This window comes from Dermochelys coriacea, chromosome 15, assembly GCF_009764565.3.
Source record: "Dermochelys coriacea isolate rDerCor1 chromosome 15, rDerCor1.pri.v4, whole genome shotgun sequence".
NCBI classification, from domain to species: domain Eukaryota; kingdom Metazoa; phylum Chordata; order Testudines; family Dermochelyidae; genus Dermochelys; species Dermochelys coriacea.
This window is the reverse complement of record NC_050082.1, coordinates 306,246-377,342: the sequence shown is the minus strand read 5'-3', so window position 1 is coordinate 377,342 and position 71,097 is coordinate 306,246. Positions and strand designations below refer to the sequence as shown.

Below are 71,097 nucleotides of genomic sequence, written 5' to 3'. Positions count from 1 at the left end.
TGACACAGGTGACCACCTGGGGTGCCAGACTTGGGGGCGCTGGGCTCAAGGTGCTGTTTTTGTTATTAGTGACCAAAGGGAAAATAAAATGTTTGAAGTAAAATGTTTCAGATATTCCGTTTGTGGATTCATTTTTCACTAACCTCCTAGAACGTTCTGGGCCTTTGTAGAATCTTGTGGAACCTTCCAGACTTTCTGAGAACTACATTTTCCTTGAACCTCCTAGAACCTTGCGGGTATATTAAGGGCAGGGCGTCGCCAGTCAGTCAGTGAGATATAAGAACAAAATGAAGTGAGAACCCAGCTGTGATACTGGGAACCTTGTTTTATTGTGTAATTGTGAAAGTGTACTTGAGTTTTAAGACTTGAAGAGTGTCAGTAGTGACTAACAAAAGACATATTTAATGAGACACCAGAGATATAGATCAAACCCCTATCTACACAACAATCAGAGGTGAAAGTAAGCCGGTACGGTCCAGTATGGCATTCCGGCAAGAGCAATTTAAGGGGCCCGGGGCTCCCTGCAATGGTCAGAGCCCCAGGCCCTTTAAATCACCTCCCGAGCCCTGCTGCTGGAGCCCTGGGGTAGCAGAGGCAGGGCTCCGTCGGTGATTTAAAGGGCCTGGAGCTCCGCTGCAGTAGCAGCAGCCAGAGCCCTGGGTCCTTTAAATCGCGCCTGACCCCCGGGGCTCCCAGCCATCTCTGCAGCTGGTAGCTCCAGGGGAGATTTAAAGGGCCCAGGGCTCCCAGCCGCTGCTAGCACAGCCTGAGTCCCGGGGCTTTTAAATCTTGATTTAAAGGGGCTGGGTATTTAAAGGACCCACCTCTTCCGGTTGAGGCCCCGCCTCTTCATGTTGAGGCCATGCCCCCGATCAGGACTCCAGCATAGCGGTAAGTCCTTTAAGTTACTTTCACCCCTGACAACAATATAAAAGAAATACTGTTACTTCTTTTGCTATGCTTAACACGTCATGTGTGATGACTTTCTCAGACTGTGGAACATAGACTTTTGCTCTCCCTAATAATGTCTGTTTTCCCCCTGTAGAAAATAGAAGATGCCCCCAAAGAAGCCTTCAGGAGCTCAGAATAGGAAGTGAAAAGCTCAACTGCAAAAGGAGCAAATCTGATGGGAAAATATCTGAAACAGAACCACATAGACTGGGCTTTAGGCAGTAGCGATTGTCCCAGTGCAGAAGAAATTGAGGAGTGAAGTGTAAATGATGAAAGTCCTATTACTAAGGAATTAGCAAATTTACCTGAAGATAAGGAATGGAAATGTGACGAAAGTGATGGAGAATCGTCCTGTTTTCCTGGCAGTGTGAAGGAGAGAGATGATAAAGAAGGATGTGGCTTACATGAAAAGGAGAGTAATAATCAAGAAGAATCAGCCTCGCATGATGACAGAAACAAAAGTGAGAAAAATTGCACACCATAACTCGATACATCAGATCCTGCTCCTAAACTCTGCCCATATTTGATTGTACAATTTTGAATGGGCCAGGCAAAATTGAGGATTTGACATTTCCAGCAAATGAGCAGAATCGACACTTCTCAATGTCACACTGTGAAAGAGTATTCGAGAATGGTAAGAAACTGAATTGGCATTGGCCAGTTTTGTTGAAATCAACTGACAAAGTGTTCTGGTTTTCTTGCAAAATATTTGACATGAATGTCACCTAGAGTAACACTATTTAATACTGGGCCACCAATGTTGGTGAACAGTTCAATTTCTTGAAGTTAGTACATTTCAGTTATTCTTAAAATTAAAACATTTCCATAAGCTTAGAGGAAGCAATTTTTTTATTTACTTATATATGGCATGAATTAATACAAATTTATAGATCCTAGCTTGCAAACTTATTGACTTATATAACAGGGATAAATCATGCATGTAAATCGTGCACCAAAGTCGTGAAATGGGCTACAAATGCAATAAAACAAGGTATTCAAAAGTTTAACAAATGGAGGGGCGGGGAGCACTGAAAACACTCCTCGACTGGGGTGCCATTTGGTCTAGGGCCAGCCTGGGTCACACGTGCACTGTCACGTCTGCCCTTGGCCAAATGGGAGCACCTGCTCTGGCACTGGACCTGCTTCATTTACTGGGGCCAGCCACCCTGTCAGAGGGTGGTAAGGAAGATTTTGGCTTAGTGGGTAAGGCAGATGTAATATTTCTGAATCCAGGTTTTGTTGCCTTGCCTGCCTGTTAAAGACTAGCCAGTGGCCTATTGTGTTGACTCCCCCATGGCTAGGCTCCGGGATGGAAGGGGAATGGTTTCAGCATGTCCACACCTGGGGTTAGAACCCACTTGGAGCACTTCAGCACTCACAGGCTGCAATTGGCCAGGAACTAATTTGGAAACTTTAAAGCAGGAAAGGAAGTGGCTGACATTCCTAATTTCACACAAAGCCGGACACTGGGCATTGTTACATCTGGCCCTGTGCCCGTTTTATCACAGGGCAACGTTGGTGAAATGAACCTGGAATCAACCCAGGGCCATAACCAGGGCAGGGTGAGCAGGCCAGCCCCCTGCAGGTGTGGGGGGCGCAAAGCCATGGGGGCAGAAAAATGGGGCCAGAGGCTATGCATGGTGGGAGTCATGGGGACTCATGTGCCCCCCCCCCCCCCGATTTTTGGTTGTGCTTCCCAACCTGCAGTGAATCGGGGGGTGGAGGTGGCACCTCTGCCCCGAGCCCTGTCATGCAGGCCTGCCTGACCAAGCCCCACCTGGTGTTGCTGACCCGAGCTGCCTGGCATCGCCACTTGCCCCCTGCACGTTCCTCTGCACCCCCTAGGGAGGTGTGCCCCACATTTTGAAAGCCTCTGCGGGGCGGTCACGTGCCCACGTGTTGTCTATGAATAGGGTGGAAAAATGACAGAAAAAAAAGGTAGGGTGTGCAAATATGCTTGCTTGCCCTGGGCACTAAAATGCCACATTATGGCTCTGAATGGCCTAGTCCTGAATTAAACTGTGACATTATCTGATTAAAATATGACCACGCAAACCATTGTTGCTATCACTGTTATATAATTGCAACAAATCTTATACAAAGTATGACATATGGCTGGAAAGGGTTAAGCAGTTTGCAGACTAATTGACCTAGATTCAACCATTAGAGACACCTTGGAAAGATGCAAATGGTAATTATGGCCATTCTATCCTAGATAGGCTACAACTTTGAAGTGCAAACCTGTATTGTTGGAGAATAAGAGGTGATACTAATTGTGTGTGTTTACTTATAGATGCTAGCCATGTAAACAGTCATTTCCTGTCTGTCACTGTAGCTATTGATTCAGAGATCAAAGGGGAATATTAACATTTAGATCAGGGGTCGGCAACCTATGGCACGCGTGCCAAAGTCGGCAGGCCAGCCGATTTTTAATGGCACGCTGCTGCCTGCCGGGTCCCAGCCGCCGGCCCCGCTCAGCTCCCGCTGCTGAACCCAGGCCAGGACCCCAGCAGGCAGCAGCGTGCCATTAAAAATCCTGCCCGTCCCGCCCTGCTCTTCTCCACCCGCCCCCCACCCCCCGCGCGGGGGCAGGGTGAAGAAGCTTGGTCCTGCTGGCTGTTGCTTCTGCTGCAGGGCAGGCAAGCTCCCCCCTCCCCCTCCTCTTCCCCCAGCCGTGCTGGGTTCCTGCCCCTCCTCTCCCTCCCTGCTACCGATCAGCTGATGGCCCTTGCGAGGGAGGGGGAGAAGCAGAGCCAGAGTGCTCTTGCTGCTCTGGGGAGGAGGTGGAGGCGAGGTGGGGAAGGGGCTGTAGGGACAGGGGGTGGAATCAGGGCATATCCCCTCCAGCCCCCTGCCATGAGCCACTCTGGGCAGGGGGCTGGGAGCACCCCCATGACCTTAGCCCATACCCCCAGCCCTCTGCCCTGACCCCTGCACCCCCCTCACACACCCCAGCCCTCTGCTCTGACCCCTGCACCCTCCCCAGCCTCCTGCCCTGACCCCTGCATTCCCCCACACCCCATGCCCTGACTCCTGCACCCCCCTCACACGCCCTCTGCCCTGACTACTGCACCCTCCTCACACACTCCCAGCCCTCTGCCCTGATCTCTGCACCCCCCACGACCCCAACCTTGACTCCAGCACCCCCATACATACCCAGCCCCCCATGCCTTGACTCCTGCACCCTCCTCACACACCCCCAGCCCCCTGCCCTAACTCCTTCACCCCCACACATACCCAGCCCCCCCACACCCCATGCCCTGACTCTTGCACCCCCACATTCTCACCCCTACCGTGAGCACCAAATGGGAGCTCCTGCACCCCCCCCATTCCTATCTGCACCCCTCGCACCACATGGGAGCTGCCCAGGTAAGCGCTCCACACCCAAACCTCCTGCCCCAACCCTGAGCCCCCTCCCTCATTCTAGCTCCTGGCCAGACCCTGCACCCCAACCCCCAGCCTACTCCTTCACCCCCAGCCCTGTACTCAGTGCACTCCCACCCTCAGCTCAGTGCAGAGAGAGAGGAAGAGAACGGGCTAGAACCAGGGAGAAGGTAGGTACCCACTCTGTGTGGGCAGGGCTGGGATCCCAGACCTGCAGCGGACTGAGCAGGGCTGGCAGCCGGGACCCTGGTTGGCAGGAGCCAGTGGACAGAAACCCAGACCAGCAGCGGGCTGAGTGGCAGCGGGCTGAGCCGCTCAGCCCCCTGCCAGTCTGGGGTCCTAGCCACCGGCCCTGCTCAGACCACTGCTGGTCTGGGGTTCTGGCTGCTGGCCTCTTGCCAACCAGGGTCCCAGCTGCAGGCCCCACTCAGCCTGCTGCCAGCCTAGGTGAACAGAACCCCAGGTTGGCAGCTGGCTCAGTAGGCCGGCAGCGTAAGGTCAGCATTTTAATTTAATTTTAAATGAAGCTTCTTAAACATTTTGAAAACCTTGTTTACTTTACATACGACAATAGTTTAGTTATATAATGTATAGATTTATAGAAAGAGACCTTCTAAAAAACATTAAAATCTATTACTGGAATGCGAAACCTTAAATTAGAGTGAATAAATGAAGACTTGACACACCACTTCTGAAGGGTTGCCGACCCCTGATTTAGATGAATCTTGGGTGAAATAATGTCATTGTCTATATGTCTCTTTGAAGTTTGTGATAGACTGCCTAATGGATAAATTGCCGTATGTTAATTTGTGTAACTAATTACTGGTGGTGCTTAGGAAATAGGTCTCCATAATTGCCTATTGTTCCCTGACAGACAGACCTGTCAAAGAAGGCCTGAAACTGTATAAAGATGTTTGGGTCTGTCAGGGTTCCCTCTCAACTCTGAACTCAAGGGTACAGGTGTGGGGACCCGCATAAAAACCCCCCTAAGCTTATTTTTACCAGCTCTGGTTAAACACTTTCCAAAGGCACAAAGTTCGCCTTGTCCTGGAACAGTATGTTGCCACCACCAAGTGATTTAACAAACAATCAGGGAAAGGACCACTTGGAGTTCCTATTTCCCCAAAATTTTCCCCCAAGCCCATACACCCCCTTTCCTGGGGAGGCTTGAGAATAAACAAGATGAGCACAAACCAGCCTTGGATTTTTAAGACCCAAAAAACCCAATCAGATTCTTAAAAAACAGAACTTTATTAGAAGAACAAAAAAAGATAAGAGAATAACTCTGTAAGATCAGAATGGAAGATAATCTTACAGGCAGTCAGATTCAAAACACAGAGTATCCTTCTAGGCAAAACCTTAAGTTACAAAAAGACACAAAAACATGAATACACATTTCCTCCAGCACAGCAAATTTCACAAGCCAAAACAAAGAAAACCTAACGCATTTTCTAACTAGATTACTTACTAACTTCACAGGAGTTGGAGGGCTTGCAACCTTGATTTGTTCCCGGCAAAGGTATCACACAGACAGACAAAAGCCTCTTCTCCCCTCCAGATTTGAAAGTATCTTGTCCCCTCATTGGTCATTTTGGGTCAGGTGCCAGCGAGGTTAACCTAGCTTCTTAACCCTTTACAGGTGAAAGGGCTTTTCCTCTGGCCAGGAGGGATTTTAAAGATGTTTACCCTTCCCTTTATATTTATGACATCCCCCATGCCAGGGGCTCTGTGCACCTCCATGTTCCCCTCCTACCATATCAGGATCCCTCATCTGCCTCCCAAACCAATGGTTCTATGTGCACCCCCATTCCCACCTCACACATGCCCTCCATTCCCTTCCATGGCAGGGGCTTTGTGTGACCCCAGTCCCCCCAAGTCCGTGTTCCCCACCTTGTCCTCTCCCTACATCCAGTGGACATAGTGTACTTAGATTTCCAGAAAGCCTTTCACGAGGTCCCTCACCAAAGGCTCTTACGTAATTTAAGTTGTCATGGGATAAGAGGGAAGATCCTTTCATGGATTGAGAACTGGTTAAAAGACAGGGAACAAAGGGTAGGAATAAATGGTCAATTTTCAGAATGGAGAGTGGTAACTAGTGGTGTTCCCCAAGGGTCAGTCCTCAGACCAATCCTATTCAACTTATTCATAAATGATCTGGAGAAAGGGGTAAACAGGTGGCAAAGTTTGCAGACGATACTTAACTGCTCAAGATAGATAAGAGCAAAGCAGACTGTGAAGAATTTCAAAAAGATCTCACAAAACTAAGTGATTGGGCAACAAAATGGCAAATGAAATTTAATGTGGATAAATGTAAAGTAATGCACATTGAAAAAATAACCCCAACTATACATACAATATGATGGGGCTAATTTAGTTACAACTAATCAGGAGAAAGATCTTGGAGTCATTGTGGATAATTCTCTGAAGATGTCCATGCAGTGTGCAGCGGCAGTCAAAAAAGCAAATGGGATGTTAGGAATCATTAAAAAAGGTATAGAGAATAAAATGGAGAATATCGTATTGCCCTTATATAAATCCATGGTACGCCCACATCTTGAGTACCATGTACAGATGTGGTTCCCTCATCTCAAAAAAATATACTGGCATTAGAAAAGGTTCAGAGAAGGGAAACTAAAATGATTAGGAGTTTGGAACAGGTCCATATGAGGAGAGATTAAGAGGCTAGGACTTTTCAGCTTGGAAAAGAGGAGACTAAGGGGGGATGTGATAGAGGTCTATAAAATCATGAGTGGTGTGGAGAAAGTGAATAAGAAAAAGTTATTTACTTGTTCCCATAATATAAGAACAAGGGGCCACCAAATGAAATTAATGTGTAGCAGGTTTAAAACAAATAAAAGGAAGTTCTTCTTCACACAAAAAGAAAAGCAGTACTTGTGGCACCTTAGAGACTAACAAATTTATTAGAGCATACACAGCGCACCGTCAACCTGTGGAACTCTTGCCTGACGGGGTTGTGAAGGCTAGGACTACAACAGGGTTTAAAAGAGAACTGGGTAAATTCATGGAGGTTAAGTCCATTAATGGCTATTAGCCACGATGTGTAAGGAATGGTGTCCCCAGCCTCTGTTTGTCAGAGGGTGGAGATGGATGGCAGGGGAGAGATCACTAGATCATTACCTGTTTGGTTCACTCCTTCTGGGGCATCTGGCATTGGCCACTGTCGGGAGACAGGATATTGGGCTGGATGGATCTTTGGTCTGACCCAGTATAGCCATTCTTATGTTCTATGTTCTTAAGCTTGAGAGAATCTATCAGTGTTCTTTTGAACCCTTCATCACTTCTGAATTCCTCCAGAATATTTTTAGTTTGCTGCAGTTTTTGAATAGCAGAATGTATGTTCAAGTTCTTTTCCTGAAGCTGCTTACTAGTGAAGTTAATCTTAAAAAGGATATTATACGACAAAATGAGTGAAGTCACAAATTTGAACTTGGAAAGGCCATTTGCAAGAGCTTCTGCATCTCAACGTGCTGTATTGCCAGATGATCCAGTAAAGGTAGTGTCATCAGAAATTTCAATTAGGGTATCATAAATGTTTCCAAGTTCATAGCAAAGAGGCTTCAAAGCATCAATTTGACTCTCCCATCTTGTCTGACTAAGTGGTTTCACAGTTAGAGAATTCACATAGCGAGTCAGAATTTCCCAGTGGCGTGTTGATCCTGAGAAAAAAGAAAAGGAGTACTTGTGGCACCTTAGAGACTAACAAATTTATTTGAGCATAAGCTTTCGTGAGCTACAGCTCACTTCATCGGATGCATGCAGTGGAAAATACAGTGGGGAGATTTATATACACACACAGAGAACTTGAAACAATGGGTTTTATCATACACACTGTAAGGAGAGTGATCACTTAAGATGAGCCATCACTGGCAGCGTGGGGGGGGAAAGGAGGAAAACCTTTCATGGTGACAAGTAAGGTAGGTCATTTCCAGCAGTTAACAAGAACATCTGAGGAACAGTGGGGGGTGGGGTGGGGGGGAGAAATAACATGGGGAAATAGTTTTACTTTGTGTAATGACTCATCCATTCCCAGTCTCTATTCAAGCCTAAGTTAATTGTATCCAGGTTGAAAATTAATTCCAATTCAGCAGTCTCTCGTTGGAGTCTGTTTTTGAAGTTTTTTTATTGAAGGATAGCCACTCTTAGGTCTTTAATCGAGTGACCAGAGAGATTGAAGTGTTCTCCGACTGGTTTTTGAATGTTATCATTCTTGATGTCTGATTTGTGTCCATTTATTCTTTTACGTAGAGACTGTCCAGTTTGACCAATGTACATGGCAGAGGGGCATTGCTGGCACATGATGGCATATATCACATTGGTAGATGCGCAGGTGAACGAGCCTCTGATAGCGTGGCTGATGTGATAGGCCCTATGATGGTGTCCCCTGAATAGATATGTGGACAGAGTTGGCAACGGGCTTTGTTGCAAGGATAGGTTCCTGGGTTAGTGGTTCTGTTGTGTGGTGTGTGGTTGCTGGTGAGTATTTGCTTCAGGTTGGGGGGCTGTCTGTAAGCAAGGACTGGCCTGTCTCCCAAGATCTGTGAGAGTGATGGGTCGTCCTTCAGGATAGGTTGTAGATCCTTGATGATGCATTGGAGAGGTTTTAGTTGGGGGCTGAAGGTGATGGCTAGTGGCGTTCTGTTATTTTCTTTGTTGGGCCTGTCCTGTAGTAGGTGACTTCTGGGTACTCTTCTGGCTCTGTCAATCTGTTTCTTCACTTCAGCAGGTGGGTATTGTAGTTGTAGGAATGCATGATAAAGATCTTGTAGGTGTTTGTCTCTGTCTGAGGGGTTGGAGCAAATGCGGTTATATCGTAGAGCTTGGCTGTAGACAATGGATCGTGTGGTATGATCTGGATGAAAGCTAGAGGCATGTAGGTAGGAATAGCGGTCAGTAGGTTTCTGGTATAGGGTGGTGTTTATGTGACCATCGCGTATTAGCACCATAGTGTCCAGGAAGTGGATCTCTTGTGAGGACTGGTCCAGGCTGAGGTTGATGGCGGGAAGGAAATTGTTGAAATCATGGTGGAATTCCTCAAGAGCTTCTTTTCCATGGGTCCAGATGATGAAGATGTCATCAATGTAGTGCAAGTAGAGTAGGGGCATTAGGGGACGAGAGCTGAGGAAGTGTTGTTCTAAGTCAGCCATAAAAATGTTGGCACATTGTGGGGCCATGCGGGTACCCATCGCAGTGCCGCTGATTTGAAGATATACATTGTCCCCAAATGTGAAATAGTTATGGGTGAGGACAAAGTCACAAAGTTCAGCCACCAGGTTAGCTGTGACATTATTGGGGATACTGTTCCTGACGGCTTGTGGTCCATCTTTGTGTGGAATGTGGGTGTAGAGGCTTCTACAACCATAGTGGCTAGGATGGTGTTTTTAGGAAGATCACCAATGGATTGTAGTTTCCTCAGGAAGTCAGTGGTGTCTCGAAGATAGCTGGGAGAGCTGGTAACGAAGGGCCTGAGGAGGGAGTCTACATAGCCAGACAATCCTGCTGTCAGGGTGCCAATGCCTGAGATGATGAGGCGTCCAGGATTTCCAGGTTTATGGATCTTGGGTAGCAGATAGAATACCCCAGGTCGGGGTTCTAGGGGTGTGTCTGTGTGGATTTGTTCTTTTGCTTTTTCAGGGAGTTTCTTGAGCAAATGCTGTAGTTTCTTTTGGTAACTCTCAATGGGATCAGAGGGTAATGGCTTGTAGAAAGTGGTGTTGGAGAGCTGCCTAGTAGCCTCTTGTTCATATTCCGACCTATTCATGATGACGACAGCACCTCCTTTGTCAGCCTTTTTGATTATGATGATTACGATGCCATCATGTGCCAGCAATGCCCCTCTGCCATGTACATTGGTCAAACTGGACAGTCTCTACGTAAAAGAATGAATGGACACAAATCAGACGTCAAGAATGATAACATTCAAAAACCAGTTGGAGAACACTTCAATCTCTCCGGTCACTCGATTACAGACCTGAGGGTGGCTATCCTTCAATAAAAAAACTTCAAAAACAGACTCCAACGAGAGACTGATGAATTGGAATTAATTTTCAACCTGGATACAATTAACTTAGGCTTGAATAGAGACTGGGAATGGATGAGTCATTACACAAAGTAAAACTATTTCCCCATGTTATTTCTCCCCCCCACCCCACCCCCCACTGTTCCTCAGATGTTCTTGTTAACTGCTGGAAATGGCCTACCTTGCTTGTCACCATGAAAGGTTTTCCTCCTTTCCCCTGCCTGCTGCCGGTGATGGCTCATCTTAAGTGATCACTCTCCTTACAGTGTATATGATAAAACCCATTGTTTCAAGTTCTCTGTGTGTGTATATAAATCTCCCCACTGTATTTTCCACTGCATGCATCCGATGAAGTGAGCTGTAGCTCACGAAAGCTTATGCTCAAATAAATTTGTTAGTCTCTAAGGTGCCACAAGTACTCCTTTCCTTTTTGCGAATACAGACTAACACGGCTGCTACTCTTGATCCTGAGAAAAACACATAAACACATTGCACCAAGCCAAAGAAACTGCATGCCTCCAAACAGCATCTAGCAGCATCATTGACAACCAAATTCAGAGAATGCGCACTGCAAGGAACGAAAAAGGCCCTAGGATTGATTTCCATCATTCTCCTTTGCACACCATTGTCTTTATCCTTCACATTACTCCCATTGTCAGAGCCTAGGCCAAGTAATGACATTGTTTCAAGTTCTTGTAGAATAGTTTCAGTCATAAATTCTCCAGTCATCTCCTTCAGTGGTACAAAACCCAAAAAATTTTCCTTTATGAGCGCTTCAGCATTATCTTCATCTGCAAACTTTTCCATATCCACTAAACAAATGATCATTGTCATTTGTTCAACACGACTCACATTTGGTGTACAGCCCAGTGTTATTGAAAAGTATTTTGCAGGATAGGCAGCTTCTACAATTTTCTTTTTAATGGCATTTGTTAGGATTTTAATCAGGTCATTCTGCTTGTTTCTTCCTAATTATAATAACAGGTTTCAGAGTAGCAGCCGTGTTAGTCTGTATTCGCAAAAAAGAAAAGGAGTACTTGCGGCACCTTAGAGACTAACAAATTTATTTGAGCATAAGCTCACTCAGATGAATTAAGCTGTAGCTCACGAAAGCTTATGCTCAAATAAATTTGTTAGTCTCTAAGGTGCCACAAATACTCCTTTTCTTTCTTCCTAAGTAATGAACCTGTATTTCATGATCAGTTATCTTACGTAGCTGCTCCTTCATGACTGGATCGAACAAAGTGAGGTATTCAACAAATTTTAAAAAGTTTCCATTATCTGGAGTGTATCATTTTTCATTTCTACCATGGCTGCGGAATTCTAAATTTTGCCCACTGAGAACTCTCATTAAAGTAATCAGACGCTCTAATGTTTGTTGCCAATATTTTTCTTTTTCCTTGATCACACGTACATTTTCTTCATCAATAGTTTTTCCTTTTTTCAATCATAATTCAAGTTCTTTCCAATTTTGAAAACATTCCAAATGTTCTGTACTTCTTTCATGTGAAGAGAGAATTGAAGATATGTTTTTCCAGTCCTTCAAACCATTTTCAGTAAGTGATGTACCAATTCCTTGATTTCTAAACAACTTGCAGCAAAAGCAAAACACAGAGTCCTTTGACACTGAATATTGTAACCAGTTTTGATGAACTTCTTCCCCATTACTGAGTTTCCTCTTGTAATGCTGAGCAGAGAATTTTCTTTTATTTCCATCCTTAGGGAAGGGAAATTCATGAACTTGTCGGGTCCATGTTCCATGAGAATGTGCCGCACACTGTCATCACATCTGGGCCATGAAGCTGGGTCCCCATCCTGTAACTTGTTTGTAACTTCCTCATCCTTTCTTCCTTCTACTTCATTTACTTCAATTTATGCATGTGTCTCTGAAGGTGAATAATTTTTCTCCACTTCCATATCAGTCTGATGCTGTGAGCTGCCTTCAGCTAGAAGTAAATTTCCATCATCTTGATGTTCCAAACTGCTTCCATGTGGATGTGAGCTAACCTCCTCTCCAAATAAAATTCCTTCATCTGGATGCTGTGAACTGCTTCCATCTTTATTTGGATTAAGGACAAGCTATTTCAGGAAGGATCCCTGTTGTTTTGCTTGGTCCTTTTCCTTCTCAGCCTTTCATTTATGATACTCAGCTCCCAAGAGGTTTCTTTTTCCTCTTTCTGCCATGGGGCATTTGAATATTGTTAAGTACTGTGCTCCCGACGTGTTTGGTGATTGGTGATTTATACCACATTGCAGCCATCCCAACACGTCTTTTCACTTCCTAAAGGTTCAATGATTAGTAACATACACTCACTTACCTATTAAAACAGTTAGTTACAGCATTTACATGGAAACAAAATGACCTTTTTCGACGTTATAACCCGACAACAGTTGTTTGGAAAGTATTCCCTTCTTCATAGTTACCCGCTTGGAGTGTGACATCATCAGTCTATTAAGCATTAATGCTGTTACTTTTCTTTTATGGACCTTATTTATTATATGTGAACCAGTTATAACAAAAAAGAGTTCATAATTATACAGCCCGATAATAATGCTAAGGTTTAATAACGCTTAAAGATGCTCACATTTTGGATTTATAATGCTGAAAGACATTATTCTTTATTCTTTGGCACCAATTTTCCACAGTATTCACTTGATTCTTAACCATCTATCTGTGACGTCTGTTAAAATGACCATTTGACATGTATCTACTCACGCTATCTCTGTTCTACATGAATTTCCGGCTATGTGACCTTGATGTATATTCGAGTTAGGTGTCACTAGCATTGCAGCTCTTGACACTGGCGGATGTGTTTCATTGTGGCTTAGTTATTGCGTATCAAAATTGCAGAGTGGGTCATCTATTTGCTATGTCGCAAATTGAAAAAAAAATCGCTAAAATATTATTTATTTTTGCAGTAAATAAAAGATTTGACATATTTAATAAATTTTCAGAAATGTAGAGAAATGAATTATAATTCATATTGCCTCTGTACATGCACGGGAATTGAAATAATGACAACTTCATTATTTTATTTGTATTTTTTTCATCTTTTTCATTTTTTTTTCATTTTTCTTTTTCATTTGATTTTTTCCCTCGAATTTGGTGCCCCATTTAACTTTGGCACCCTAGGTGACCCTCTAGTTCGCTTATATGGACAGGCCATCCCTACCTGTTTCCATTTTCCAATTTCCTCCAAATCAATAGGGCTCTGCCCATGAATGGCTGGAACATCCCTGACATTTTGCAGTGTTGAAAAGTTACCACGTTACATGCAGACAGACCAACACCGAAATGCTGCTGAGTTGGGAGTACGGCCTGCTGCAGCTCAGCCAGTAAGGCCAGGGAAATGGCAGCTTTGGGCACCTGCAACCATGCAATTGCAGGGGCCCCACTGAGTTGGTGACTCAGTTACTCATCCCTGGGGGCAAACACAGTTGTGGAGCTGGAACACACCCTACCTGGGTGGAAGATACCACCCTCCATGCGGTGCACACCTGGTGTGTGCAAGGCACAGCTACGGGCCCTGGAATTGAGCTGTGCAGGGTGCCTCTGGGGACAGATGCCACCGTTGCTATGTGCTCCCAGCATTCCTGGAGCCACACACTATTGAGCAGAATGCCAGTGTGGACACAGGACTTGCTATTTTGCAGTGTGGCTGCTCTTCTTCATGAGAGACTAACCCCAGAGGAAGCACTTCGAGGCTGGATTATGCAAGTGCGTGCTGGAGCGTGGATGCAGCCTGTAGCTTCCTGTTTGGGTCCTGCAGCCATAGAAGAACACCAGGAACTGAATGACCTGAAAACCCCCGTCTGCTCCTTCCCCTCCACACGTTCTCTGCTCAAAAAACAAAGCATAGCCTCAGCCTGCCTACTCCAATCCTGCCGCAGAACTAGAGGCCACAAAACTCTAAGAATCCACCATTTACATCAAGTCAGGAAAACTAGCATCTCTAGCAGAGTGACAAAAATGCTATGAAGAGTCAAATTCAGACAGCAAACTTCTCGTGCAGACACTAGAAAGCAGGAGCATCTGCCCAGTCTGCAGATTTATGGTAGGAATCCCCAAAAGCTGCATTAATGAGAATGTGGGTTTGTTTGCTCTGCTCTCTAGTAGTAACTGGCCCTAGTTCTTGCACTTCCAGGAGTACATAAAAGGGGGAGAGGTGCTCAGATATTACAGTAATGGAGACCATAAAAATACAATAGGCAGATACAGAATTGTTTCCCCATTCTGCCGAAAGATCCCAGTAAAATAAAACTACTTCTGGTCATTGCCACTTTACATCAGAGACCACAAGCACAACTCCACCTCCCTGTTCCTCTCTAAAGGAATCCTTCAGATCAGTAAAAAGAAAAGGAGTACTTATGGCACCTTAGAGACTAACAAATTTATTTGAGCATAAGCTTTCATGAGCTACAGCTCACTTCACGAAAGCTTATGCTCAAATAAATTTGTTAGTCTCTAAGGTGCCACAAGTACTCCTTTTCTTTTTGGGAATACAGACTAACACAGCTGCTACTCTTCAGATCAGTGATTTACTAGCTGGAAAGAATTCTGTCACTCAGTGAGATCCACGCTGTTTATTGTCTATAATTAAGGCATATCGACCTTGGTGGCAGGTCCCTTTATTGCAAATCTAACAGACCTTTTGCTATCCTTAGGTGCATAAGCAGGGGAATAGCAAGTAGGCTACTGTATACAGCGTTAGTGAGGCCATTATTGGAGACTCTGTCTAGTTCTGGGGTCCAGGCTTTAAAAAAGAATGTTGACAAGTTGGAAAGGTTTCAGAAAAGAGTGACAAGGATGATCTGAGGTTAGGAAAGCTGCCTTACAGTGAGAGATTAAAAATGCTCAGTCTATTTAGCTTAGCCAAGAGAAGGTTAAGAGGTGACTTGATCACGGTCTATAAATCCCTACTTGGGAAAGAGATTTCTGAGTGTAGACAGCTTTTTAATCTAGCAGCCAAAGGCTCAGAGCGATCCAACGGCTGGAGGCTGAGGCTGAACAAATTAAAAGTAGAAATAAGGTACAGATTTTTTTGTTTATAGTGAGGGTAATTAACCATTGACACATTTTACCTCATAGACTCACTGACTTCAAAGCCAGAAGGGGCCATCATGATCATCTTGTCTGACCTCTTGCACATTGCAGGGCCCAGAACTTCACCCACCCAAACTCTGGCTGAGTTACTGAAGTCCTCAAATCAGGATTTCAAGACTTCAAGTTACAGAGAATCCACCATTTACTCCAGTTTAAACCAACAAGTGACCCGTACCCCACGATGCAGAGGAAGGTGAACCCCCTGCCCCAGGATCTCTGCCAATCTGGCCTGATGGAAAATTCCTTCCAGACCCCAAATATGATGATCAGTTAGACCTTGAGCATGTGGGCAAGACTTACCAGCCAGACACCTGGGAAAGAATTCTCTGTAAAAACTCAGAATTCTCTCCATCTAGTGTCCTGTCTCTGGCTGTTGGGATATTTGCTAACAGCAGTTCAGATGGGCCATATGCCATTGTAGAGTCAACCTCTTCATACCATACCCTCTGTAAACTTATCAAGCTCAGTCTTGAAGCCAGTTAGGTTTTTTGCCCCCACTGCTCCCCTTGGAAGGAGGTTCCAGAACTTCACTCCTCTGATGGTTAGAAACCTTCGTCTAATTTCAAGCCTAAATGTGTTGAGGGCCAGTTTATATCCATTTGTTCTTGTGCCAACACTGGCCCTTAATTTAAATAACTCCTCTCCCTCCCTGTTTTTTATCCCTCTGATGTATTTATAGACAGCAATCATGGTCCTGCTTTGAGCAGGGGGTTGGATTAGACGACCTTCTGAGGTCTCTTCCAACCCTAATCGTCTATGATTCCATATATCAGCCTTCATTTTATTAGATCAAGCAAGCCTCCTTTAGTTTCCTCTCATAAGGCAGGTTCTCCATTCCTCTGATTAGCCTAGTAGCCTTTCTCTGGACCTGTCCCAGTTTGAATTCATCTTTCTTAAACATGGGAGACAAGAATTTCACACAGTATTCCAGATGAGGTCTCACCAGTGCCTTCTACAATGGTCATAATGCTTCCCCATCTCTAAGGGAAATACTGCACCTAAAAGCATCCTAGGATTGCATTAGCCTTTTTCGCAGCTGCATCACATGGGCAAAAGTGGCAAAGAGTCCTGTGGCACCTTATAGACTAACAGACGTATTGGAGCACAAGCTTTTGTGGGTGAATACCCACTTCGTTGGATGCATGTAGCGGAAATTTCCAGAGGCAGGTATAAATAATAAATAAATTTAAAAAAATGCCCACTACATTGCTGCTTTTACAGATCCAGACTAACATGGCTACCCCCTTGATGCTTGATCACATTGGCAGTTTATAGTCATCCCGCAATTGACCAGTACACTCAGGTCTTTCTCCTCCTCTGCTGCTTCCAACTGCTAAATTCCCAGCTTGTAGTAAAAACTCATTGTTAGTCCCTAAATGCAAGACCTTGCACTTTGCACAATTAAATTTCATCCCATTTCTATTACTCCAGTTTTCAAGATCATCCAGATCTTCTTGTATGGTATTGCAGTCCTTCTTTGTACTGGCAATCCGTCCCAAATTTGTGTCATCCACAGATTTTATTAGCACACTGCCACTTTTGGTGCCATGGTCATTAATCAGAGAATCAAAGGAATGGAAGAGACCTCGAGAGGTCATCTAGTCCAGTCCTCTGCACTCATGGTAGGACACAGTATTATCTAGATGAAAATTTTAAATTAGATTGGACCCAAAACTGATCCTTCAGGAACTCCACTAGTAACCTCCCACCGGCCTGACAGTTCACCTTTTAATATGTAGTGTCCCGTGTAACCATGGGATGTAGTTGATTCCCCATCACTTGAAGTCTTTAAATCAAGACCAGATGTCTTTCTAAAAGATCTGTTTTAGCTCAGCTAGATATTCTGAGCTTGAGGCAGGAATTGCTCGGGGAAGGTCTCTGGCCTGTGCTGAGCGAGAAGCCAGACTAGATGATCATCATGGTCCATTCTGGTCTTATGTAAAACTCCAGCAGAGACTCTGGCCAATCGATAGCGCTGTAACTATAGCAACCATTCAAGAGGACTCATCTGTCTTGGTTCCACTCCAGGCTTATCCTTGCATTCCTCTTCCAAATGCTCCCCCACCCCTTGGGACAGTGAACACTCCCTCAATGGAACCAGGCACAACATTTAATTGAGCAGAAGGTTCCATTTGTTCTGAATTCTGGAGTGGCTACAATGTAGGAATCGATTTATCCAGTTGGTTACACTTCTGGGTGCTGCTCCTAAAGGGTGTTGTAAAAAAGAACCAGCAAAATTCTGTTTTATTTGACTCTATAAGTAGGGGTGCCCATTATGCCCTATGCTGTGACACCATTAGTCAATACTGCATTGCAGGTACGGACTATGTGACCTTCTCTTCCCTCTTTGCTGTGATACCCTCACCTACTGTAAGGCTCCAGTCCAGCATGTCCATTACCCACCACCCTTGAACTGATGACAACCCCACCTGTGGCTGAAGGTAAACTGGAATCTAACTCGGATTTATTCCCCTTGGACTCAACAGCGATTTCACACCCAGATAACTTTACAGCCATTGGGTCCAATTCTCTTTTCCACTAAAGGGGATGGAACTGCCCTGTAGAACTGCCCTGGTGTAAATGGTTTCTCTGGCTGGAAGAGAGCTATTAAAATGGTTCTGTTTTGGCCCCCCAATCCAGATTCTTGGACAGGATGTGGCCCAGGGATGAAGGGGGCATGGGCATAGCACACGGGAATGCAGCTACCCTTGCTTGGTGAATGACTCATAAGGAACCATTGCAGACAGAACATTGATTAAGGCACCTTTGAGGTCACTCTAAAGGCATGGCTAAACTTGCAGATGTAGAGTGCTTTAAGTTAAACCCATCTTCGGAGAGTGCAGTAGGGAAAGCACTGCAGTCTATCCACACGGACAGCTGCAAGCGCCCTGGTGTAGCCACATTTGCGCACTTGCAGCGGCATTGGGAGTGGTGCATTATTGGCAGCTATCCCACAGAGCACCTCTTCCCATTCTGGCGCTGTGGCTTGTGGGATAGGGGCGGGAGGTGCAGGGAATTCTAGGTCCTGTCCCAACTCCCCATGATGCATCGGTTCGTATCCCAGCAGTCCCTGTGCTTCTGTCCACATTTGGCGCCATCTTTCAACATTTTTCGCTCTGCAGGAATGGAGCCCGAACTGCTGAGGAGTATGCTGACGAGTCTCGCCAGCACATCACGTTTGTCAGTCGAGTTATTCCTTATGATCCAAAGTGACAGTGAGGGCTCTGCCGATGATATCGACTCGAGTAACACATATGACACGAGTTTGCTTGTGGCATTCACAGACATGCTCACCACCGTGGAACTCCGGTTTTGGGCTCGGGAAACAAGCACTGAGTGGTGGGATCACATTGTCATACAAGTCTGGGATGACGAGCAGTGGCTGCAGAACTTTCGGATGAGAAAAGCCACTTTCATGGGACTGTGTGCTGAGCTCGCCCCCACCCTGCGGTGCAAGGACACGATATTCAGAGCTGCCCCGATGGTGGAGAAGCCGGTGGCTATTGCAATCTGGAAGCTGGCAACTCCAGACAGCTACCAATTGATCGCTAACCAGTTTGGAGTGGGAAAGTCAACCGTGGGAATCATTTTGATGCAAGTTTGCGGGGCCATTAATCGCATCCTGATCAGAAGAACCGTGACTCTGGGTAACATGCATGACACTGTGGATGGCTTTGCACAAATAGGTTTACCTAACTGTGGAGGGGCAATAGATGGGACGCATATTCCAATTCTGGCACCAGCCCATCTAGCTTCCAAGTACGTTAATCTAAAGAGATATTTCTCTATAGTTCTCCAGGTACTTGTGGGTCACCGTGGGTGTTTCATTGACATTAATGCAGGCTGGCCTGGAAAGGTGCATGAGACACTCATCTTTTGGAACACTGGCCTGTTCAGGAAGCTGCAAGCCGGGACTTTTTTCCCCAGACAGAAAATCACCGTAGGGGAAGTCGAAATGCTCATTGTGATCCTTGGAGACCCCTCTTACCCTTTAACGCCGTGTCTCATGAAACCCTATACAGGGAGCCTTGACAGCAGCAAGGAGAGCAGTTCAACAACAGGCTGAGCCAGTGCAGAATGACTGTGGAGTGTGCTTTTGGCCGTTTAAAGGGCCGCTGCTGCTCTCTGTATGGGAAGCTGGACCTGGCCGATGACAGCATCCCTGCGGTTATATCCGCGTGCTATACCCTCTATAACATTTGTGAAGGGTAGGGTGAACGGTTCACTCAGGCATGGAACTTGGAGGTTCAACACCTGGAGGCTGAATTTGAACAGCTAGAGAACAGGGCTATTAGAGGGGCCCACCACTGGGCTGCAAGGATTGGGCATGCCTTGAGGGAGCAATTTGAGGCTGAAAGCTACCAGTAATGTCTGGTGCCCTGCATGGGAGTGAAGTGCAGCAGTTCCAATGTTAGTAGGAATCTGTGTTTGCTACGTCGACTTGCAGTGCCTGTTTTTTTCCTGGGCTAAGGTATCTTTTACTTTATGCAATAATAAAGAATGTTTTCAAAGCCAAAAAATCCACGTATTGAAAATAAAATTCATTTATTGAAGAGAAACACAACTGCTTGGGAAACAGAAAGGGAAAAGGGGTGGGGTGGGGGGTCCAATCACAGATTTGTGTATGTCGTTATCACACTCAGCCTTCCTGTCTGGAGTGCCGTGCAATGAGTGCTGCACTTCAGGATGGCTATACTGCATGGTGATGGGGGTTGAGTGCAGCGGGTAAGGGTTGTAGTTTTCAGGGCTGGGTGGTGAAGCTACAGGTGATGGAGGCAGCGGGTGGCGGTAAGAACCCAGATGTTGGGGAAAGTGGGTTGGAGGTGACATGGGGGCACAAGGGAAAGAGTTTTGGGACAAGGGCTGCAGGGAGGGTTGGGCACGGTAGTGCTCCCCCTGCATGGCTACGAGCACCTGGATTGAGTCCACTTGGCACTCCATTATGCTTATCAGCCGCTCCGTGCTTTGCTGCCGGAGCACCGTGCTTTTGTGCCAGCGCTCCTCATTCTGCTGGCGGATCCTCCTTTCACTGTCCCACCACTCCTGAACTTTTTGATTTTCATTACTTGAATGCTGCATTACTTTGTGTAACATGTCTTCCTTGCTTCTACATGGCCTCTTTCTGATTCTTTGGAGTCTTTCGGCCGGTGATAACATGGATGGCTGAGATCTCAAGGTTGCATCTGTAAATGCAAAATGCAACACTTAACAGAGGCAGCATTGTTCACACCAGACAGAGCAGTGACTCCCCCGTACTTAAGGGCAAGCACAGTCTACACAATAGCATAATTTGCCAATCCCAAAGCGAGTGCACATAACCCACGGGAGCCCCAAAATGGTGAGTAAGCACAGGATCAAGCGTGACTGATTGTTTCATGGCTGTACTGTCCTCTGGGTTTCTGTGCCTTAGGGAGAGCCAACAGTGGCAGGGGGCCCTATACTGAACACTGTCCCCACATTTTCCACAGAAGTTCATCCTGGAAGAGATCTCGCTGCTGAGGCTGACCTGGGAAGCAACGGAGGGTCTTCTACTGCAGTGCGGATTCCGCCCTGGCCCATATGCAGCTTGCCTGTGTGCAGCAATGGTTCCACCGCCCCTCACGGCACAGTGGCATGGACAAGTTAGCCTTATCGGGACAAGGACTATAGTGGCTCTCCCAAGAAACCTGCACAAGTGCATTGCCCAAGCTCTGGATGAGACCTTTGAGGAGATCACTGAGGCCGATTACCGCGATGTGAGAGAGCACGTCAACGCCCTATTCTGCATTGAGGCATGCATGCAGCCCTAACCCTCCTCGCCCCAAGACCCCGCACCGAATAACTTCCTTCCCAAAAGCTGCTTACCGGGCACCTCCTCTGGTGTTTGTCCTTCCCCAGACACTGGCCGCTGCGACCCTCCTCCTGGCTTGAGAACAGCTCCTGGCTGCCTGCATCTAGGGATACTGGGGTGTCTTCCTCCGCCTCAACTCCCTCGCTCCCGCTTTGCTGCCCCTCCTCCTGCTTTGTTGCACTGGGCTCTGAAGTGTCCATGGTGGTCCTCGGAGTGGAGGTGGGGTCGGCCCCAAGTATCGCATCCGGCTCTTTGTAGAAACGGCAGGTCGCAGGGGCAGAACCGGAGCAGTGGTTTGCCTCATGGGCTTTGCGGTAGGCATCCTGCAGCTCCTTCACTTTAACCTGCATGGCTGTGGGTCCCGGTCATGGCCCCTTTCCATCATGTCCCTTGATATCTGCCCGAACGTATTGTAATTCCTACAGCTGGAGCGCAGCTGGGACTGGACAGCTTCCTCCCCCCAAACACTGATGAGGTCCAGCACCTCGCCGTTGCTGCTTACTTGGGATCACCTGGTACATGGAGGTCACCTGGAAAGATGCACTGAGAGCACTCCACGCCTGGTTGAGCAAACAGGAAGGGGATTTTCAAAATTCCCAGAGAATTTAAAGGGCGGGTCTGACGGGTGGTCACCTGAGGGCAGGCCAGTAGAGTTCAAAGTGATGACCAGAGTGGCTAGCACAGGCATTGTGGGACATGTCTGGAGGCCGATCAGAGCGCACTAACAGACTAGGGCGTCCACACTGGCGCCACGGCACTCCAGTGGGGGCGCAACAAACATTATTTCACTCGCCGAGGTGGATTACCAGGAGAGCTCTAGCCATGGAGTCAGAGCGCTCTACGTGCCTTGTCTGTGTGGACGGGTAGTGAGCTAGTGCGTCCGGGGCTCCTTTACTGTGCTGTAACCTGCAAACTCGGCAGCTGCCCAACCGGAGGGAGCTAGCTCTTCCAAATGCCTTCCAATATTATTTGGCAGCACAGCTCCAGTTCACATCACTCTGGGCCTGGCCTGAGGCTGGGACTCCACACCCAGAGTAAGCCAGGGGACAGATCCTGTTCCCCATATGCCACTCCAGCAGCATAGAGGGCCAGACCTGTGCGATGGGAGGCTGGGGTAGAATTCCCCTGGATGTACTGAGGGCATGAGGGGTGAGGGCCATAGCATGCCCCTGAGGGGATTCCTAGGAAGCCATCAGGAAGCGACTGTAAATCGGGGCACTTCTGCAGCTGCTCATCTACACCAAGGACCCTGCTGGCCGCCAGCCAGCTAATAATCCAAAGGCACAAATGTGGTGTGAAGTTGATTTGATCTCTGCCCCCTGTGCTGCACTCTACAGGGGCAGCACGCAGACTCTCAGCCTAGAAGACTCCAGGGGAAGAGGCCAAGGAGGAACCCAGCCTCAGGGACACAAGCAGGGCCATGGCCACGTCTGTGATTTGGTTATTGACAGCACACTCTGCAGGAGCCAGCACATGCCACAGTTCACAGTCACCCCGCCAGTGCCCTGCCCACTAGCGATGGAGTGCCCAGTTTGTAGGATTGCCAACTTTCTAAGTGCAGAAAATTGAATACCCTTTCCCCAACCCCCTGCCCAGAGGCCTGCCCCTGCCCCACCCCTTCTCTGAGGCCCCGCCCCCTCCCTCTGTCGCTCACTCTCCCTCACCCTTGCTGACTTGTTCATTTTCACTAGGCTGGGGCAGAGGTTTGGGGTGCAGGAGGGGATGTGGGCCTCGACTGGGGGTGTGGGCTCTGGGGTGGGGCCAGGGATGAGGGTTTTGGGGTGCAAGAGGGGGTTCCAGGTGAGGGGGGTGGGGCCAAGGCGTTTGGAGTGTGGGAGGAGGCTCTGGGCTGGGGCAGAGGGTTGGGGTCCAGGAGACGGTACAGACTCTGGGCTGGGGGTGCGGACTCCAGGGTGGGGCCAGAAATGAGGGGTTCAGAGTGCGGGAGGGGACTCTGGGATGGGGTAGGGAGTTGAGGTGCGGGAGGGGGTTGAGGGTGTGGGCTCTGGGGAAGTGGCAACATGTCCCTGTGGCTCCTAGGTGGAGGGGCGGCCAGGTGGGTCCGCGTGCTGCCCCCACCCACAGGTGTCACCCCCGCAGTTCCCACTGGCCGCAGTTCCTGGCCAATGGGAGCTACGGAGCCGGTGTTTAGGGCGGGGGCAGCACACGGAACCCCCATGGCTGCCCTTCCACCTAGGAGCTGGAGGGATGTGTCGGCTGCTTCCTGGAAACTGTGTGGGGCCGAGCAGGGAGCTTGCCAATCCCGCTGCACCACCAACTGGACTTTTAACAGCCCAGTCAATAGTGCCGACCAGAGCAGCTAGGGTCCCTTTTCGACCAGGTGTTCCGGTTGAAAACCAGACACCTGGCAACCCTGCGAGTGTGCCCAGGCTGAGGGATGGGCCAGAAACAGCCAGCCCTTGACCTGTATCTAGACACGGCCTCTCCCTACCTACTTACCACAGGCACCAGGGAAAGAGCTGGGTCCCTGATCCCACAATTGGTTTCCTTGCTGGTCTAATAAGAGTTTCTCCCCATCTTGATTAACACTGTGTGGGCATTGCCTGGGCACCTGCATAACATCCCTGGGTGAGCCAGGTGCAATAAGCGGTGAGGCTTCACTCTAATCCAAGCCACATCAGTGCATGTGGAAGGCCTTCCCCAAACCTCCTAATCCCAACTCACGCTGCCAGCTCAGGGCCTGCAGTGAGACCATCCCATGGCACCTTCCAGCCTCCATGCAGCGTGATTCTCGCTGCTTCGCAGATGAAACTGTGGCAGAACTGGAGCTGCTCTCTAATAACTGATGTATACAGTATTTTGGGCTGGCTCCTGGGATGTCACTGCAGGAACATATTGGTGTCGTTTTATTGGAGGCTATAAGGAAAAACAAGAAGGAAGGGAAAGACTGGCTCAAGATGAGGCACCCCCTCGGCAAATACATGAGGGGTGGTAAGGAACAGTGGCAGGGCCAGTGGCTCGGAGGAGTCTGGTTCAACCTGCTGCAGAGCCTGCAGGACCAGAAGGGCCAAAGCTTGGGAACACAGAAGAACAAAAGGGCTATAGCTGTTTAAAAGGGAACCCTGTCAAGAGAGGGGGGAACCAGTCCGAGACACAGGCATGAAGAAGCCAGGTCTGTCTAGGTCAGGGGTGGGCAAACTTTTTGGCCTGAGTGCCACACCTGGGTATGGAAATTGTACGGCGGGCCATGAATGCTCACAAAATTGAGGGTTGGGATGTGGGAGGAGGTGAGGGCTCCAGCTGGGGGTGCAGGCCCTGGGGCCAGAAATGAAGGAGTTCAGGGTGTGGGAGAGGACTTCGGACAGGGGTGGGGGTGTGTGTGAGGGCTCTGTCTGGGGCTGCGGGCTGGGGCTGCGGATGAAGGCTCAGGGTGCAGGAGGGTGCTCCGGGCTGGGACTGAGGGGTTTGGAGGGCGGGAGGAGGATCAGGGCTTGCGCATGAGGTTGGGGGGCGGGAGGGAATCAGGGATGCAGGCTCCAGGCGTTGCTTACCTCAAGCACCTCCCAGAAGCAGCGGCATGTCTCCTGTCCGGCTCCTACATGGAGGCGTGACCAGGCAGCTCTGCACACTGCTCTGTCCGCAGGCCCCACCCCGCAGCTCCCATTGGCAATGGTTCCTGGCCAATGGGAGCTACAGGGGCAGTGCTTGGGGCAGCAGCAGTGTGCAGAGCCCCCTGGCTGCCCCATACCCATAGGAGCCAGAGGGGGGACATGCTGCTACTTCCGGGAGCTGTGCAGAGTGGGGCAAGCCCCTGACCCTGCTTCCTGGCTGGAGCACCAGTGGGGGCAAGCCCTGGACCCCACTCCCTGGCGGGAGCTCGAGGGCCAGATTAAAATGTCTGGATGCCCCTGGGTGCGGCTCCCAGGCCGTAGTTTGCCCATCCCAGTCTAGGTCACCAGGAGGGGATGATAAGCCATGCCTGTGGACTGCTTTAAAAGCATTGTTCTCTAAATGCTTTATTCCTACTGTTAAAACAACGGTTCTTTGGTTTAAGCCAGCTGTTGGGTCACTGTTCACCCCGGTCAGACTCCTGCAGGGAAGAACCGCAGGTGCTGCACTCAATCAGCATGGTAACACACAGGGTGCTGTAGCCCAGGTGAGGGAGAACGGCAGGATTGTGCCCCAGGAGAAGAAAAGGCTCAAGGCTGACACCTGAGGAGGTGGCCCAGAGAGTGAATGGGGGTGCTGCTTGCCCTATTCCCATGACACAGGTGACCATCCTTGCTTACCCTGCCGCCACCCAGAATGATTAGACTAGTCAAAGAGGAAATAATAAGCCAACCCCTGCAGTCTATACCCGCACTCCCCCCACCCCTCTCCACATCAATAGCAGGAAACAGTCACTTAACAGAGAACCCAGAGGAAACAGACTAGAAGCCTGGATGGGTTACCCCAGCCCTCTGCTGGCTCCAAGGGGCAGCCAAAGGCCAAGCTTTGCTCCAGGGTACCCAATGGAGCTGCACCATCTTCAGTGGCTGATTCCCAGAAGCTCTGGTAAAAGACAAATCGTGTGTTCTAGCTCCACTCACCTGCCATAGCCTAAGGTTACAAGATGTTGCACCCAAAGTGACACAGCAAGAATAGGCACAAGAGAGAAACGACCCCTTCCTGGAGAGCTTCCTGGTTCCTGCTAGCACCTCACCATTGGCTTGCTCTCTTAGGTTCACTATTTTTCCCAGAATGCCTTTCTGGGGGCGGCCCTGTACATTTGGGAGAACCAAGCAGCTGCAGCGCCAAAGTGCCTCTTTTGTAGGAGGCTGGATCTGTTTCCCTTCCAGCCAGTTCAGACGATTCTGTCAGATTTGCCCTTTCCTATTACTAAGAAGCAGGCCTAGGAGGTGGGACCTGTTCCAGGGCTGGAGAACTATCCACTCATGCCAGTGGCTCCAGCTCCAGCTTTGTTTTCTTTTTTTAAATCAAATGTGACTAAATCCTAACCTCAGCCTAGCCCCACAGCTGCAAACACACACAAGAGGTGACTACTTCCCCCAACAGATGAGAAGGCTAAGCTGCCTCTTGATGGGACATTGGAAAACAGTTCCCATCTCTGAACCTCCATGGCTTCCCAATGGCATGGCTGCTTCTCTCGTCTGTCTGCAGGGGCCTGTTTGGCCATTGAGGCTGATGCACCACGTGGGGCCTGGATTTGCTGCTGCTGTTTCCCGTTGTTAGTGGCTGTGCACTGTTGCCAACACAGGATCTGGCAGCCGCATTCTGGGCATTCTCAGAGCTACTCTCCTCCTTGTCGTTGGTTAATCACCATGTGTTCCTGTCATAGGATGCATCTTTGGGGTGGCTGGGACGTAGAACCGCAGGGTGGATGCAGTAGTTCTTCCCAAGGGGAATCCAGTGGGATTTGGGCACCGAACTTGCTTGTAGCCCATGCCCTGATCACATGGCAGGGGCCACTATCCATTAACGGCATCAGCTCCTGTTAGAGCCGCTGAGCCGAGTAAGGGTAACAGAGTAGCTTCCCCGGAAATAGGGTCCAGCCCGGGGGCTTGCCTTGCTCTGCCCCCTGGCACTCCAGCCGGGGAGTGGGGTCCATCCTGGGGCCCTGCCCTGCACCGCCTGCCTGGTGCTCCTGCCACCCCGACAGGAGTGCTGGGCAGAGCGAGGCCAGCCCCCGTGCCCTGATCCTGCTCCCTGCTGTAGCAGTGAGGTCACAGAGGCCTGGGGGAGGGGGCCAGGGTCACTCTGGGTACAGGGGTGTAGCAGTGAGGTCACAGAGGCCTGGGGGAGGGGCGCAGGGTCAATCTGGGTACAGGCAGTGACCTCAGAGGCCTGTGGCTGGGGAACAGGGCTCTTTCTGGATACAGGGTAAGGCAATGACATTAGGGTTAGGTTAGGATGAGGATTAATGCGCCACTTATCCCACTCCATCTGGGCCCCCCAAACTGGGACCCTCATCCCCTTCTGTAGCCAAACACCCCTCAGCCATGGCCTTGGCCACCCCCACTCCAGCCAGCACCACAGCTGAGACTCTCGATCCCACTCATCAAGAGGTCAGAAAAAAATCAAAATGGAAAGTGCCACATTTTTTGAAAAAACACCTGCAAAAATGCTTTTGCACTTTTTGGCCAGCTCTACCATGAGCCTCCCATACTAGAAATGAATAGGGAAACCAAGGCCTGGATTCTAAGTGACATGCTCCAGGTTACACAGTGACTCTGTGGGCCACTGGGAATTGAACCCAGAAGGCGGGGATCTTAGTTCTTTGCTCACTTATAAAATATTAATCTTTTTGATATTGCTATGATACCCTCACCTCCCGTAAGCCACCAGTCTAGCATGTCCATTAAGTGCCACCGTTGAACTGATGACAACTCTGCTTGTGGCCAAAGGTAAACTGGGAGCTAGGAGAGATCAAACAAACACAGATGAGACATGCCAAGAGACAGCTGTTCGGGGACAGGAGGCTGTGGGGAGGTTATTAGCACAAACATCAACATCTGAAGCATTCCTGGGTGAAGCAGGGCTTCCAGGAAAGATTTGAAGTGGGAGGGAGGGATTGCTCTGAAGTGGGAATCTGTTCCATGCATCTGGGTGTGGGGGCAGCAGGTAAGAAGCTAAAGGTGGGAGAAGACTATGAAAGGAGATGCACGAGGCCTAGCACAATGGGGGGCTGGTCTATGATAAGGGTTTCTAGGTGCTACTGCAATTACAAACAATAAAAGCCGGTACCAGGTTAGATACCCTAAAACACCTGGGTTCAGTCCACATTAGTGTGTCCATTGGGCAGCTGCGCCGGCTCTAGCTCAATGGTGCAGGAATTTTTGATGATTGCCAGGCTAGATGCAGTTCTGCTGTCTCTGCCATGGACACCCCAACCCTGCTCCCCGGTGCCTGGAAATGGCCTCTCTAGCACTTGGAGCCTGAGTCTAGAAGCTGCCTGATAGCTACAGAAGGAGCTAGGCCCTGATTCTGGCCTTCACTATAGCCCACGTACCCCAGCTCTGCAGGAGTAAAGAAGCTGCATAGCCAGTCACCCCTGGCCTGACTACTGCAGAGCCAGATGAATGGCTCAGAACTTGCAGCTTCCAGCATAGGGCATAACTGTGGGAGAGGGTGTTTTGATATTTTTAACTACTTGTAGCGCCTAGGAACCCCAGTCAAGGAATCCCATTGTGCCAGGTGCTGTACAGAGCAATAACAAAGAAGACAGCTCCTGCCATAGAGAGCAATCACAACCTACAATGGTGGAAGTGCCCTCTGCACTCTTCTTGGCTGCTGGAATGGGGCTTTGGGTACTACTGCAGCTAAGCATAAGTTAGAGCAGCCCCCTGGTTGCTCTAGCTTGTGCCAGGGGCTGGCCTGCTCCCTGGAGGGCCTCAGACTCAGGCAGGAAGGTGGCATAGGGCTGCTTTTCTCTTCTCCCCCTCTGCTAAGTTGCACGGATTTTAGCTCAGCTGCCAACCAAGGGTCAGGACCCTAGTTCCCGAGCCTGAAGGAACCTGGCCTGGAGTCAGTGGGAGCTGTGGGTGCTCAGCACTGCTCAGGGGCTGCCGAGAGACCTCCGATTCCTTGGGTTCTTTGACTGGAGACTGCAAGGGAACAGTGTGTCTGCAAAATAAAAACGACAAAGGGGAGGAGGAGAACTCTGGCCTGGGACCAAGGTTTTCCAAAGGCAGCTGTGTCTCAGGAGTGGGGCACATCCTGTGTGTTGGTGGCGCAGACACTGGGGGATCTCTGGGTGAATTCATAATTTTGATCCAAAGGAACACAACAAAAACTTGGCATCAAAATCTCCCATCTCTTCTCAGTGCAAACACACTTCTGCGGGGACCATCAAAGCTTTTGGCAGCAGCTGTGCCCAGGCAGGACAGAGTTAGTGACCAAGAGGGCAAACTGGGCAACAGAGCAAGAGTCCAAGGCCAGAGGCACAAAAGTTACCTCTATTATCACAGGTTGTTAAGGGGCAGGGGACTTACCAGACGCACGAGGGAGGCTGCTCCCTGCCCAACATCTCTGCCACAGCTCTCCGGCTGCAATGCCCTCTCCTTCCAGCAAAATCGGTCCTGCCTGGTCTCCTACATGCTTCCTGCGTGTCTGAAACCCGTCAGGCTGCCAGGGAGCTGTCCGCTTTAAGAGGTGGAGCTTGCAGCCTGGCCCAGGAAGATCAACTCTGCAATGAACTGCCTTGCTCGGAAGAGGCTGAAGCCAGCAGCCAGCTGATCAACACAGAGGAGACCATGAGTGGCCGGGTAGGAGATCTGAGCCCGAAGCAGGCAGAGGCGTTAGCCAAGGTGAGAGCCAGCAACGGTCCCTGTTCTTCAGCAATGCTGATTACTTCCTCCAGTCGGGGGCGGCGTTAATTTCCTCCCCGAGCGTTGTGCCTTTGAGATGCTGGGATCCCGTAGTGAGGGGGGCTGTCTAAGCACCTGGATAGAAGCAGGGATCTTAGAGCGGTGCCAGGGACCGGAGAAAGCGCATCTGTGCCCCGAGGCTGTTTACCTGACCTCACCCGCAGGCTGTAAACGAGATTTCGGATCTCCCTGCACCCAGCTTTCCGCAGGGCCATCCTGCGAGGAGATTTCTGCCGCTCCGCAGCACCTGCGGGACTCAGGTGCCCGGCCAGCTTCAGGAGATGACTCACACAGGAGGCTCTTTGGGGAGTGAGTGGCAGCCCCGGCCGTGATTAGCACAGAAAGCCTTGGCAGGGGAACCCGCTTGGGGGAGCCTGACCATGCCGGGTTTCTGGGGGCTGCCGAGCCTCTAATAAGCTCCCTCTAGACTGTGCAGACCGGGCAGCGGCAGCTCTCAGAGTGACTAGGAACAGGACCCCCCATACTCTCCGTACCCCAAGATGAGAGGGACTGGGACACTGCTGGGCCCTAGGTGACAGAGCTGGCACCTCCGCTGGGGCACGTGGTTGCCTGGTGGCTAGCGGAAGGGACTGGACACGAGGGAGTATTGCTGGCACCTCTGCTGGGGCACGTGGTTGCCTGGTGGCTAGCGGAAGGGACTGGACACGAGGGAGTATTGCTGGCACCTCTGCTGGGGCACGTGGTTGCCTGGCGGCTAGCGGAAAGGACTGGACACGAGGGAGTATTGCTGGCACCTCTGCTGGGGCACGTGGTTGCCTGGCGGCTTGCGAAAGGGACTGGACACGAGGGAGTATTCATGGCCTGTGTCCGATGGAAAAGGCGCACGGCGGCAGGCTGATTACTCAGCAATTGTTCCTTAAGCAGCTTCTGAATGAGTGCACAGCTGCGGGGTCCTCGCTGCACAAGGCATCACTACTCTGTTCCCCAGGGTGCCTCCTTCAGGGAGAGGCTGGGAGCTTCCCCACAGCCCCCACCATTCCTGCAGTGCCAATTCCTCCCTGGACAGGAGTACCTGGGCCTTTGCACAGTGAAGCCTAAGGTCTTGTTCCCTGCAGCTCCTGGAGAGAAAGGTTTGGACTGGAGTAGCTCTGAGCCCCTCCATAGCCAATGCTCCTTCCCCATGTCATAGTGCCTTTTGCAAGGCCAGACAGGAAGAAGTGGCTTAACTCACATGGTTGCTTCTTTGCCCCCTCTCTGTTCCTCTCCTTGTAAACCTTGAGCCTTTCCTGCCCCCTGTGAGCCTTTCTTCCCCGCTTCCATTCTTTCTTTCCCTTGCCCTTCTGCACACACTTGCTCTTTCCTATTCTCTGTCCCAACGTGCACCTGTGGGGGCCTTTTATGAAACTGCTCGTCCTTTGATGCTAACTCAGACCCATCTATACTGACCTTAGGAAGGGGAGAGAGGGCTGAGGGGGGTGTTAAAGGAAAAGGCCCCTGTTCTGCTATCCAGCATTGTTGGATCCATATTTACATACAACCCCCCACCAGTATTACAAATACCTGGGAAGCGTGAGCATTGCTGGTGGCAACCACTGGTTCACAGCTCCCTGTACGGAGCAAGGGAGTTTGCTCAGCTGTGCTGGGAGAACCCCAGTGTGTTCAGAGGGAAGAGCTGTCAGCTTTGAATGGGCATTTGTCAGTCTGCGAGGAGCAAAACGTGGCTTTGTCGTACAGCACCTACTTCAGTGTATGTACAGGAAGGTAGGGGCAGGGATTTGTGCATGAAGGCAAACTGCACCCACCCCCAATGTGCTACTCTGCACCCCCTTACTGCAGACCCACTGCCTTGAGCCAGGTCTGCAGCATGAGCGGGAAGTACCACTTTTATACGCACTGGGCGTAGGTGCTAATGATGGCACAAGGTGGTGGAGAACCAGCCCCCACTGCATTTTAAGAGCGCATGTGCTATAGGGATTTAAACCTGTTCCTCTAAGGAATAAAGAATAACTTTGTAGATAAGAAGAAAAGGAGTACTTGTGGCACCTTAGAGACTAATAAATTTATTAGAGCATAAGCTTTCGTGAGCTACAGTTCACTTCATCGGATGCATCCGATGAAGAGAGCTGTAGCTCACGAAAGCTTATGCTCTAATAAATTTGTTAGTCTCTAAGGTGCCACAAGTACTCCTTTTCTTTTTGCGAATACAGACTAATATGGCTGCTACTCTGAAACCTGTCATTATTTGTAGGTAAGGTGTGCAAGTGGGTCCTGGGAGATTTGGAGTCTGTTCCTAGCTCTACCTGCATGGACTATGGCAAGTCACTTAACCTCTGTGCCCCAGTTTCTCCAGCTCTAAAATAGGGACAATTCTATTTCCCTACTTCTCTAGGGAAACCATGAGTATCATTAGTGCCTGGGGAACCTTGGCAGCCCTAGAAGTGCCATGTGCTATCAACAGTTCTATTTTGCATTTTTCTCATCAGCTGGTTTTCATGACTCCTCCTGTCAGTTTCAATGGAACTTTCAAGTTAAAATAAAAAGAAAGTGAGGTATGCTGGCTGGCAGGGAAACCTCTCCCATATCCCACTTCCTGGCATTCAAGGGAGAGGGAGGCCATGGGTTAAGAGTGGGACATCCCAGGAGCTCTCTGTGATGTGTTTGTGTGGGAGTGAGGGAAGGATCACAGCTAATCATCATGTACACATCCAGGTCCTCCTATCTGTCTAGAAAGTCAACAAATCCAAGTGACAGTAACTTAGTGCAGAACTACATTCATAGCTCCCCTAAAGTTCATCTGAAAGTCACCCTGAAACAGCATTCAAAGGTGGCTGCCTTCCCCATTGAAATCTGCATTCATCAGAGGAAGTCTGAGCTCCACAGGTTTCACAGGGCTATGGTGGCTGGCATAGGAAAGATTTCTGGTGTTAGACTCAGGAGCCTGATTCTTGCACCTTGCATGGTCATTGACTCCTGTGCAAAGTTGCTGGGCAGCATTTCACACACACCCCTTTTGCACAGGTGTCAGTGATCTCACGAGGGGCAGGGCAGGGGAGAATCTGATTGCACACTGATTTATTTCTGGATGCAGTTCAGTTGGTTTTGATGATCTGTTGCATCATTCCAAACAACGATGTGCATCTTCCTTTAAAGGATCATGGAACATGGGTCCCAAGATCCCAGCTCAGTAACAATTGAGAGTCACTGTTGTCTGACAGCCGCGCAGGGCCCCCTGTGAAATGCATCGGTGGGTTGCAGCCTGGTTTCTAGTGGACAAGTGGTATGAACAGGTATGCAGGACTGCAGAGGTATGAAGGACTGCCTGGCCACAGTTGCCAACTTTCATGCGGTAAATAAGCACCCTGACTTTCACAATAAGCCAAAAATCAAGCTAATCCCATTTCAAAACAAGCCCCCCAAAAGCCAATCCCTAAGAACCCCAACACTCTATGTGACTAGATCCCCATGGCGTGCAGTTGGGGACGGTGGTGAGCCTGCTGTGCAACCCTGACTCTCCCCCCCCCCCGCTTGCCCCTGCTTGCCCCTTGCCCCTGCTTGCTGGGAGCCGATCAAAAAAAAGAAGCAACAAGCAACTAGTCAACAAGCAACTCACAAGCCAATTAAGCCAAAAATAAGCCCAATTTCTGCATATTTTTTTTGTGGGTTTGGCATATCTGTGCCCCGCCAAGAGACTGAACCCTCCCTCACACCAAGAGGTGAATTCCTGGCACATTGGCATTGTAGTGAGGGGGAAGGAGGCAGTTTATCCTGTCGCTGGCTGTTTGACCTCTTCGGTGGTTAAATGTAGGGTCTGCAGGGTTGTCAAGCCAACACCTCGTGCTACTGCTTACATTTGATTTTAAATGTGTAGACACAAACTTCAAACAAACCAAGACCCCAAAAGACAGGCTGGGGATGTCCAAGTCTCTCCTTTTGAGGTGAAGCTGGAACCTGCCATGTGCCGTAATGTCAGGGGCAATTTGGAGACTCCTCGCCTTTTGACTCAGGCTGTAGCAGGACAGAGGAGTTGCCCACCTGGAACAGACCCAAGGAACCTCTAGTTCAGTGTCCTGGCTCTGGCAGTGGCCAGCACTAGATACTTCAGAGGCAGGTATCAAAACCCTTCCATAAGAAACAATAATGCCACATTTTCCAAAGTTTCCTCCCAGACTGTGGACGCTGAGAGATCTGAGGCCAAATTTCCAGGGATGCTGGGGGCCTGAAGCTCCCTGGGTTTCAAATGGGGTTGGGGGTGCTCAGCACTTGGAAAATCATGTCTCAAATCAGACACCCAAAATCAGGGTTAGTCTCGAAAATGTGGACCTTAAGAATAACAAGCCCATTTGGGGGCCATTTCTAGCCACAGATTTATGGGTGTGCGGTTACATCTTGGAGCAGGAAGATTGATCTCCTTTACACATTTTTATTCTTTCCGATCATCACTATAAACACCTTAATCTTTTTTCAAAACCCTATCAAACTCTTTACCTCACCCATGTCTTATGGCAGCAAGCTCCAGAGATAAATTAGACATTTAAAGTTTCCTCCTATCAGTTTTAGATGTGTTGCCTTTTAATGTCTTGGGAGGTCCTCTTGTTTTTATATTATTAGAGGCAGACTGGGATGAGATCAGTGAGGATGGAGGGGGTATTTTAGATGGACAGTCAAATTAGAGAGAGATGGTTTTTAAGCACTGGGAAGGTCGGGGAAGTTTTGCAAACGGAGAAGTGTTATATTTTCTGCAGAGGGTCTGATCTGATGCATAGTTGCACGTAACTGAAATCTCTATTGTGCAATATCTTTGGTTCAAGGAATCAGAGATTGGGCACAGCATTAATTGACAACAGTTCTTTGGAAATTCTCCTCTCCTGTTTCCCGGAGCTACTGATGGGCTTTCATCCTATCCTCCCTTTGCAATGCTCCTCCGTGGTGCTGTTCTCAAGGCAAAGGAATTAATCCCGGATTTAATTACACCTAATTTCAGATCACAATAATCTAACCAGATCCGTTAAGAAGTGAAAAGAAGGACCTAGAGTGCTGTGCCCCTCTGAGATTTATGCTATTCATTGCCCTGGTGTGGCTGTGACCCCGGTGTGTGTTGTGGGAAGGGGGGGATCAGCTGATCTGCAGGCTCAGGCTTAACTCACACATCTGTTATTTGGGACTGATTCCTCCCCTGCCCTTCGCACCCCCGTGTTGGGTTTGCCATTTACCATTTGCTGGGGCTCCCCTGCTGCCTCTCAAACTGATGGCAATGTTGCACTGCACAGCAGTCTGCAGGGGGTGCATGCATAGCGATTCCCAGCCATTACTCCCTTGTTCTCCATATATTGGGCAGGAGTCAGCTCTGTGATTCAGATGAGGACTGCCAGCCCAAGGAGAGAAATGCTGCCTCCAGCACAAATTGCCCACATGCCGCCATCCACATGTCTTTGTGTCCTATGCCAGCACCTGAAGGTTCCCTTCAGGAACCCTAGAGACCCCTTTAGATCCCTAAAGATTGCTTTAATCCCTCCCCTTTTGGGAGACTGAGATCAGGGCTACCCTGTGGCACTGACCCCCATTTCCCTTCCAGCTCAGCTATGCTGTTCCTCACGTGGCCAGAAGGAGCCACTGTTGAGCATGACAAGCATCACCTCTCACGGGGTGGGATGTGCTGCCCTGCCCCCAGCACTGCAAGGCATTAGACATGCTCCCCCACCCCATCTGGTTCCTCTCACAGCCGCGTCCAGGGCTGAGCTGGTTAGTTGGCCAGGTGTAGGGAGGTCCCCAGTAGATTTCATGGTATCTTTGGCCCCTCCAGGAAGCTCTGCCTGGGGCGGTTTGGGGAAGCGTTGCTCTGGACGGGGGTGACTGGAGTCTGGCTAGAGCAGGAAGGCTTGATCCCATGCACTCCCCCATGAACGGTCAGACCCTGGGTTAGGCTCATCTCATGAGGAGCTTGGTTCCACAGCCAGACCAGACCCCATCTTTCCCCTGCCTGGGGCCTGGGCTCTGTGCTGGCACTTCCCAAGGAGCGCAGCAGGCTGAGTGACCAGTGGCACTGCTTCTTCTTTGCTCGCTTCCTGCTTGTGCCTTTAAACTGCCTTTGGTCTGCCCCTATTCCCAGGGCAGTCTGGGCCTGGGCAGCCCCCAGTTTAAATTACAGGAGCCCCAGGGCTGAGGCCAAGCCCCCTTTGCCCTCCACATCTCTTATGCTGGCCAGGGAGTCCCCTGACGCAAGGGCTATCCCAGGAGCAGTAACAACCCCGTTGTGCTGCCCAAGTGGCAGAAGGGTCACAGCACAAGCGATTGCTGGGGAACGGTCCTTGATGGAGCTGGTTCCTCACTGGCTCATGGCTTTGACGATCAGGACTAAGGCCTTGATCTGGCAGTGGCAGCATGAAAACCAGAGCTGTGTGCTGAGCGCTATCGATGAAAGCACTGAAATGCCCTTGCGAACAAGAGACCCAAGCTGAAAGCAACTGGAGTCCCAGCCTGTCCCCCAGTGCACAGGACCTCAGGGGCTGGGGTGGGTCACAGGACTGAAATATTAACTTGGGGGGAGGGAGGGGGATGCTGGGTGTCTGAAGGACATCAGCCCCACAGGCAGTTGTACTGCATAGTCTGCTGCATGGGGTGGGGTGGAAGGAGAAGAATGCCCCTTTGGAGTGATGCCTTGGAAAGGAGCAGCAGGGAAACACCCTACCAGCAAGATCTCCGGGGCTGTGGACAGGCCTGCCAGGGAGGTGGTGGGAGTGCCTCCCATGTGACCCTGCAGCTAGACTGGACAGAGAACAACTCTGTCTTCAGCCCAGAGGGCTGGACTAGATGGGACCTAATGGGTCTCTTCCACTCCACAGTGTCTTACCCTGGCCCCTAGAGATCAGGGCTCCAGGGATGTTGCCATGCTGAAGAGCTCCTCATTAGACAGCTCCCTGCCCCCGCCCCCCAATACTCCTTCTGTGCCTGCAGCCAGCCCTGCCTGCGGCATAAGCGATGGCAGAAATGGAGAGACACCCCACCTCCCATCCCCCCGGAAGTCACTGCAGTCTGGGCATCTCCACTTGGGGCCCAAACATCGGGCTCAGGCCTTTTGCTGTTCTTTAGCCCCCAGCTCCAGGAGCACAAGGCCTATGCAGGAGACACGTCCTGCTGTAGACATGCTCAGCAGTCGCTTTGCCCTTCGGTCTTGGTGGCCGAGGAAAGCAGGTCTGGCGTGTGAGAGGCCTTGGCCAGATGGCAGGGCAGGCATGGGGCTGTCTGTGGCCTGGCAGCTGGGCACTTCCTGGGCAGCTGCATGCAACCGTGCCCCTTGGGAGTCTACCTTCTCTTTGCCCCTGCCCTGACTAAAGTCTAACTGTGGGATCAACCTTGGGACTCCCAGGGCCCAGCACCTGAGGATGAACGGGGCGGGTCACGGGGGCTGAGTGAGAAGTCCTGGCCTCTGCACTGAGACACTGAGCTTGCGAGCCCTGCGGTGCCCAGTTGGTGCCTCCAGCTTTGCTGGTCCTGCACTGGGAAGTGCCCATGATGTTGTCCCTGCTCCTCTTCTCTCTGCAGTTCCGTGAGAACCTCCAGGATGTGCTGCCCTACCTTCCGCATCAGGACGACTACTTCCTCTTGCGCTGGCTCAGAGGTAATGGGGGCTGGAGGGAGGGGGGAGATGCGGTGTGGAGCCAAGCTAGCCCTACCTGCCCCCCGGCACCCAGCCCCTTAAGCCAAGATCAGCCGCGGGCACTGAGCCACTGCTAGAGCTTTCTTGTTGTTCCCACTCCTGCAAGACAGGAAGAAAATGGACGGACCCGAGTTTGCCTGGGGGGTTTTAGGTTTGCCCCATAGAGGGAGTGGGGGTGTGTCACCACTGAACAGGGAAGGGAAGAAATGCCTCCTTGGGCACAAGAGGAGGGAATGGTGTGGAGGGGGGGAATGCCCTGGCTGAGCTCCAGGGAGGAGGGAGAAGGGGAAATCCCTTAGCACCACAAGGGCACTCATGAGCTTTTGCTGTAGGATTCAGACCCCAGGCTCCAAGCAGCCCTGGGATGTCATCTGGGTGCAATGGAAGATGGTTCAGGTGTGGGAACTGGATCAGAGGAGGGAGAAGCTGCTCTTTTGTCTGGGGCAGCTGCGGTTTTGTGTTACACAAAATCCCTGTGAGCAGGCACAGGGAGCTAGCCGCGTTTCTTGGTTGCATTAGCTGTGGCCCAAGCCAGCCCTGCAGCAGGGAACCCAGAGGGAAAAGGGCTAAGAGCTCAGCTCCAGGTCTGATTCCCAGCCGGGAGCACCAGTGGGACACCCCACAGTTAGAGCCAAGCAGGGAAGAAAGACTAACAGCATCCCAGTGGCAGCCACATCTTTGCCTTTGAGTAACAAATGTGCAGGGAGCGCGTCCATATGGGGAGGCAGGGAAAGGGCCTGTCCCTGCGGGAGAAGAGCAGGGCCTTGGCCGCCAGGGTGCACATCTCTCTGCAGAGCGAAGATGGCCCTGTCCCGTCAAAGAGCTTTTATTTCCCTGGCCCTCCCCTCCCCTGCAGGCGCATTCTGGACGGCTCCATGCCATTTGCAGGAATCTGGGTGGGTTGGTACAGACCAGGCCGATATCACAGGCCGGATGAGGGGCCTTATCTTGGCGGGGAGGTGGGGCAGTGAACTGTGAGCTCTGTTATCACTGAGAAATCCCTCCCTCCCTCCCTCCCACTTTCTCCCACTATCTGTTTTGGAAAGTCCAGAATTCAGAGTCTTGTCAGCCCTGACCTGGGAGATTTCTATCCCCTGGCGGCGAGGCCAGGCAATGCCAGATCCAGGGCAAGTCCCAATACATGGGTCTCTGTGGGTCCTGTCTGCTTGGCCTCTGTGCTAGGGGGAGGCTTCTAAAAGCACAGAGGGCTGGGGGTGCCTGCCTCTCTTTGACTGACCTATCCACCCTTCTTACCTTTGCATGTCTCCCCCATAGGCTCTGACCTCCCTCTGTAGCAGGCCCCAAAGAGAGGCCCTCCAAGATCAGGATCTTTCTACTTGGCCCCATGAAGCCAGGACCCTAGACACATCCACAAGGCCTGAGATCACTGCTCTGGTCTAAGGGGGTGTGGAGAACCTGCAGCACTGAGAGCAGGAGGGGCTGGGGGGATCAGTCTATCCAAGCAGTGGGCTGCTTTTAGTTTATGGGTCGGCTCTGTAAGCACCCAGCTGGATAGCATGGGCCCACGTCGCTTAGCCCCAAATTTACGTTGTTCTGTCCTTAAAATACAGGGCTCTTTACAAACCTCAGTGTGGGGACCAGCATTATAGCAAAGGGAACTCCTTCCCCTTCAGTCTCAGGGATCCACTCAGATACCAGAGTAGGCCAGCCGGCTTAGGGCTCCTGCTTCCTATGCCAGAGGTCATGGGTTCAAATCCATCTGCTGCCGTGGCGTGGAGGGAGAAGAGTGCATGACTGGGGCAGTAATCTTAGATGCAAGCTGGTGAGTGTGTGTGAGGGCCCCCTCCTCTGCCTGACCTGCAGCTGATCTGAGTCTGGTATAGCCCCAGCTAGGGGGCTGAGGCTCTTTTGCTCAAGCTGCAGCAGCTCATGCTTTTAGCTCAGGAGGCCACCTGTGGACTGGTCAAGACGGTGGCTGTCACATAATGGTCCTTTTGGATGGATCCACGTATGAGATTGGGTCTTAACACATGTTTCTACAAAGCCAAGTATTCTGCAGTACTGGTTCTGCACCCTACAGCAGTGGTGCCAACCCCATGTGTTAAACAAATATTAAATTAAAAAACACAATTGCCTTCAAAATCACCAGACTTTATAAGCTTTCTGAGCGACTAGGTTGCTGAGGTAATATCTCACTGGATCAATATCTTTTGATGAGGGACAAGCTTTCAGGCTTCCACACAGCTCTTCTTTTATGTAAGCTCAAAAGTGTGTCTCTCCCACCAACAGACGCTGGTCTAACAAAATATATTCCCTCATCCCCTTTGACTCTCCAGTATCCAACACATTGGCAGGACCAACACGTCTGCACCACCCATGCATCCAATCAACTTTCTGCTTCTTTTGCTTTGCCGTCTGCTTTCAGAGCCTTTAGAGGACATTGGGGTCTGAGTGTTGGGCTATTCTCCACAAACCCAAGGGCCAGAAACTAACTTACTGTACTAACGAAAGCTTATGCTCAAATAAATTTGTTAGTCTCTAAGGTGCCACATGTACTCCTTTTCTTTTTGCAAATTCAGACTAACACGGCTGCTACTCTGAAACCGTACTTAGGTGTGATTCTCACCTAATCACTTGACACGGGAGGCTGGGACTTGCCGACAAGACACAGACTTTCATGAGCTCAGGGATAAAGTCCTAACAGCTGGGGACACTGCCCCAGCAAACACGGCAGGGCTTGGGAAATAGCTGCAATGCTTTTTCTTAGGACAGATTTCCCCACTTGACAAGCTACCAAGAAGGCTCTGCCTGTTGGACTTTACAAAGCAGATAAGCACTGTGATTGGGGAAAGCGCAAGAGACGGAGCTTTCTGTGATAAAAGGAGCTCACTGTTCACCCTCTCTCCTGTAGAGGTGAGATTAAAGCTTCTCTGGCACAGAACCCAGGGGATTTAAGCCCTAGCAGCCCTTCAAAGAGAGATCATAAATGGAGCTATTAAGAGGGGAGGGGTGTTGCAAAGCTTTTGATCTGTGCACTCCTGTACCACAGGCTAGCCTCCTTCCCTTGAGCCTGGGTGTTAGGGGGCTTATCCCTTCACGCACTTATTTCCCTGGTCCTTCTCCCATGAACAGAGAGCAAAAATACCCGACGTCCAAAGGTGCAAACAATTCAATGTTTATTGGGGGGAACTTCCAGCAAGCATGATTCCAGTTTCCTTCCTTAGTGTCCCCCTTCCCAGCTCTGACGCCACAGAGCCTTACTTGTGTCCCTGTTCCCATTTCCCCCCTTAGCAAAACATGATTCCAAATTCCCCACCCCCATTCCCTGTTCCCATTTCCCTCCCTTACTTCCTGATTGACTGCAGACTATATAGTAAAACTTGAGTTCTGCTTAGCTATACCTTAACCAATCGTTTTCCTGAAATTTAACTAATCAATCCTAACATAGTATAACATGATTATTTAACCAATTATATCCCACCACCTTAATTAGTTTACACCCAGCAAAATTAATTATACAGCAGACGGAAGCAATCACAGAATCGGACGGAGACCATGCAAATAAACAATAGCAAAGTGGGAACTATAATGACAAAACAATACAGAAGTGAGGATTTCACAACTACATCTATAAAGACGTAAGGGTTTCCCAGCTGTGTCTATTGATAAGTGAGTTCTTGCCAGACAGGATACTATCAAACTAAGTTTCCTTATACATCTTCTAGGCACTTCCCTTTCTCTGGAGGCGATAGGCAGGATCGGGACAGGATTGTATCCTAACAGCCCAATGTCACCTTAGGGTGACTAGGTTGGGATGTGAGGAGGTGACCGGTCGCTTCCCAGCTTATGGCTGCCCCTGCTGCCTAGCCAAAGGCCTTGGCCTAAGCACCGGGCCTCAGACTGTCGCAGTGAGAAAAGGCCTTATACAGTCAGACAGTGATTTTGATTCTCCTTTGTAGCTCTATAACTAGCTAAGTGATAAGAATACACCTAAATTCTTAGTTTGGCCTTTACAGACAGGCCTGAATATCTATATCCTAACACTGGGGTTACGCTCCAGCTTCTCCTCCTAAGGAGCGAAGCCTGCTGGCTGGGGGCGGGGGGAGAGGGGGCTCCAGCATGGCATTGGGGAGCACAGGCCAGTGGCTGCATAGAGGTGGGAGATCACTGTGCAGCTTGCCCCCGGGACACAGACTCAGCAGTGAGGCTGCACCCAACCCTGACACAGTGCAAAGACCGGGCTTGTCCCAAAAACCACCCCAGGGCTCTGCCCCTCTGGGCCAGGTTCACCAGGTGTGGGCAGGCAGGCATAACAAGGCCAGGCTCCAAGTGTGGAGGGGCTTAATATGGGAGAATCCAGGTGTGGGTAGAGAGGATTCTGTGAGGGGCAATCTGCGTGCAGGTGGCTCAGTGGGGGATTTGGGTGCGGGGGGGATCTGGATGCACAGGGGATTGTTGGGGGCTTCTGGGTGCAAAGGGACTCTGCAGCGGGGGTCCAGGTGAAGGTAATTGGGGCTCAGCAGGAAGGGTGTCTGGGAGGGATAGAGCTCAGCAGGGGGGTTTGGGTGTAGGGAACTCAGTGTGGGGGTCCTGATGCTGGGGGAGTGGGGCTCAGTGGGGTGAGGATCCAGGTGTAGCTGGTTGAGGCTTGGTAGGGTGGGGGTACGGGTGGCTCGTTGGGGTGGTGCAGGGTGAGTGGGGCTCATTGGGGGGGTTCTGAGTGCAGAGAGGTGAGGCTCAGCAGGAGGGACTGGGTATGAGGGGGTCTGGATGCATGGGGGTTGGGTGGATGGGGGAGCAGCTCCCTGTTCAGGGATCTCACCCCCTGCAGCTGAGGAACAATAGGACCAGGAAGTGCACGTGGGTGTGTGTTGGCGGGGGGGGGGCAGTTTGCAGAGCTTCCTACAGCCGGGGGAGAAATCTGGGGGTGGGTCTGATACAGGGGAAGAGGAAGTCCATGCAAGGGAAGAGGAAATTCTGTCCTGCCCAGCCCAGCGCAGCGCAGCGCAGGGTAGGAGGCACCAGCCAGGTCTTCCCCAGTCCTGCCTCCTGCCCCGCAGTGATTTACCTCTCTGCCGCCTGCCCTGGGCACCTGGCACATAGTGCTGAGGAGAGTCGCATGGCCACTCTTGTGGCTTCCCTTTGCCTCTGTCATGGAGTGTAGGGCAGTCAGGGCCCTGCACGCCCCACTTACTGCAATTCACCGTGACTATCAGCCAGCCAGTAATACAGAAGGTTTATTAGATGACAGGAACACAGTCTAAAACATAGCTGTGTAGGTACAGAAAACAGCTTGTAAGTACAGGGGATTGGTGGGGCTTCTGGGTGCAAGGGGACTCTGCATGGGGGTCCTCAGTCAGATCCCTCTTGGGGGGTGGGGAGCCCAGACCCAGGTTCTGAGCCTCCCCCCGTCTCCCCAGCCAGCTCCAAACTGAAACCCCTTCCTGCTGCCTCAGCTAGCCACACCCCAGCCTTTGTCCAGTTTCCCAGGCAGAAGGTGTCACCTGGCCCCAACCCACTCCTGGACTCAGGTTACGAAGGGCAGCAACCATCGTTTACGTGCTGGCCATTAAGTATCATCCCTCAGTGAAGTCACACCCCTATTTCCCATCACCATCTAGTATTGGTGCAGTACCCCAGGAAACAGAGGCATGCCCTGTGTTAGCAGAAGACAGTAAACTAGTAAAACTCCCATGCAACATTACCAGGTTAATACCCCCTATTCCGTCACAGCTTTCTTGGCAGAAAGTCATTTTTCTGCAGGGAAGCAAAGAAATCTGTGGGGGACATAAATTCTGTGCATGTGCAGTGGTGCAGAATTTCCCCAGGAGTATCTTATAGGGGAATCGCCTGGTTTCTGCTCAGGTGTGTCTACTAGGTAACTAAGGTTAGCTGGTCCCAGTGCTCTAGCTCTTAAAGGGGCATGCCATCCTAGTCTAGGCCCCTTGCTGCTCCCTGCATGCATCAGACTCAGAGCTCCTGGCTTCCATGACTGGAAAGCATGGCCACCTGTTGGTTCCTGCTAGCTCTGCGGAGCCAACTCAGTTAAGGGAGAGGGAGCTGGAGTCTATTCCATCCTGTGCAACGTCAGCAGAACTGTCCAGCAGTCAGTGACCTCTGCACAACTCCCTGGAAGCCCAGAGGCTGCCCCAGTGTCGCTGGCATCACTGGCTGCAGAATGATAATGGGAAGGAGCTTTTCTCTTCTAGGTCTTTGGTTTGGATGCAGCCCAGGTAGTGGTGGTGGGGATTGGAACTCATCAGCATCTGATGGCAGGCAGGTGGCTTGTGTGCAAGGAGTTGGTGGGTCTCAGCCCAGTTTGCAGCAGGCAGATATCCAAATAAAACAAATTGCCACCCTAGCTGGTGCTATTCGCTCCAATAGTGGCAGCTCAGCTGAGAAGCCATGGACTGAATGGGTCACATGGACTGATCCCAGGAGTTCAGTCCCTCTGGTTGAGGGGCCAGGAACAACTCAGGGGCTGATTTTTCCCTGCTACTCCTGTACCTTACTGGCGCTGTGCTCCAGCCTCCAGTGTCGCCCTGCTGGCATCCTTCACCAGCAGGAACTTCTTGGGGCAAGCTTTTCAGATAGGTAATAACAGAGTGGGCCTGGCCACAAGCATAACCTCCCTGTTCTGTTGCAGCTCGATGTTTTGACCTGCAGAAATCCGAGGCCATGGTCCGCAAGGTAAGAGAGCCTCCCATCCCCCATTCCTGGGGTTTCTACATCCCAAAGAGGGGGTGGCGGAGAGAACAAAAACAGTCCCCAAGCCCTGTGCCCATGCACTGCCCACCCCTCTGTACACACATGCTGATTCCAACAGGATTCAAGCTCATGATCCCATGTGTGCAGCCATTCATAAACCTGTCCAGGCCTGCTAGCTACATGGCGGGCACTCCCAGCCTCTGGTTCCACAGAGTCCCACTCACACCAGAAGCCTTTGAAGTATTTATTTAATTGATTGCTCTTATCTTATATTTAAAAGAAGATATACATTCCTTCCCACTCTTCCTCACTTCCTGCTGCCCCACCCCCTCACCCCAGTACACCCCTTCTTGTCACAGGGCTTTTAAGGCCAGAAGAGACCACCTGCTATTCCAGCCCTGAGTCCCCAGCACAGTGCAGAGCTGCACTTCAACCCAGCCTGCTGCTCCAGCCTTACCCTCCACACACACCCAGCTCTGCTGATGCCTTATAGTCCTGATGTGCAGCCCCCTGCTCCCGCCCCAATTCCAGTCCTGAGTCCCTCTTGGGCAGAAGCTGTCACTTACATGTAGGATCTTTCCTGATGCTGCAGCTGTGTAATCCGTATGTTGCTCCCAGCCTTGCTGAGAGTTTTGTTCCACAATGTCGTGTTCATCGGAGGAGGGTGGAAGACGTACACAGATTCCTGTATTTCCTGTCCCTATCCCTACTTGAAAGTGACCCAGACTGTTTCCCACTATTCTCAACAGCTCCCCTCTGGTTTGTTTTAACAGTACCTTGAGGTTCGGAAGCACATGGATGCTGACAACATCATCAACTGGCATCCCCCGGAGGTGAGTCCCCATTTGCCCTCTCCCTCCTGTCTTCAGGGCTGGATTTCCGCACCTGTTCTGGGTGTGGCCTGTGAACAGCTGTGCTTAGTGGAGGGAGTCTAAGGCCTGTGTCTCTTCTGTGCAGGTGATTCAGAAGTACATGTCTGGAGGGATGTGTGGGTATGACCAGGATGGCTGCCCCATCTGGTATGAGATCATTGGGCCCCTCGATGCCAAAGGCATCCTCTTATCAGCCTCCAAACAAGATCTGCTCAAAAACAAGTACCGTGACTGCGAGATGCTGCTGTGGGAGTGTAACAAGCAGACCCAGAAGGTGAGACCTCACTGCCTCCATGAATCATTGTCATCTGGGCCTAGGGAGCCCAGGGCAGGAAGGAGCCTGTAGGAGCGGCCGGAGGCTTTCTGTCTTGAGATCTAGGGTCCTAAACTGGAGTCGGGCTCAGGAGAAACCTGCATTCAAACTTGAGCTAGGAGCTTAGTAACTGAAATGCATTACAGGCTCTCTGTACCAGGATCACTTTGCCCACCACTGAAATGCAGCCATCTCTGGGATGGAAGAGAGCAGCTGTTTAACAGCACACAGCAACACTGCAGAACATCTCAGAGCAGGTAGTGAAGAAGAAAAGTGTCCAGTTGAAACAGTGAGTGGAATTCAGGGAGGCAGAATATACATTACCTGCCTGTGTTGGAATATGCTCAGGACTTTGGGTGTTAACAGCCCAGCACTGTTGGAACAGCTTTGGAATTTCAGATGGCCACCTGAAGGACAGGGTCTCCTGCAGTGCCCCATCGCCACGCTGGAGCACTGGGGCCCGCACTGGGACGGGAGAGCATTTCCTACTGAGCCACATACACCACTCTGCCAGGATGATAGGTCATGCAGGGGGTCATGCAGGAAGGCACTATGTCCCAGAGCCCAAGCAGGAAGCGAATAGGAGAAAACCACCCATCACATAGTAAAACAGAATCTTGATTGAAGATGGCTGTGTGTTTCCCTGGGATATTACCCTGCAGACGGCCGGAATGGCATCTGTCTGAATCCTCTTGCTCTGTTCTCTTGCAGCTGGGGAAGAGGGTTGAGGCGGTCATGATGATCTATGACTGCGAGGGGCTGGGCCTGAAGCATCTCTGGAAGCCAGCCGTGGAGGCGTACGGAGAGGTGAGGAGGTAGGGGATGGGGGAGGAGGTCTCTGTTTACATATTGCTTATTCTCCATCCTGCAGAATGGTTTGGTGCATGGGTTTCCTCAGATCATATGCTTTCTCCCCCTAGTCCACTTCATGGTGATTTAAGGTTTAGTCCTCAGATCTATGAGGAAGGCAAATAGATCTTCCCTTATTTGTTAACGAGCGTCTACAGGCTAAAAGATGTGGTTGGTGGTTCCTTTCTTGGGAAGGAATCCAACTGGACTTTCATGGATTACACTGGCATTGGCCAGACCCAGTATTATCCTCTTATTGAGGATATGACAGGATCACAGATACCACAGTAGATGTTTGCGCCGAGGGCCTTTCTTTTGGTTATCGAGTTAACTAGCCCAGCTGAGAAAGGATATGGCTGTACTCATATGCAGATGTAGTTTTGATTTAGCTTGAGTAGCGATAGCAGTGAAGCTGGCAGCTGCTCCAGTGTGTACCCTGGGGACCTGGGCAAACTAGTTTTGATCTACCTAGATCAAACCTAGCTTGGGTATGCTATACATGCTGCAATTACACTTCCTGATTGCAGTGCGCACACACCTACATCTTAGATAAGTGTCTGGATTGGAAGGTTGGGCTGGATAGTTTTAGAAGGGCTTCCTGGATGCGTTCAGCGGAGTGTTTGATGTCTTACCTTGGCTCTCCAATCTTCTAGATTTGAGGTGCTGAAGGCTGACTTTGGTTGCTTCTCTTGTTCCTACAAAATCCATGGAGTTTGGGTAGTTTTCCAGTGTTGCCAACTCTCACAGTTTTATTGTGTGTCTTGTAGTCTTTGGTGTTTGTTCTTAAAGCCCCAGCTCCTGGAGTCTTGGGAATATGTGAGAATCTCAGCTCTCATTTACCAAAATAATAGTTTCTGGCCCTTATGGCAGCGGAAAAAAAATCAAAAACCTGAACCCTAAAGGCTCAAAGAAACCCAGAAAGCAAATACAAATAATTCCAAGTTATTTTTTTTAAATCTCATGAATTTCAAGCCAATCTCATGATATTGGGAGATCTCTCTCTTGACTTGTTGACCATTTGGGGTTGGCCACACTGACAGTGTCTTCCAGCATAGCTGGTTTGGAATGATTCTGTTTTATCCTTCGATACTGGCTAACCCCCAACCATTTGAAAAATCATGTCGGGGCCCCAAAATCATGAGATTGCTGTAGAAATTGTGAGATATGCTTTCCCCTATGGTTGTGGGAGTTCTAATAAGCATGGAAAGGCTTTAACGGTGTTATTCTTCTGGGGTCAATTCCACCCCATGCAGAGGGCTATTGCTCAAGGCCAGGGCACTGCATGAGTCTTGCTTCAGCCCTACGGGTGCTATAGCTCTCTGCACAGGGGTGAATTTCCTCCTCTCTGCAGATGTCATCGGGTGACCCTGCCGTGGGCATTCTTCATGCACAGGTTGTGACACAACAGGCACGCCTAGCTTCAGTTTCTTTTTTAGTATCCCTGAAAGGAATATTGTCTCTCAGTGTGCACCACCAAGCCCAGCTCTGGGTATAGCTTGCTCACATACACCAGTGCAGTAGTTCCCCTAAAGCCATTCTCCAGCGTGCACAGTAAACATAAAGGTACCGTGGTTTCTCCATTCCCCACTCCAGGGGAATCACCTCCATCCACCCACCCACTCCATAGCAGCACATTGTTCCCAGTTCCTTTCACCCCTGATGCAAGGCCCCGCTCTCCAGGCCATCCACTTGAGAGTGGCCAGTCTCCACAGCCCCCATCAGGTGTCCCCAAGAGAGCTCCCCAGGCCTCCCTGCCAGGGGGGGATCCACCCTCCCACACCAACCCTCTTGAGCCCAGGCTCGACTTCCCCAGATAAGCTGGATCTTCCCCATTTGCCAAGGAGCCACTGCCTGAGCCTTAAACGCCTCAGGAGTCCTGAGCTGTGGCCAATTCTTGCTAGCAGTGCTGTTCCACACAGCTCTTTCTACCTACTGCTTCCCAGCCAGCTGGCCAATTCTCCTAGTCTCCTCCCCTCTAGGGCCCAGGTGCCCACTCTTAAGCCCAGCTGGGGACAGGGAGGGGTCAACTGGCCAGTCAGAGATGCACGGCCTCTTTTCTCCCCTCTCTCCCCCCATGACAGTAGAGCTAGTGAATTTGTTTTAATGCCCTTTTGTGGATCTGAAGTTGGGAGCTCCCTGAGAGCCTGTCCTAGACTGACCCCTCTTTCCTGAGGAGCTGGGATTTGAATTGCTTGTCAGTCCTTTCTTTGTATTTATGACTGGCCTTTGCACTTTGATTTCTGTTGCTCTCTGTTTCTGGCATGGGCGGGGGGACGAGAGGATCACTGGGGTTTAAAGCAACCAGAACATCTCTCTCTTGGTGCAGAAGCCCTGGAGGGGAAGGAAGAGATGGGGAAGGGCTGTCTCTTGTCTGAAATCATTGCAAGTTTTGTGCAGGTGTCTGATCAGGCTCTGGGGAGGGTTGTGGGTCTGGTTCTGTCTCCTCCAGCACAGCTGTTTGCTACTACAGCCTAAAGCTGCTGGCGAGGGCTGAGGCAAAGTCCCAGACATGAGGTACTAGGGTTGGCTGAGGGCAGGGAGGGCTTGGGATAGGTTTCTGTCTCCCTGACTGACAAGCTCTTTTGGATTCACAGCTTCTGTCCATGTTTGAGGAGAACTATCCTGAGACCCTGAAGTGCCTGTTTGTAATTAAAGGTGGGTTTAACCGCAATGCAGGACAGGGCTTGCATGCTTCCCCTCCCCGCCCAACTGTGCAGTTGCATGCACATGCACACATACATGCATGCACATACATGTGTGAGCTGTCACAGCAGACTTGCATTTGCAGGAGACACTGCATGCATGTCTCTGCCACCCAGGGAGAGAAACACAGAACACCCAGTCTAGAGAGTGCTCTGTGCAGACCCTCTACCTTTGCCACCTGGGGTACAGGGCTACAAAGCCCTGGCTGGGATGATTTAGTTGGGGATTGGTCCTGCTTTGAGCAGGGGGTTGGACTAGATGACATCCTCGGTCCCTTCCAACCCTGATATTCCATGATTCTATGATACCCAGCTGTGGAAGCATGGTTGTTTGTGCCATGGCCCAGTAGGAGACACCACAGTCAGCCCAAGAGATGCACCACGGTGTTGGCCATGTGGTATGTTGTTCTCCCATCTCTATCACATTGGTACAGCACTGGCACTCCATGGCAGGGATCGGTGAGAGACGTGAGGAAGGCATTGCAGATCCCTGGCAGAGGGTGGTGCTGGAGGTGGAAGGCCAGGGTGAGAGGATGGTGTGAAAGATTTCTTGCCCATGATGCTATGTTCTCTCTGTACCATCCTTGCAGCTCCCAAGCTCTTCCCTGTGGCCTACAACCTCATCAAGCACTTCCTGAGCGAAGACACCCGCAAGAAGATTGTCGTCCTAGGAGGTGAGTTTGACCCTGCCCTCTTTCCCTGCCTTGCACCTCCACTCCCAGCCTAGCTCATGGGCCCAAAATGACCAGGCCCCCTGTCCCAGAGCCCCTTTCCTAATGGGAAGTTGCTGCCCAGCCTGAGTCTAACCCCCTCTGCTCAGTGCAGGGACATCACCAGACTGCTGCTTCCTATTGCCTAGTTGATGCCCCAGTCCCACCATTCACAGACAGCTGTTCTGTTTGGGCATGGAGGGTCTCATGATGATCATGATGCTGGGCAGGATAAATGAACCCGTTCAAAGCGTCTTTGTACATCTCACTGGCTCAGCGGGGCTGGGCTGATCAGCAGCTGGATGGGAGACCTCCCAGGAAGACTTAAGCGGGTGTGAGTGACTTGGTGGCAGTGCTGCTGCCAGTGCCTCTGAGTGGCAGTAGTGGGCAGTGGACTGCTGGAAGTACCATACTTCAGATGAAATGTAAAACCAAGCTGGTGTGTTTTAACTGCCTGCGGGTGTCTTTGTAAACTGATCCACCCTCCTGGCCAAGTTTCAGTTTGCAGGGCTACACCCTGTCTCCCTAAATCTCCCCATGCCCCGTTCACTACGTGTCCTGCAGGACTGCCTAGTGGTGCTGTGAATGATTATAAACAGCTGTCCTCCCCAAAGGCTGATGCAGTGATGTACAGTACATAGTCTGTAAAGCCCTTGGAACTAGAACTGTCAAGCAATTAAAAAAAATTAATTGCAATTAATCATGCTTTTAAATTTATAATAGAATACCATTTATTTAAATATTTTTGGATGTTTTCCACATTAAATATATTGATTTCACTTACAACACAGAATACAAAGTGTACAGTTCTCACTTTATATTTATTACAAATATTTGCACTGTAAAAAACAAAAGAAATAGTATATTTCAATTCACCTAATACAAGCACTGTAGTGCAATCTCTTTATAATGAAAGTTGAACTTACAAATGTAGAATTATGTGCAAAAAATAACTTCATTCAAAAACAAAACAATCTGAAACTTTAGAGCCTACAAGTCCAATCAGTCCTACTTCTTATTCAGCCAATCGCTCAGACAAACACGTTTGTTTATGCTGCCCGCTTCTTGTTCACAATGTCACCTGAAAATGAGAACAGGCATTCTCATGGCACTGTTGTAGCCAACATCGCAAGATATTTACGTGCCAGATGCGCTAAAGATTCACATGTCCCTTCATGCTTCAACCACCACTTAAGAGGATATGTGTCCATGCTGATGACGGGTTCTAACAATCCAAAGCAGCACAGACCGACAAATGTTCATTTTCATCATCTGAGTCAGATGCCACAAGCAGAAGGTTGATTTTCTTTTTTGGTGGTTCGAGTTCTGTAGTTTCCGCATTGGAGTGTTGCTCTTTTAAGACTTCTGAAAGCATGCTCCACACCTCATCCCTTTCAGATTTTGGTAGGCACTTCAGATTCTGAAACCTTGGGTCGAGTGCTGTAACTATCTTTAGAAATCTCACATTGGTCCCTTCTTTGCGTTTTGTCAAATCTGCAGTGAAAGTGTTCTTAAAATGAACAATGTGTGCTGGGTCATCATCCGAGACTGGTATAGCATGAAATACATGGCAAAATGTGCATAAAACATAGAGCAGGAGACATACAATTCTCCCCCAAGGAGTTCAGTCACAAATTTAATTAACACATTTTTTTTAATGGGCATCATCAACATGGAAGCATGTTCTCTGGAATGGTGGCCGAAGTATGAAGGGGTATACAAATGTTTACCATATCTGGCTCTTGAATACCTTGCAGCGCCGGCTACAAAAGTGCCATGTGAATGCCTGTTCTCACTTTGAGGTGACATTGTAAATAAGAAGCGGGCAGCATTATCTCCCATAAATGTAAACAAACTTGTTTGTCTTAGCAATTGGCTTCACAAGAAGTAGGACTTAGTGGACTTGTAGGCTCTAAAGTTTTACATTGTTTTGTTTTTGAGTGCAGTTGTGTAACAAAAAGCCCTACATTTGTAAGTTGCGCTTTCACAATAAAGAGATCGCACTACAGTGCTGTAGCTCACGAAAGCTTATGCTCTAATAAATTTGTTAGTCTCTAAGGTGCCACAAGTACTCCTTTTCTTTTTACTATTTCTTTTGTTTATCGTTTTTACAATGCAAATATTTGTAATAAAAAAAATATAAAGTGAGCACTTGACTCTTTGAATTCTGTGTTGTAATTGAAATTAATATATTTGAAAATGTAAAAAAAAATCCAAAAATATTTAATAAATTTCAACTGGTATTCTATTTAACAGTGTGATTAAAACTGCAATTAATCGTGATTATTTTTTTAATCTGCATGAACTTTTTTGCATTAATCACATGAGTTAACTGTGATTAATTGACAGCCCTACTTGGAACCTTTGTGTTAAAAGGATAAAGAAATGTGAGATCATTAGTCCATTGCTATTAAAGGGAAACAGTCAGGTGATACAGGGGCACCTTAATATTGTGACCTGTGTATTTCCTTCTTCACTTCTTGGCTTTCTTCTTGAAACAAAACCCAGTGTGACAGCTCCTCCAGCTGGCTCTGTGCTGCCACTGGGCTAACAAACCCTTTTCCCAGGCTGGCACTGCTTACGCCGGTGATGATGCCATTTCCTGCACAGGGAGCAATGGAAACAAAAAGCCATCATTCATTTGAGCCCCATTCAATGTGCATCAGCGGAGGGAAGGAGATGGCAACCCAAACAGTGCATTTCATGTTGTGACAGTGGCTTGAGAGCCACAGGGAGTGGAGTCCACAGCTGTGGCCAATGCACCTTGAGCTTCACTCTTATTATTTAATGACCAGCACGGTCCCAGCCCAAAGCTTACAGTCTGAACAGACAAGTCAAACCCAAGCAGGGCATTCTCATCCCTATTTCATGTGGGGGGACACTGAGAACCAGTGAAACTCAGTGACTTGCCCAAGAGCTGGGAATTGAAGCCAGCTCTCCTGAGTCCCACTCTAGCGCCTTCCCCCTAAGAGCACTGCCTTTCTCCTCCGAGCTGAAGGCATAGCCCCTCCAGTGGGAGCCCGGTGGTCACTCTCCATGGCCCATTCAGTCATTAGCCTGTCTGCTAAGACTGCCCCTGAGAGAGCCAGTGGCGTGTGAGGAAATGGGTGTTGTTCTCTAAACCGGCAGGCTGGGTTAGGCAGGGGTCCAGTCAGTGGCAGAGAGCCAGAGCCAGGCACTGTTGGGGTAACACCGTCCTGTGCTAATAAGGCACCTTGGCCAGTGCCTCTGATCCGTCCCCATTGTCACAGGACTATATGCATATCTGTGTCACGCGGGGCTGGGCTGAGAGCCACCAGTTCGCTCCAGCCATTGGCCATGAGGATGGTGTTCAATTCCTGCTAGCCCAGGCTGGCTTTGGACCCAGGCTGTAAAGTGATGACACAAGGCGGATAGTGGAGCCAAACGTTTGGGTCAGGCCTGGCCTGTTCTGGAGCAGGGACAAGCTCGGCAGCCATCATTGTCCTGGCTTTTAGTGCTGCGTGTTCTGTGTGTCGCTGACACACAAATGCCCCCTTAAGAGCAGCTGTGGGAGCATTGTCATGCTTGTGCTACAGGCACACGTGGGCACTGGAGATGGCTGCCAGGGACTCACCCTTTGGCTTCTAACCCCCACGTGCTCTGTGCTGAGCTCCCTGCACATCTTAGCTCAGCTGGCCAGACATGGTCAGACTACAAGGTTGATGTTGGTTCCATTTCCCTTGGTTATCTCAGCTCCTTGGCAGGATCCTCAGAGCAGAGAGCGTTATTTGTCTCCACCCCTTCTCTCCTTGTCTTGGCTAAGGGGCAGGGGACGGCTAATGAGTGGGTCTTCTATGCACCAAGCCAGTCTCCACCACGCCAGAAACTGGGCCACCCCAGCTCCATGGCATCACCACTCCCAGCGCTCACATGTTGGGGTGGAAAGACATGGGGAGGGACTGGAAGCGCAAACAGATCTTTTTCCATCCCTCACCTCTCTGGTTCTGTTTCCCCCACCCCAAGGAGCTCAGTGTGCTGTAGGTGCCTGTGTTCCCTTCTGCCCTGTGATCCCAGCAGAGGAGAGGGTCCCCCTACCCTCCACTCCAGCTCTCTAGTCACAGAGGGCGACTCCTGCAGATGTAACCTCAATGCTCTTCTCTCTCTGCCAGCAAACTGGAAGGAGGTCCTGCAGAAGTACATCGCCCCCGAGGAGATCCCTGTGGTGTACGGGGGAACCCTCCGGGATCCAGACCAGAACCCCAAGTGTGTGACCAAGGTATAGTGACCCCATCCTGAACACCAGAATCCCCCACTTGCATGCGGGGGTGTCAGCCACTGCTCTTCCAGTCACAGCCCAGCTCTTCTAGTGCAGCCACCAGCTGGGGAGCCCCAGTGGGAGACATGGCAGGGGAGAAGCCTCTGGCCTCCAATGCAGGAGTCCTCTTGGTCATCTTGTGTCCCAACCAGGGTGAGAGTGATGCCAAGGGGCGATGCCCTTGTGGCTCAGGGCCTGATTCTTGTTCGTTCCAGATTAACTACGGCGGCGACATCCCCAAGAAGTACTACGTGCGGGACCAGCTGAAGCAGCAGTATGAGCACTTAGTGGTAGTGAACCGGGGCTCCTCCCACCAGGTGGAGTACGAGATCCTCTTCCCAGCCTGCATCCTCAGGTAGGGAGAGCTGGTATAGAGCTGTCCCCGGAGCTACCAGCAACGCATGGGCCCTGCCTGGAGCGAGCAGATAATAGGGGCTGTGTGAGGATGAATTGGGGTGGGGGGCAGTGCCAAGACGTGGGTCACCCCGCCACCCTGGGCCAGCCCACCTACACAGACGGGGGTGGGGTAGGAAGGTACTAAGGCTTGGGTCAGATGAGCTATCTAAGGTTAATGAGTTCTGGGTCACACCAACTACCCGGGCATGACACTCCAGTCAGGGTGAGCCCACTGAGTGTGCGTGGGGGTAGTTACTGAAGCATGGGTTAGCCCCACTGTATTAGGGGAGGATGGATGGCAAGGTCTGGATTAGCTCCACAGGCTGCGCGGTGGTATCCCGGTCTAGACCAGCCTCATTGTATTGGGGTGGGGTTGTTATGAGGGGAAAGGGTCATGGGAGCCCCCTGTGTCTACGACCTTGTCCCGCCAGGTGGCAGTTCATGTCCGAAGGGGCCGACGTGGGTTTTGGGGTCTATCTGAAGACTAGAATCGGGGAACGGAAGCGAGCTGGCGAGATGACGGAGGTGCTTCCAAACCAACGCTACAATGCCCACCTGGTGCCCGAGGACGGCTCCCTCACCTGTTCCGTAGCCGGTGTCTGTAAGTGGCTCCCTCTCCTTTGCTGCTGGGAGCTTCCCCATCTGTTGGCTGCAGAGATCATGCTGAATCTGCTGGGGGGAGGAGTTGGGACTTAAGGGGCACCATCTCTGCCAGCATTTATGGAAAGAAAATACAGAGAATTCCCCAGGTAATTGAGACGCTAATTTCAGGGCCAATCTCTGAGCTTCCCTCCAGCTGCAGGTTAATCTGCCAGCTGGAATTGCCACCCTCAGAGCGAGTTTCTGCCCTGTTCTGGCCCAAGGTGTCACTGACACCACTTCATGTGGGCTGGGGAATGGGTGGATGATGTGGGAAAAATGAATCTATTTAAGCCTGAATAACTCTAAAGGCCACATCAGCTTGCATCACAGATACAGAACACTTTGCTCATTAGTCTACCTGATCTTACCCATGTAACAGAATCAGCCAGTTCAACCAGAAACCCATTCAGGTGATAAGTAGCCTTTGCTGGGATTACTCTGTAAACTAGCACCTCAGCAGGATTTCCAGGAGGAGTTTTCTGGGTTCTTCCTGGGAACCCATTCTGCTGAATTAAATGCAAAGAAGGAGCAGTCAGACTCCTGCAAAGTTCTATCTCTTTTTATATAGAACTATTTAATACGTAGCCATTTAAATAAGAACATAAGAATGGCCATACTAGGTCCATCTAGCCAGGTATCCTGTCTTCCTACACTGGCCAATGCCAGGTGCCCAGAGGGAATGAACAAAACAGGTAATCAAGTTATCCATCCCATCATCCATTCCCAATTTCTGGCAAACAGAGGCTTGGGACACCATCCCTGCCTATACTGGCTAATATCCATTGAACTTATTTAGTTATTTTTTAAATCCCGTTCTAGTCTTGGTCTTCACAACATCTTCTGTCAAGGAGTTCCACAGGTTGACTGTGCATTGTGTGGGGAAAAAAAAATACTTCCTTTTGTTTGTTTTAAATCTGCTGCCTATTAATTTCATTTGGTGACCCCTAGTTCTTGTGTTATGAGAAGGAGTAAATAACACTTCCTTATTTACTTTCTCCACACCAGTCATGATTTTATTTCCCCCCCCAAGTCGTCTCTTTTCCAAGCTGAAAAGTCCCAGTCTTATTAATCGCTCCTCATTTGGAAGCCGTTCCATACCCCAATCATTTTTGTTGTCCTTTTCTGAACCTTTTCCAATTCTCGTATATCTTTTTTGAAGTGGGCGACCACATCTGCACGCAGTATTCAAAATGTGGGCATACCATGGATTTATATAGAGGCAATCTGATATTTTCTGTCCTATTACCTATCCCTTTCTTAATGATTCCCAACATTCTGTTGGCTTTTTTGACTGCTGCTGCACATTGAGTGGATGTTTGCAGAGAACTATCCATAATGACGCCAAGATCTCTCTTGAGTGGGAACAGCTAATTTAGACCCCATCATTTGATATGTATAGTTGGGATTATGCTTTCCAATGTGCATTACTTTGCATTTATCAACATTGAATTTCATCTGCCATTTTGTTGCCCAGTCACCCAGTTTTGAGAGATCCTTTTGTAGCTGTTCGCAGTGTGCCTGGGACTTAACTATCTTGAGAAGTTTTGTATCATCTGCAAATTTTGCCACTTCACTGTTTATCCCTTTTTCCAGATCATTTATGAATATGTTGAATCGGACTGGTCCCAGTACAAATCCCTGGGGGACACCACTATTTACCTCTCTACATTCTGAAAACTGACCATTTATTCCTACCCTTTGTTTTCTATCTTTTAACCAGTTACCAATCCTTGAGACAACCTTCCCTCTTATCCCATGACTACTTATTTTGCTTAAGAGCCTTTGGTGAGGCACCTTGTCAAAGGCTTTCTGAAAATCTAAGTACACTATAGTCACTGGATCACCCTTATCCACATGCTTGTTGGCCCCGTCAAAGAATTCTAGCAGATTGGTGAGGCATGATTTCCCTTTACAAAAACCTTGTTGACTCTTCCTCAACAAATTGTGTTCATCTATGTGTCTGATAATTTTGTTCTTTACTATAGTTTCAATCAGTTTTCCCAGTACTGAAGTCAAGCTTACCGGCCTATAATTGCCAGGATCACCTCTGGAGCCCTTTTTAAAAATTGGCATCACATTACCTATCTTTCAGTAATTTGGTACAGAAGCTGATTTAAATGATAGGTTACAGACTACAGTTAGTAGTTCTGCAATTTCACATTTGAGTTCCTTCAGAACTCTTGGGTGAATACCATCTGGTCCTGGTGACTTATTGCTGTTTAGTTTATCCATTTGTTCCAAAACCTCCTCTGACACCTCAATCTGGGACAGTTCCTCAGATATGTCACCTAAAAAGAATGGCTCAGGTTTGGGAATCTCCCTCACATCCTCAGCCATGAAGACTGTAGGGGACTGCAGAAGACTTTGTTATGGCCTAGCTAGGGAACTTCTGCTTTCTTGCACTAATAGGTTATTGTAAAACATAGAAACCCAGCTAGAACCGGCCGTTGGCCGGTTACAACTGCTTCGCATAGCTCTTTGCCAGGTAGCAAAAAACCCCTTTTAAAAAGTACCTAATTCTATATTCATGAGCTGTTTTTGTGTAGTGCTTATTAATGCTGGCCATCTGCCCCTCAGTTGGACTCCATCCCAGGCAAAGCTCCGGTGTGCTGGGTTCCCCGCCTCCGTAACTGCAACGCTTGGAGTCCCTGTTGTGGGTGGGTCACTAACGTTCAGTAAAGCCAATAACTCACAGCTGTGTGTAAGCCTTGTTTTTTTCGAAGTATTCCTGCCAGGCCTGTGGTGCTTTGAACACCTTGGCCCAGAACAACGACCAATGCAAAGAATTCATTTAGTTTCTCTGCAATGGCCTTGTCATCCTTGAGTACTCCTTTATCATCTCGATTGTCCAGTGGCCCCTGTCGTGAAATTTGGGGGAGACAAGCCCTGCACCTCCCCCACTTCCTGAGATTCTACCTGACTCTCAGCCAGCCAGTAAAACAGAAGGTTTTTTAAACACAGTCCAAAACAGAACTTGTAGGTACAGACAACAGGATCCCTCAGTCAGGTCCATCTTGAGGGGTAGGGAGCCAGACCCAGTTCTGGCCTCCCTCCATTTCCCCAGTCAGCTCCAGACTGAAAAACCCCCTCCAGCCTCTCCTCCAGCCACACACCTCCTCCTCCAGCCTTTGTCCAGTTTCCCAGGCAGAAGGTGTCACCTGGCTCCATCCCCCTCCTGGGCTCAGGTTACATGCTCAGGTATCCTCCCTGAAGTGAAGTCACACCCTGATATCCCATCACCAATGCAGACAGTACTTGCAAAACTCTCACGCAAAATCCCCAGGTCAATCCTTCCCACTCCCTACTTCGTCACAGCCCCACTGCTTTTTTAGCAGGTTTCCTGCTTCTGATGTACTTAAAATTTATTTTGCTATTACTTTTTGAGTCTTTGGCTAGCTGTTCTTCATATTCTTCTTTGACCTTTCTAATTATATTTTCTTCTTCATTTGTCAGAGTTCAGAGTAGCAGCCATGTTAGTCTGTATTCGCAAAAAGAAAAGGAGTACTTGTGGCACCTTAGAGACTAACAAATTTATTTGAGCATAAGCTTTCATGAGCTACAGCATCCGATGAAGTGAGCTGTAGCTCACGAAAGCTTATGCTCAAATAAATTTGTTAGTCTCTAAGGTGCCACAAGTACTCCTTTTCTTTTTGTCAGAGTCTATGCTCCTTTCTATTTTCCTCACTAGGATTTAACTTCCACTTTTTAAAGGATGCCTTTTTGCCTCTCACTGCTTCTTTTACTTTGTTGTTCAGCCACCGTGGCTCATTTTTGGTTCTCTTACTAAGTTTTTTAATTTGGGGTATACATTTAAGTTGAGCTCTATTAAGGTTTCTTTAAAAAATTTCCATGCAGCTTGCAGGAATTTCACTTTTGGCGCTGTACCTTTTAATTTCTGTTTAACCTCTTCATTTTTGTGTAGTTCCCCTTTCTGAAATTAAATGCTACAATGTTAGGTTGCTGTGGTGTTTTCCCTGCCACAGGGATGTTAAATTCAATTATTTTATGGTCACTGTTACCAAGCGGTCCAGCTATATTCACCTCTTGGATCGGATCCTGTGCTCCACTTGTGACTAAATCAAGAATTGCCTCTCCTCTTGTGGTTTCCAGGACTAGCATCTCCAAGAAGCAGCCATTTAAGGCATCAAGAAACTTTATCTCTGCACCCCGTCCTGGGGCGACATGGACCCAGTCAATATGGGGATAGCTGAAATCTCCTATTATTATTTTTTTTTATTTTTATAGCCTCTCTAATTTCGCTGAGCATGTCATAGTCATTATCACCATACAGGTCAGGGGGTCGGTAGTCTATCCCTACTGCTATATTCTTATTATTAGAGCATGGAATTACTATTCATAGAGATTCTATGGTACAGTTTGGTTCATTTAAGATTTTTACTTCATTTGATTCTATGCTTTCTTTCACATATAATGCCACTCCCCCCCACAGCATGACCTGTTCTGTCCTTCCGGCATATTTTGTACTCTGGTATTACTGTGTCCCATTGATTATCCTCTTTCCACCAAGTTTCTGTGGTGCCTATTAATTCAATAGCCTCCTTTAACACGAGGCACTCTAGTTCACCTATCATATTATTTAGACTTCTAGCATTTGTATATAAGCACTTTAAAAAGTGTCACTTTTAGCTGTCTGCTATTACATGATGTAATTGAATGGGAATCTTTTTAATTTGACTGTTTTCTCATCAGCTCCTACCCATATTTTATCATATTCCATTCTCTCCTCCTTACTAGGACATAGAGAATCTCCATTCATAGATCCTCCCCTAAGGGATACCTCCGGCCCAACCACGTGTTCCTCCACACCTGTTGGCTTTCCCCCAGCCCTTAGTTTAAAAACTGTTCTATGAATATTTACTACCAACAGGGTGTTAGTGCAACCTTCTTCTGGGGAGTTGATATCTCCCAGATCTGTATCCTCCAGCCACTAATGGGCAAAATAACTACACACATTCACAGGTCTGGTTCTGTCCAGCTGGGGGCAGGGCGTATGGATCTCTCCTTCGCACTGAGTGTGGAATAACCCTTCTCCCCTCCTCCTTCAGACGTTCTGCGGTTTGATAACACCTACAGTTACCTCCATGCCAAGAAGGTCAGCTACACAGTGGAGGTTCTGCTGCCAGACAAGAAGTCGGAGGAGCAGATCCAGCACCTGGAGGAGACCATGAATGAGTTGGACCTCAACGATGCCCACCAGTGACGGCTCTTAGAGCCCCTCGTTGTCTGACCCCCACCACCAGCCCCCCTCCCAGCTCTCTCTCACAAGCAAACCCAGGGCTTCTCCCAGACCCAGCCAGCTCCCATGGGGAAGTGAAAATGGAACCATTCTCTAGAGAACCTCTGCTAGTTGCCATTAGAACGTTCAGGCAGCTTCTCTGGAGTGTTCTTTTGGGCATTCCCTCACCCTGGGCTGGCCATGGGGAATGGAGGGGGTGTTTGTAGGAAGGGGAATGGATATTGCAGAGTGGAAGGTTTCCCATCTCTTCCTTGCAGTTACCTAGAATGAACATAACTGAGCTGGGGAGTTAGCGTCTGCATGGCCAGGGTGTGGGATCTAGCACTCTGTGCCCAGACATGCACCAGTTCAGGCTGTCAATCTAGCCAGCATCTGCCAGGTTAATCTGTCCCTGATCTGAACTCCAGGCTTTAAGCACCTGGGGCTAGTGGGAGGTCATGGGGCGTTCAGGAGGGAAACCTCTTCTATTATCGGTGGTTTTGCCCTGCACCTGAGCTGAGCTGAAAACAGGGTGGGAAAGGAGCACTTCTTGGCATGTCCTCTATAGCATAATGAGGTGAAACAGCTGAGAGCCAAAGCCTTGGGGTGGTAGCAGCTGGTGTTGGTGGCAGGGCCCAGGCCATCCAGGCCAGCAGAGCTTTTCAGGGGGGCAGGGTACCCCTTCTTCCCCACCCCTCTGAAAACTTCCCCAGCACTTGTTTGTGTAATTCACTGCCTTGCTCATTAACATTCACACCTAACAAAGGGCTGGAGCTGCTCTGGGGCCAGCAGATCCAGGCTCCACGGTCCCAGGGGGTATTGCTACCCATAGCACTGTAGGGAGACTTGCACTGGGCTCCGTGGCCCAGTGTGTCCTAGAGGGGCAGGGATCCGTAAAGACCAATCGGCTACAAGGGAGTGGGGCAACTTGAGAAAGCAAATCACAGTAGGGAGAAGGGGCAGAGCCTGGGAAGCACAGACACAGAGGGAGGGGAAGTGGGATGTAAGGGCTTGTTTGGGGCATCTTCCCCCTTAATGTCAAAATCAATAATACAGAGCAAATCCCAGAGACGGCAATGTCACCTTTCATGCCCCCCTCCCCGCCCCCAGGGCTGGTCTGAGGCATAAACACACGTCACCGCACTTTAAGGAGGACCCAGGCATTCAGAAGGTGGCCTGGCCTATCTTCCCCCTCTGGGAAGGAAACTCATGGTTGACCTCTCCCTTCCGCAGTCCCAGCAGGAAGCCTGGCCCCTGCCAATGGTAAAGCCACCTCCAGCCCATCCTGGGGCACTAGGAGGGGAGGTTCCCATGAGACTCACACCCAGCAAAGCTTTCAGCAATCTTATTTTCCAGGTCAGCATCAAGAGATGGTGGGGTGCTCCAGGGCCACTGAATTCCTGACCCCTCAGCTGGCCCAGAGTTTTGTGCAATGAGGACATTGGTTCTGAATGCAGCTGTTGCCCATTTCACTGACTTCCCAACCCTCAGCTTGTGGGACCTGATCCCCATCCACAGGGGAAAGGGAGTGGCACTGGCGGTGGGGTTGGAAAAAGACTGCATGGGGAGGCCAGGAGCAGGTATACACTGCAGACTGTACACTGCATTAGGGTGCAAATGGAGCAAGTGGAAATGCCTGAGCCAAAGACTTATCAGAAAGCCAGCTCTAGATTGGAACCAAGATGGCTCAAGCATCCACAAGCAAGTGGAGGTCTCCCATGCAGTTGCACTGTGTTCTGGAACAGAGAAACAGCCAGTGCAAGTTGTATGTGCAGCAGATCCCAGAGACAGCAAAGATGGGATACAGTCCCTGCGCAGCTCTGATTTTTGAGGACATCTCTGGAACAGCCAAGCACGGTGTCAATATGGGAAAACACTGACCATAGAGGGGGAACCGGTGGATTTCATGAAGGACAAATTCCTCCCAAGTTTTGAAGGAAGGCTGCAGCACTCACTCAGCCAGCTGGAAAAGATATGGCACTTTTTATTCTTTGGATCATGGACAGTAGAGAAAAATAGTAAGTTAATATGTGATGGGTGGGCATTATGAGGCTATGCAGCCTAGACCGTATCACCCCATCTGTGCCTCGGGCTCTGACCATCCTAGGTGGGCCACACTGGGTGATACAGCCCAGCTTATGTTGGCCCATCAGTGCCTTACACAGGTTGCACTGGTAATAAGCACTCTAGTCTTAAAGGAAAAGGAGTACTTGTGGCACCTTAGAGACTAACAAATTTATTAGAGCATAAGCTTTCGTGAGCTACAGCTCACTTCATCGGATGCATGAGCTGTAATGAGAGTGATCAAGTAAGGTGAGCTATTACCAGCAAGAGAGCGGGGGAGGGGGGAACCTTTTGTAGTGATAATCAACAGTGTGTATGGTAACATCCATTGTTTCATGTTCTCTGTGTATATAAATCTCCCCACTGTATTCTCCACTGAATGCATCCGATGATGCTCACGAAAGCTTACGCTCAAATAAATTTGTTAGTCTCTAAGGTGCCACAAGTCCTCCATTTCTTTTTGCAGATACAGACTCACACGGCTGCTACTCTGAAAAATGGGAGTAAATTCACATAGGAAAGGAAAAAAGATGGAGCCATCTGGAGCCTCCATCACAGCCGCTAGCTCCCAGCCCACCTGCCCTTTCAAATCCTCATGTGCCAAGGTAAACATCAGAGGTGAGATGGTTTGAAATAACAATGGATCATTATAGGATGGAATAATATATATTTTGTGCTCTCTCTCGGTGTTCACAGTCTTTATTAGTAAATGGCTGAACAGATCATTGTCTCATCTGCTCATTTGGGGGTGTGGGTTCATAAATTATCAAGGTGGCCAGACTTCTGTGCTCCCTGCCTTCAGCCTGGCCCTTGTGCTCACACCAGCTGAGCATCCTTCCCTCTCCCTGCAGCAAGAGAGCCCCCCCCCCACTGGTTTAGTAGCATGGGGGGGTTAAGCAGATCTCTCGGTTTAGGAGGCCTCATTGTGCATGTTCGGGGTTGGCAACAGGTACTACTGCAGCAACATTGGACTTCCCGCCACCCCCAGCATCCCCCCACAGCCGGCATCCCCTCGCCCCCACCGCCAGCGCCCTCGCCCCCACCCCACAGCCGGCATCCCCTCGCCCCCCACCGCCAGCGCCCTCGCCCCCACCCCACCGCCGGCATCCCCTCGCCCCCCACCGCCAGCGCCCTTGCCCCCACCCCACAGCCGGCATCCCCTCGCCCCCACCCCGCCACCCTCACCCCCACCCCACCCCACAGCCGGCATCCCCTCGCCCCCCACCGCCAGCGCCCTCGCCCCCACCCCACAGCCGGCATCCCCTCGCCCCCCACCGCCAGCGCCCTCGCCCCCACCCCACAGCCGGCATCCCCTCGCCCCCCACCGCCAGCGCCCTCGCCCCCACCCCACCGCCGGCATCCCCTCGCCCCCACCACCAGCGCCCTCGCCCCCACCCCGCCGCCCTCACCCCCACCCCACCCCACAGCCGGCATCCCCTCGCCCCCACCGCCAGCGCCCTCGCCCCCACCCCACCGCCGGCATCCCCTCGCCCCCACCCCACCACCAGCGCCCTCGCCCCCACCCCACCCCACCGCCGGCATCCCCTCGCCCCCACCGCCAGCGCCCTCCCACGCCAGCCTGCGGCCTCAGGACCCGGCCCAGCCCCGCACGCGCAGGCCCAGAGCTGTGGGGGGAGGGGCTCCATTCCGCTGGGGCCTCTTCGAGGGCGGACTCGCTACAGCGGGGAGGAGAGCTGCTAGCGCAAGCGCACTGCGGCCTCAGCACCCCCGCGGCGCATAGATGTGCGCACGCGCACTATCAGGCGGCTGGCTTCCGGGGTGGCCCGCGGCCGTTCCACGCAGCGTTTCGCCGTCACGTGACTGTCAGGCCTGGAACTCGCGGCAGGCCTCTCGCTTCGGGCCGGAAGTGCCCCCGGTCGGGATGGGCGGGGCCGCAGAGGAGGGATTGGAGGGGGGTAAATTAGGGACCGTCTGAAAATTCGTGTCCCTAACCTGGGCGGGCAGCAGGGCCAGCGATGAGCTCCGCGGTCTCCCCGCCCAGCCGGCGGGCTCCAGGGCCCCCCATCCCCGAGCCCGGCCCGGCCCGGGGTCCCTCGCCCAGCCGGCGGGCTCCAGGGCCCCCCATGCCCGAGCCCGGCCCGGCCCGGGGTCCCTCGCCCAGCCGGCGGGCTCCAGGGCCCCCCATCCCCGAGCCCGGCCCGGCCCGGCCCGGGGTCCCTCGCCCAGCCGGCGGGCTCCAGGGCCCCCCATGCCCGAGCCCGGCCCGGCCCGGGGTCCCTCGCCCAGCCGGCGGGCTCCAGGGCCCCCCATCCCCGAGCCCGGCCCGGCCCGGGGTCCCTCGCCCAGCCGGCGGGCTCCAGGGCCCCCCATCCCCGAGCCCGGCCCGGCCCGGGGTCCCTCGCCCAGCCGGCGGGCTCCAGGGCCCCCCATGCCCGAGCCCGCCCCGCTCTCGCCAGACTCCTCATCACAGTCTATTCCCTTCCCTCCCTCAACGCAGCATTTTTCCCCTCGGCTTTGTAATCCGGTGTCTTCCTCCTCCACGGACTGGGCGGGAGCAGGGTGGTGCCGGATAAAGGGGCTCCCCGCTTTCAGGGTGGTAGCCAGCCCCAGCACGGCCCGGAACAGGCATTGCAGGGCAAGTGCTTCGGCGCCGCTGTAATAGGGGCTGGAGGAAGCCTGATCAGTGCCTCTGGGGGGGCCCCTGCAGTCGCCCCTGCGAGGGGACGAACCGTGCTCCGCTGCTCGGTCAGCGCTAGCCGCGGCAAGGGGCTGTGGCATGCTCCGGGCTACACTACACCTGACCAGCTAGAGCATGGCAGCAGGCGGAAACATTCTTCCATCCACCTAACACTGTGTACAGCAGGTTTTTTGGTCAGCATCACCATGCCACTCGGGGTCTCTATAGACCTGGCCTCAGCGAGGATGGGATCTTGGGAGATTTTAGGTGCTAAACTCAAAGACATCTCTGAGCATGTGAGAACGGATTTTTTCAAAGGCTTATAAACTTGGCTACCTGGACAGATTGTCACAGGGATGGCCAAAAACCACCTCCCTGCCGCAGAGACTACCCTTCCTGCCAAATTTCCACTCCCTGCACCAAAGCATGGGGGTACTAGTGCACTCAAAGAGAAGGGCACCAGGATAATTTAATGGGTTTTCCCCCAGCCTTATTCTCAGAAGCCGCTGAATCATTTCAGCTAGATTTTTTTCCCAAAATAATTCAGCCTGAGACATTTCTGGCTAGCCTGGCCTAGAGAATTTCAGCTGAAATGGTTAGTCTGGCGGAGCTATAAGCAACTGAAAAGGGGATTCACACTGGGCAGTGTTGCCCCCTCACCCCAGGATGTGTGTGTTGCTTACTTTTGAGAGCAAACATCTATGCTGCTGTTGCTACAGCGCCACCGAGAGACAAAGAGATTCATGCCAGGACTTGAATAAAATCCTTAAATTTTTAACAGTCTAAAAATAGAGAGTATTATGTTAACCCCTCCCCTCATCCAGTGGATATTGAGAGGAATAACACAGCAATGTCATTTCCCTGTGCTGCTCTGTGTTCGTTTGCATGAGGTAGGCAGTGCTGAGCCTTCTACATCACCCCTCAGAGAGAGATGCAAGAAGAGGGACTCACTCAACAGCACACCCCTTCATGGCTGGGCACAGCATTGCAGGACCTTGCCTTCAGTCGCTTCTGATGGCCCTTCAGTTGTCTGGTTCTTCTACTGACTTGATCCTCTGGACAGGTCATGTAGTCTCAACTCTTACGAGCTGATAATGTCCCAAATAAACAGTGACCATTACCATAGAACATCTTCCACTCCTGCTGGGCTCCTCTTCACTCCCCCTCTTCTTTTAGCATAGCAGGGTCCCAACCCAAGGCTTCCCAGCAGAACTCAGAAACTCCAGCTAGAACCACATACAACTTAAGTCACTTCTGCCTGCCTCTTGCTTGAGCTTTTAGTCCCTCCTCAGCTCCCTGTTCCTCTTCCAGAGCAGCAACTCCCAGGGCTTTCTCCCCGGAGCTTTGCAGGCAGACCCCCCTACAAAATCTCTATCAAGCATTTTTACAACTACAACACCTGCTGAAGTGAAGAAACAGATTGACAGAGCCAGAAGAGTACCCAGAAGTCACCTACTACAGGACAGGCCCAACAAAGAAAATAACAGAACGCCACTAGCCATCACCTTCAGCCCCCAACTAAAACCTCACCACCGCATCATCAAGGATCTACAACCTATCCTGAAGGACGACCCATCACTCTCACAGATCTTGGGAGACAGGCCAGTCCTTGCTTACAGACAGCCCCCTAAACTGAAGCAAATACTCACCAGCAACCACACACCACACAACAGAACCACTAACCCAGGAACCTATCCTTGCAACAAAGCCCGTTGCCAACTCTGTCCACATATCTATTCAGGAGACACCATCATAGGGCCTAATCACATCAGCCACACTATCAGAGGCTCGTTCACCTGCGCATCTACCAATGTGATAGATGCCATCATGTGCCAGCAATGCCCCTCTGCCATGTACATTGGTCAAACTGGACAGTCTCTACGTAAAAGAATAAATGGACACAAATCAGACGTCAAGAATTATAACATTCAAAAACCAGTTGGAGAACACTTCAATCTCTTTGGTCACTTCATTACAGACCTAAAAGTTGCAATTCTTTAAAAACAAAACCAGACTCCAATGAGAGACTGCTGAATTGGAATTAATTTGCAACCTGGATACAATTAACTTAGGCTTGAATAGAGACTGGGAGTGGATGGGTCATTACACAAAGTAAAACTATTTCCCCTTGTTTATTCCCCCCACCGTTCCTCAGAGGTTCTTGTCAACTGCTGGAAATGGCCTACCTTGATTATCACTACAAAAGGTTCCCCCCCCCCCCGCTCTCCTGCTGGTAATTGCTCACTTTAAGTGATCACTCTTGTTACAGTGTGTATGGTAACACCCATTGTTTCATGTTCTCTATGTATATAAATCTCCCCACTGTATTTTCCACTGAATGCATCCGATGAAGTGAGCTGTAGCTCACGAAAGTTTATGCTCAAATAAATTTGTTAATCTCTAAGGCACCACAAGTACTCCTTTTCCATTAATGACAATGTACTCAATTCTTCGTACAGTTCAAGTCCATTTAAATCAAAACTATCATCGTGCTTCAGGAGGCTCTCTATGTCCTTGTACTTTTTCATTAGCTGCTCTTGTTTTTCTATTTCGTTGAATTTAGTTATATCATACAAAAATCCAAACTGTTCATGATGTGCTCGTAAGGTATTAAACCTTTCATTAATGGCAGATATTGCTTTATCCACCACAACATTAAAAAATTCAACCTCAAATTTCTTTTCTGGATCTTCTATGGTCTCATCTGCTCTTTCATATTCTGCTTGCCATTTTTTCCTTGAAACTCGTGTCACTTTTGGACATGGAAATTTTGGTTCTACACCGAGTGCCTGTGCAAGCTCCCTTGAATTCATTTTCTCTCTATTTCACTAAAAAGTCTCGTGTGTTGTTTAGTATGGTAAGTGTTGAATCAAGCTGCATCATTGGACTCTGCATTATTTTGCTTACACATGAGATTTTAACTAGAATGTCATACCAGATTACGACAGGTGTTAGAAACTTCAAGCTGGATATTTCAGACGCCAACAACTGTGCTTCACTTTTAGCTTTTAGATCTCTGGCTTCTTCGAAATAGTAACTAGTGCTTTGTAAACTTCCTCAGATTGATATCTCAATGTTTTTGCACTTTCTACTCCACTTTCCTAGCGTGTCTCAGATAGAGGCTTAACGGTAATACCATTGACATGTGCTTTGAATATTTGCCATCATTGAGTGGAAGCTGAAAAGAGAACATAAATACGTTGCAGCAAACGAAAAAAAGAAATAGCTTCTACAGAAGACTTGGCCATATCACACAAAATCAAATTAAGGCTGTGGCATGCACATGGAATAAAAGAGGTTCATGGATTTTATGCCAGCAATCTAGCTTCCACGCCAGAGTTGCATCCTCTCATATGGCACCATTATCATAGCCTTGTCCTCTAATGTTCATTATGGACAATCCCATTCATTTTAGTTCATCAAGGAGAGCTTGAAGAAGTCCAAAACCTATAATATTCTCTACTTCCAAAAATGTGATAAACAATTCCCTAACTGTAAGCTGAATCATTAATGTCGACAAATCTCACTACTAACGACATCTGTTCTTGATGACTTATGTCCGGAGTGCAATCTAGAATTATGGCAAAATATTTCGCCAGAGTAACCAATGAAACAATTTTGTCTTTCACTTTATCACTCTTAGCATGATGAGTTTGTGACGAAGTGGGAATGTTCTTAATGTTCTCTCTGAATACTGTGTGGGTGCCTCAGTTTCCCCTAGGCATTTCTTAAGTATCGAGGTGTTGGGATAAGGGTGTGTGATTGTTACAGAGCCCTAGAGGGCCAGTGTGATGGTGTCGGCCAGAGAATGGCCGACACCCTGTCTTCTGGCAAATGATGGCCTGGGCCCCACCTCTGCAAAGGTGCCAACTGAAAGTGTTGGAGAACAAAGAGATCAGGTGGCCTCCTAGCCCTGGAAAGAGACAAAGGCCAGAGGAGGGGCGGGAGAGTTTCAGTTTGGCGCTGGCTGGGGAAATGGAGGGAGGCCCAGATGGGGCTCTGGACTCCCTGGCCCCCAAGATGAACCTGACTGAGGGGTCCTGTTTCCTGAACCTACAAGCTCTGTTTTAGACTGTGTTCCTGTCATCTAATAAATCTTCTGTTTTACTGGCTGGCTGAGAGTCACATCTGACTGCGGCATTGGGGTGCAGGGCCCTCTGGCTTCCCCAGGAGACCCGCCTGTGCGGACTAGCTGTGGGAAGCGCACAGTGTGAGAAGGGGATGCTGAATGCTTCGAGGGCAGACCCAGAGAAGTTGAAACTATGTAAGCTTCTTGCCCTGGAGACAGTCTGCTCACAGAAATGAGGCTCCCCCAGAGTCCTGCCTAGCTTTGTATGGAGTAGTTCCGGAGCATTGCCCAGTGACTCCATGACAGAGTTCATTTTGAATTCTTGGTTCTAAATAGTGGTCATGTATTTCATTTTCAGTTACTCTTTGGAGATGTTCACTCATCACTCTGTCAAATTTTCCCAGCAGTTGTACAAGAGCCCCCAAATTGCCATTTTTTGGCTGGAATAATTTCTCAATGCTTCCTCTAAAAGCAAGATTGTTTGCTGATAGCTATTCAACAATAGATAATAGACGTTCAAGAACATGACACCAATGCTGCTTCTCTGACCCCAGCAATCTTTGATTTTGGGCATCAAGAGTTGTCTGATTTTTTAACCTTACACTCAGCTCACACCATTTGTGCATACTTTCAATGTGGTGTTGTGCCTTTTCATGTTGTGGTAATGTGTGACTAAGATTTTGCCAATTATTAATACTCATGGTTGCTATCTTAAAATTGCAACTGTTGAAAATCTTGCATGGGAAACAAAATACAGCATCCTTGCATTTAGAGTACACAAGCCCCCATCTGTTGACAATTTCACCATTAGGAAGTCTTTTGTAGTAATTGTTTTCAGTGAATTTCCTACCTCTAATGTCTTTAGGATATTCAAGACCTTTTATTTTCACAGGGCCTTTCTCAAGTACAATGGCATGTAATTCGTTGTTTAAAGATTGCGGCCATGCATCCATATCCCATGCTAGTACAGTTTCAATAATTGTAATTTCTTGTTTTGTGTCTGCATCTGTTTCAAATTATTGTTCCTTGTGTTGTTGTTGTTCTTGAGCTTCGTCTGCATAAAAATTTTCTTCGGTAGTTACTTGATGATCTTGATCAACTTTGTTGTTTTCATGATGTACAAACTTAAGTATAGAACCTTTCTGTGCTTGTACAGCTAATCCTATTTCACCTTTCCGTTTTCTTTTTTGTGACCCAGAAAGTTGTTTTCGATATGACATAACTTACAAGGGTGTTTTTTTAAAGAAATAACTGTTTAAATTATTGTCAGATTATCAAAAATATTATTTAAAATAACTAATATAGGATAGCCGTGAGTCTGTGACCTTGAGCCAGTGTGAAGACTCCTTACAAGGTGCTCCACCCTGATGGAGAAACAGTAGAGTTGGAAACCCATGTCATTTTTACAAAGTCACTTTTTAGTTTTAAATGTATAGTGGGCATCAGTCTTAATAAGAAAAGGAGTACTTGTGGCACCTTAGAGACTAACAAATTTATTAGAGCATAAGCTTTCGTGAGCTACAGCTCACTTCATCGGATGCATTTGGTGGAAAAAACAGAGGAGAGATTTATATACACACACACAGAGAACATGAAACAATGGGTTTATCATACACACTGTAAGGAGAGTGATCACTTAAGATAAGCCATCACCAGCAGCGGGGGGGGGGGGGGGGGGGGGGGGGGGGGGGGGGGTGGGAAGGAGGAAAACCTTTCATGGTGACAAGCAGGTAGGCTAATTCCAGCAGTTAACAAGAATATCAGAGGAACAGTGGGGGGTGGGGTGGGGGGGAGAAATACCATGGGGAAATAGTTTTACTTTGTGTAATGACTCATCCATTCCCAGTCTCTATTCAAGCCTAAATTAATTGTATCCAGTTTGCAAATTAATTCCAATTCAGCAGTCTCTCGTTGGAGTCTGTTTTTGAAGCTTTTTTGTTGAAGTATAGCCACTCTTAGGTCTGTGATCGAGTGACCAGAGAGATTGAAGTGTTCTCCAACTGGTTTTTGAATGTTATAATTCTTGACGTCTGATTTGTGTCCATTCATTCTTTTACGTAGAGACTGTCCAGTTTGGCCAATGTACATGGCAGAGAGGCATTGCTGGCACATGATGGCATATATCACATTGGTAGATGCGCAGGTGAACGAGCCTCTGATAGTGTGGCTGATGTGATTAGGCCCTATGATGGTATCCCCTGAATAGATATGTGGACAGAGTTGGCAACGGGCTTTGTTGCAAGGATAGGTTCCTGGGTTAGTGGTTCTGTTGTGTGGTGTGTGGTTGCTGGTGAGTATTTGCTTCAGATTGGGGGGCTGTCTGTAAGCAAGGACTGGTCTATCTCCCAAGATCTGAGAGAGTGATGGCTCGTCCTTCAGGATAGGTTGTAGATCCTTGATGATGCGTTGGAGA

General features: G+C 49.8%; 1 protein-coding gene across 1 annotated transcript; it reads left to right on the top strand.

Annotated features, from left to right (window-relative positions):
* The first annotated feature begins 29,425 nt into the window (after nucleotides 1-29,425).
* On the top strand, nucleotides 29,426-62,719 carry SEC14L2 (SEC14 like lipid binding 2). The gene is made up of 12 exons (XM_038373883.2): nucleotides 29,426-29,573; nucleotides 37,134-37,209; nucleotides 43,856-43,899; nucleotides 44,691-44,750; nucleotides 44,875-45,063; nucleotides 45,814-45,909; nucleotides 48,546-48,606; nucleotides 49,244-49,327; nucleotides 53,494-53,600; nucleotides 53,855-53,994; nucleotides 54,467-54,636; nucleotides 59,744-62,719. The coding sequence occupies exons 1-12, from the start codon at nucleotides 29,520-29,522 to the stop codon at nucleotides 59,896-59,898; spliced, it is 1,236 nt and encodes a 411-aa protein (XP_038229811.1). The 5' UTR covers nucleotides 29,426-29,519; the 3' UTR covers nucleotides 59,899-62,719.
* The last annotated feature ends 8,378 nt before the right edge of the window (nucleotides 62,720-71,097 follow it).

What these genes read in the sequence shown, in the direction of transcription:
- SEC14L2 (XM_038373883.2), top strand. Translation starts at nt 29,520, where the DNA reads ATGAGTGGCCGGGTAGGAGATCTGAGCCCGAAGCAGGCAGAGGCGTTA. An exon ending in AGGCAGAGGCGTTAGCCAAG is followed by an intron (nt 29,574 to 37,133) that starts GTGAGAGCCAGC and finishes TTCTCTCTGCAG; the next exon opens with TTCCGTGAGAACCTCCAGGA. An exon ending in CCGTGGAGGCGTACGGAGAG is followed by an intron (nt 45,910 to 48,545) that starts GTGAGGAGGTAG and finishes TTGGATTCACAG; the next exon opens with CTTCTGTCCATGTTTGAGGA.